This window comes from Contarinia nasturtii, unplaced genomic scaffold (genome assembly GCF_009176525.2).
Source record: "Contarinia nasturtii isolate CC-2019 unplaced genomic scaffold, AAFC_CNas_1.1 Cnas_scaffold_414, whole genome shotgun sequence".
Taxonomy (NCBI): domain Eukaryota; kingdom Metazoa; phylum Arthropoda; class Insecta; order Diptera; family Cecidomyiidae; genus Contarinia; species Contarinia nasturtii.
Genome location: NW_022197768.1, coordinates 6,026,225 through 6,097,552, shown reverse-complemented (window position 1 = coordinate 6,097,552; position 71,328 = coordinate 6,026,225). Strand labels below are relative to the sequence as shown.

General features: G+C 33.4%; 6 protein-coding genes, 2 long non-coding RNA genes and 1 pseudogene across 18 annotated transcripts in view; 8 read left to right on the top strand and 1 right to left on the bottom strand.

Moving 5' to 3' along the window:
* LOC116338429 (serine/threonine-protein kinase SIK3 homolog) overlaps positions 1-9,835 on the top strand; it is a 26,336-nt gene extending 16,501 nt beyond the window's left edge. For 6 of the 7 annotated variants that reach the window (XM_031763667.1, XM_031763668.1, XM_031763665.1 and 3 more), the window contains exons 3-13: positions 1,923-2,258; positions 2,569-2,655; positions 2,770-2,938; positions 3,024-3,372; positions 3,440-3,900; positions 3,981-4,194; positions 4,326-4,459; positions 5,059-5,274; positions 7,282-7,452; positions 7,539-8,133; positions 8,205-9,835. In XM_031763667.1, coding sequence (XP_031619527.1) covers positions 1,923-2,258; positions 2,569-2,655; positions 2,770-2,938; positions 3,024-3,372; positions 3,440-3,900; positions 3,981-4,194; positions 4,326-4,459; positions 5,059-5,274; positions 7,282-7,452; positions 7,539-8,133; positions 8,205-9,339 — 3,867 coding nt within the window. In that variant the 3' untranslated portion in view covers positions 9,340-9,835. The remainder of the gene's footprint in view (positions 1-1,922; positions 2,259-2,568; positions 2,656-2,769; positions 2,939-3,023; positions 3,373-3,439; positions 3,901-3,980; positions 4,195-4,325; positions 4,460-5,058; positions 5,275-7,281; positions 7,453-7,538; positions 8,134-8,204) is intronic. The other variant, XM_031763669.1, reaches the window with a different exon arrangement.
* Positions 9,836-13,664: 3,829 nt separating this feature from the next.
* LOC116338696 (sentrin-specific protease 7-like) lies at positions 13,665-15,907 on the top strand. The gene is made up of 5 exons (XM_031764111.1): positions 13,665-13,821; positions 13,958-14,215; positions 14,293-14,929; positions 15,150-15,372; positions 15,573-15,907. The coding sequence occupies exons 1-5, from the start codon at positions 13,815-13,817 to the stop codon at positions 15,747-15,749; spliced, it is 1,302 nt and encodes a 433-aa protein (XP_031619971.1). The 5' UTR covers positions 13,665-13,814; the 3' UTR covers positions 15,750-15,907.
* Positions 15,908-25,954: 10,047 nt separating this feature from the next.
* On the top strand, positions 25,955-26,608 carry LOC116338687 (annotated as a pseudogene).
* An 18,213-nt stretch (positions 26,609-44,821) lies between these two features.
* Positions 44,822-54,124, top strand: LOC116338486. Of its 3 annotated transcripts, none has more exons than XM_031763779.1 (5): positions 44,822-46,017; positions 47,307-47,586; positions 47,804-48,309; positions 48,438-48,593; positions 53,017-54,124. In XM_031763779.1, exons 2-5 carry the CDS (start codon positions 47,435-47,437, stop codon positions 53,139-53,141), a joined length of 939 nt encoding a protein of 312 aa, XP_031619639.1. In that variant the 5' UTR covers positions 44,822-46,017; positions 47,307-47,434; the 3' UTR covers positions 53,142-54,124. The 3 variants fall into 3 exon arrangements, with proteins under 3 accessions (XP_031619639.1, XP_031619642.1, XP_031619640.1); XM_031763782.1 differs by lacking the exon at positions 44,822-46,017 and adding an exon at positions 46,417-46,590; XM_031763780.1 differs by lacking the exon at positions 44,822-46,017 and adding an exon at positions 46,417-46,852.
* A 2,124-nt stretch (positions 54,125-56,248) lies between these two features.
* Positions 56,249-58,356, bottom strand: LOC116338487 (glutathione S-transferase-like). Of its 2 annotated transcripts, none has more exons than XM_031763783.1 (5): positions 58,246-58,356; positions 57,169-57,342; positions 56,923-57,090; positions 56,710-56,852; positions 56,249-56,636 (listed from the first exon to the last, which is right to left on the bottom strand). In XM_031763783.1, exons 2-5 carry the CDS (start codon positions 57,317-57,319, stop codon positions 56,469-56,471), a joined length of 630 nt encoding a protein of 209 aa, XP_031619643.1. In that variant the 5' UTR covers positions 57,320-57,342; positions 58,246-58,356; the 3' UTR covers positions 56,249-56,468. The 2 variants fall into 2 exon arrangements, with proteins under 2 accessions (XP_031619643.1, XP_031619644.1); XM_031763784.1 differs by having other exon boundaries at positions 57,169-57,328; positions 58,246-58,319.
* Positions 58,357-63,513: 5,157 nt separating this feature from the next.
* LOC116338848 lies at positions 63,514-64,224 on the top strand. Its single transcript, XR_004200931.1, has 4 exons — positions 63,514-63,608; positions 63,671-63,708; positions 63,769-63,900; positions 63,975-64,224. It is a non-coding gene; the product is annotated as an uncharacterized LOC116338848 (long non-coding RNA).
* Positions 64,225-64,233: 9 nt separating this feature from the next.
* Positions 64,234-64,652, top strand: LOC116338849. The gene is made up of 2 exons (XR_004200932.1): positions 64,234-64,287; positions 64,352-64,652. It is a non-coding gene; the product is annotated as an uncharacterized LOC116338849 (long non-coding RNA).
* Positions 64,653-65,229: 577 nt separating this feature from the next.
* Positions 65,230-66,687, top strand: LOC116338714. The gene is made up of 6 exons (XM_031764144.1): positions 65,230-65,335; positions 65,405-65,450; positions 65,511-65,658; positions 65,719-65,934; positions 66,174-66,230; positions 66,299-66,687. The coding sequence occupies exons 1-6, from the start codon at positions 65,288-65,290 to the stop codon at positions 66,444-66,446; spliced, it is 663 nt and encodes a 220-aa protein (XP_031620004.1). The 5' UTR covers positions 65,230-65,287; the 3' UTR covers positions 66,447-66,687.
* Positions 66,688-67,063: 376 nt separating this feature from the next.
* LOC116338715 lies at positions 67,064-68,416 on the top strand. Of its 2 annotated transcripts, none has more exons than XM_031764146.1 (7): positions 67,064-67,199; positions 67,279-67,312; positions 67,389-67,536; positions 67,600-67,818; positions 67,887-67,943; positions 68,013-68,142; positions 68,196-68,416. In XM_031764146.1, the coding sequence occupies exons 1-7, from the start codon at positions 67,158-67,160 to the stop codon at positions 68,205-68,207; spliced, it is 642 nt and encodes a 213-aa protein (XP_031620006.1). In that variant the 5' UTR covers positions 67,064-67,157; the 3' UTR covers positions 68,208-68,416. The 2 variants fall into 2 exon arrangements, with proteins under 2 accessions (XP_031620006.1, XP_031620005.1); XM_031764145.1 differs by having other exon boundaries at positions 67,072-67,199; positions 67,264-67,312.
* Positions 68,417-71,328: the final 2,912 nt, after the last annotated feature.

The window sequence follows — 71,328 nt, the reverse complement described above, 5'->3', positions numbered from 1 at the left end:
ACACGATGATTTTCGTTCGTGTCGATGCCATACGATGCATACGAATTGCATCAAGAATTCAATGAGACGAAATTATGGAGCTAGTGTACAGCTCGTTAAATTTGATCACATTGGCAAGTACCGGCTGACACAAGCACACACGCGCACACATCCAATACGAAGAAATCACTTTTTTTCATATCTCATCAAAATGATACTTTTAATGGCTTTCAAACGAACTGATTATGGAATATATCGCTATTAGAGAATGAATAAAAAAATTAAACAACATCATTACAGTTGGCGTCGTTGGAAATTGTAAAAAGAACATTCAAAACGGTTGAGAGCTTGACGTTTTTGAAATTATTTTATTTGCATGCGCTTTTTTCATCAATTTCTATCATTTCATTTCGAAAGTTCACTATTGATATTTTATTTGTTTTTTACGAGAGCTTTTTTTGTTCCTTTCAATCCACATAGAAATCCAATAGTTTAAATTGGTTTCTTTCGTTATATAAATGGAAAGTCATTACTTCTTTTCGTGGCGTTGGTTTTTATTGAGACCATTTATAAGGTACATTTACCGAAACTATCATTGAATTTAATGAAAAAGGGAAACGAAAAAAAAAATCGAAAATTATCACATTGAAAGCTATTAATTAACTGAAGCACTTGTATTTATACAAATTTTATTGCGGCCAAAAAGTGTCTCATAACCTAATTAGAATACGAGAACATGACACACCAATATCAATATTAGTCATTTCGTCTCTGCATTGTTGGTGCGTGTGTCTGTGTGTCTGCCCGAAGGGAATAATTGCTTGAATCGGCGTGCATTGAAAAGTTCCATCAAAGCTTTGATTAGGTTTCCAACTATGCCTGTAGTAAATATGCTTATGAATATTGAATCACGTCAGTCGCCTTTCACACACAATACCTGGGCAAAAATGTCACATTTTACGGCCAATCCACTATCATTTTTTTTTTTTGTTTCGTCTTCTTCGCATCCAGCATTCTATGTGCCACTATGATTGACATAGATTTTTACATAAGGATCAACATACAATCGCATAGGCCATAAGAACCAATAATGCATAACATAGATAAAAAAGAAATACAAAGTAGCGAGACAGAGACGGTTTATGAAAAGCTACGAAGATATCGTATAAAATTGGAGTTGTAACACAGACCAATAACAAAACCAGAAGAACATGAGCAACAGCGGCATTAGAAATTGTATCGTTTCATAAACAGAACATTTGAGAGAAGGAAACAATTTTCTATATCGTTCAAATATTGTGTAATTGGGTCACGGATAAAACGTATTTAATATATTTCCGTATGGTTTGGAAAGCAATTGTGTGAGCATGGCTTTTGTTTAAAAAGTAAAATAGAAACAGAAAACAGAAACGCAATCGAATTTGCTGCACAGCCAGTGTTAGAAAGAGAAGACGAAAACAGAAACAGACGATGGAGGGTTGGGGGTGGCAGGAACGGTTGTTTTAAAGGAAATAATGTAAACTGTGTAAAAAGAGCGCGTACAAGGGAATGTGTTGTGTTATGTTTCGATTGAAAAAAAGTTCATTGATACGAGGCATATCGAGTCATTGGGTCAGTCGGTCGATACAATAAATCCAATGTGGATGTGAATAAATTGATGTCGACCGCGAAGTATCCACACTTCACATTGCATGTGGAACCATATCGTATTATCGATTTTGCCCTTGATATGCTGGCCCATTTCTTGGTCAACGATATGCATACCTTTTTTCTTCACATGGAAATACCTTTGTTCACAATCAATTTGACATGTTGTTATGCTATGCACATTTCATTCAATTGCCATTGAGTTAAAACAAAAATATTAGCATAAGATATGTTTGATGATCGCAATTAGACCAAATTACTTAATATTAGTTTTCTCTTCCTCTCATTTCCAACAGGTTGCGATAAAAATTATCGACAAAACATGCTTAGACGATGACAATTTAGCGAAAACATATCGAGAAATTTCGATACTAAAATTATTACGACATCCGCACATAACGCGACTGTATGAAGTGATGGAATCAAAGAATATGATTTATTTGGTAACCGAATATGCGCCGCGCGGTGAAATTTTTGATCATTTAGTTGCTAATGGTCGGATGAAAGAAGAAGAAGCGGCACGAGTTTTTGCTCAAACCGTATCGGCTGTGGAATATTGTCATAATAAGGGTGTTGTACACCGTGATTTAAAGGCAGAAAACGTGTTATTAGATAACGATATGAATATTAAGGTTTGTATTATGTAGTTCGTTCAATTTGTATTATGTTTAATTTTCATTACAATGCTCGTGAAAGAGAGAGAGAGAGAGAGAGAGAGAGAGAGAGAGAGAGAGAGAGAGAGAGAGATGAAAAGCAATATGTGAAATCGAGTTCAATGACTCGCACTCTTTCTCTCGTTTCTCAAGTACAGAGCATTTCTAAATTTGAAATTTTCGCATTGTTCTTATCAAATCTCTTACTAAGTGTATAATCGTTTTCGAAACATTTTTATTCCTTTTTTCACATCTATTTTTCGTTTCTTTGTGCGTTGTTCATTTGCAGTTAGCTGACTTCGGCTTTAGCAATACATTTGTACAAAATACATATCTCAAAACGTGGTGCGGTTCACCGCCGTATGCTGCGCCAGAGGTAAAGCTTTTCACACAATAAAAACCAATTCGATTCCACTTCATTTCTATACCATTTGAATCACGTTTTAATTTTCGCACCTGATGTTGTGTGCGCTAATTTATTTTCTTTCAGGTTTTCTTGGGCCTTGAATATGATGGTCCGCGAGCCGATATTTGGAGCTTAGGTGTAGTTTTATATGTATTAGTTTGTGGTGCTTTGCCATTTGATGGTGCAACATTGCATGACCTACGAAGTATGGTTGTGTCAGGGAAATTTCGCATTCCATTTTTTATGTCACAGGGTAATTATAATTACTTTTGTTTTGCCAATTGAAAATGTGTGTGTTCATTTTCGATTCTATTTTGTTTGCATTTGAATCACGACAGATTGTGAGCACTTAATTCGGCACATGCTGGTGGTGGAGCCGGAAAAGCGATACACATTAAAGCAAATATCACAGCATCGTTGGATGCAATGTAAATTACCATCGATAAATGATGACTGTAGTACGACGATACAAACTGATTCGATTGAAACGACTGGAACTTTAGACTCAATTGTTATAAATCATATGTTACAATTGCCAAATTTAACATTTGACGAAATTGCCGAATCGGTACATCAAAATACATTCAATCATATTTACGCTATTTATAATTTGCTAGTGGATAAATTGCAAGCGAAACGAAATGAACAGCAACGTTTGCAACATCATGCCAGTATAGGTTATACAAAGTGAGTATCTTTTTTCATTTCGGATTTAATCGAATTAATTTATACCGGATTCTATTTTGGTTGACAGATCGCGAAAAGCAAGTATTACAACGGGTGTTGTTGAGCGTACGGAGGCATTGAAAAATGAGGCGCTCGATCGACTGAGCCCATTGAGCAGTTCGGTTAATACGTTTACATCATTCCCAGAAATTAGTGATCCAACAAATGAATTTGAGAAATTCGTTGACATGGACATTGATACACAGCATCAAGTGATATCGCCGGAATTCAATTCGACGAACATAACATATTCACATTTAGGAACAAATATGTCGAGCGGTAGTACACGACGGCATACCGTCGGACCGGGCGATGTTGAACATGAACAAGCATTGGCCAATCCATCCACCGTACCAATCAATTTCAGATTTGGCAATGATAATGCACCACGATTGCCCGTCAATTTGCCAATGATGCAAAATCAACCGTTACACAATTTTACGATCAAAAATCAACACCTTCTCAAATTGCCCACAGTTATGGAAGCGAGTAAGTGGTTTTCTTTTTAAAAAATTTTATTCGTTTTCGATGGGTGAGATTCATTTGGCAAACATTTTCATTTAAAATAGGTTCGTTTGGTCGTCGTGCATCGGATGGTGGTGCAAATTTGCAAATTTATTATACAACATCGGCAAGTAGCGGACAATCAGTGGAACCAATTTATGCAAATTCGGCCAATGCGAAGGATCTTCGAATCGGTGTCGATCCATTGCAACAACACAATGACAATATGGCCGTCACCGTTGAAGGTGGAAACGACGAACCAAATGATGAAATTCAAAGGTAATTATCATGATTCATTAGTGAGTGTGTTTTTTTTTCGGTGTTGCACCGGAAATGTACATTTTTCAAGGATTCCATAAAATCCATTGTTCATTTTTTTGTTGTTGTTGCTTTTCATAAAACATATGCAGGTATATCGGTCGTATGTGCGCAAAAACCGAGGAGAATGGTGCAGTAGATTCGCTCGAAATGCCAGCGCCAACAACATCTGGAGGACGAACAAGACGAACGGGTCTGCTGACTGTTATGGAGCGAAACCCACCAGGTTTGAGCAAAAAAAAGTTTTATTTCATCGCTTTCTCATTGCTAGACACATTGCATGCGATAAAATACACTGAATATATTACTATTACACCATTTCCCATTTTCATGTATATTATGTACTTCACACACATATTCAACTCACATTACATAAGCTATTAACGCCACTAATATTCACTCCTACCACACCACCCCAGTCCTCGATTTCTTTTCTTCTTATTTTATTGATTATATTTTTTTTCTTATCTCTTTTTATTTTACCAAAGATTTTGTTATTGATATTCTGTTTTTCTTTTGATTTTTTTTTTCTTTTTTTTTCTCCATTTGTGTGCTTTGGTTGGAATATTTAAACATATTATCATTTAACAATTGGCGTTGTATAATCGAAAAAACAATACCGGAAATGCAAAAAATGTGCACCACCACCAAAAACACGCAAATAATTACATTGTTCATACGTTTGAATTTGAATGAACAAAAAAAAATGAAATAAATTCAACGAATGTGACAAATCACAATCGCTTCAAACACTCACTAACACTCGAACAACAACAAAATTATGACACGCGCAAAATACAATTTTGCAAAAAAAACTTAAAACAGTCATAAGTGATGAGCTCATTCGTGAAGTTGAAACTCGTATGAATCGTAATTATTTGCCACCTGCACTAAAATTGCCTAATTCCAATAATGCTGGCGTACACAGTCCGCCCACTGTTGCTTCATGTCCCGCAACAAACTCTTCGGCTATCCTAACAACCCGAAGACCATATAATTCACGCGCATGCAAACCACACTTGCCGACCGTTCAAGAAGTTGGTAAGTTTTTGTTCCACATTATTATTTTTTTCGATATTTACCCAGCATAATCATGATTTTTTCGTGAATTAAGTTTGAACCATCCATTCTTTTATTTTTTATATTGCGGTGCTTGAAGTTGATTTTATGTGTTAAAACATTGATTAGACTGAAAAATTAGATGAAACACGTAGATCTTGAAGTAGCTTTTCGTAGAAATTTGCTTTATTTCACGCATAGTTGTTGGAATTAAACAAAGAGCGATGCATTGCTTGTTGAAATGCAACAAAAAGAATAAAACAGAATTGTACATCGCGATCATTAAGATTAATATTCTGTGAAAGTCACAAGGACAAAGGTGATGATTCCAAATAATTTAGAGGAGGAATGAGAAATGGTCCGAAACGGTAAAAGTCTATCTAGTGTAGTTACGAAATTAAAAAGAGGTTTTTGATCAAAATTAATACGGGGCAACATATGATTCAAAAGTTTTTAGACTAAATTCAGGCGTTTATTGCGCTAAATAAACAAAAATAAAAATGTCATCCAATGCACATAGGAGACTTAACGGGACTTCTACTCTACTGTCAAACACAATTTGCACAAAAATTTCCATTCGCGATGGCGTACGAATTGGATTTGCGCAAGTCTGTCTCAAACTGTTTTGGCAGACTAAGTACAAACGAAATTCTTCGAGTGTTCAAAGACAAGCCAATCTCGCGTGCAACTATATTTAGTGTTTTAAGCGATTGCCGGGAAGGTAAGGAACCAGAAAACAAAAAGAAATCAGGTCGCCCACCAAAACTAAGTGTTCGGACAACGAAAAGTTTGCTGTCAAGTTCCAAAAACAAGGTTGGTCAATCAACACGGCGATAATCGCGGAAATTTGGTATTTCACAATCAGCTGTCCATCGCATTTTGAAGAAAAACAACGTTTTTCATCGAAAACGTAAGCGAGCACCAAAATACACACCGAGACAACTCGAAAAAATACCAAAATATTGCCGTGCACTTCGTGACAAACATTTTTCAAATGGAAAATTCATCATTTTGGATGATGAATCTTACTTCACATTTTCGCACCATAAATTGAGTGGAAATGATGGCTTTTACACTGAAAACATTGAAGCAACACCAGACAATGTTAAATTTGCCGGTAAGTCAAAATTTGAGCCGAAGGTGTTGGTATGGTTGGCCATCTCATCGAAAGGTGCTTCAACCCCAGTTATTCGACCACAAGGAGCCAAAGCAATCAATGCTGACATTTATATTGATCAATGCTTGCCGAAACTGAAGCGATTCATTGAAAACCATCACGCCCGAGACGAAATAATGTTTTGGTCTGATCTTGCAAGCAGTCATTATGCGAAAAAAACATTGGATTGGCTCACTGAGCAAAATATACCATTTGTACCGAAAAAAGACAACCCACCAAACATTCCACAGGCACGTCCAATCGAAGATTTCTCTTAAAACTCTCAAACGTAAGGTGTACGAGAAGGGCTGGGAAGCCAAAGACTAGCAACAATTAGTTGGAAGGATTAAGCAAAAGTTGAATGAAATCGACAAATCGGTCTGTCAAAGCATGATTTTGAAGGTTCGACGCATACTGCGAAAAATCGAAGACAATGGCCCGTTAAGTGTACTGTTAATGTGTTTTTGGATTGCCTATGAATAAAGCTAGCTACCACTGAGAAAAATTTTCAAATTGCTTTTTTGGTGTTTAAATGGCATTCGTTTGAATTTGTCTAAAAACTTTGGAATCATATGTTAGGGCTACGGAGTCAGGCTCTCAGATTTTTTTAGAAAGAGGTAATCGGGACCTTTGGAAACTGGGTCAAAACCTATGGAGTTTTAAAGGTTTTTTTGAGATGCTGTTTAATTTGTTACATGTCGTATGATGACATGAACTAATGGATAGAAGTTCCTTTAATTCCTCCCCAAAACACAGAAAATTTTTCTTGATTTCATTTCAGTTTAGTCGCAGCTTATTGATTTCTTTCATTTTTTGTTTCTATCGATAAATAGGTCGCTATAGTCCGGTTCGACGAGCATCGGAAGGTTCAAAGTATCAACCGTTAATCCATGGTCCATTGCAAGAATGTCAGCAGCTAATTCAACAGCAAAAAAGTTTGGCACATCGAAATTTGTCATCAACACAAAGTCCACCGTTATTGGATAATTCTTCCAGTTTACCAGGTATCATATCGAATGCTCTCTAATTTGTGTGTTTGTGTGCGATGCATTTCAATGAATTAATTTTATTGATGATTATCTGTTTTTAGCATCGCCAGTTCATGTGTGTCGAAAAACGGACGAAATCGATATACCAACGGAAGCAATGACAACCGTTTATACGACGCTGGAGAAATTGGTGGCCGAAAGTCAAATTACAGTGGATTTATGCCAACGTATTGTGCTCACACGTAAAATGCCTATTGAATTGGCCCAATATTTGGGTGTTGATGTTCAAAGTCATCAACAGCAGCAGCAACAGCAACAACAACAACAAATGCCAACAACGCCATCAACCATACCAGTTAGCTTTAATCGTGGTTTTTTCACTGGTTGCAGTAGTAGTGGCCTAAGTTCACCAAACTATGGTGCTGCATCGCCAAATCATAGCGGCAATTTATCAACATCACAGAATTTCTCAACGACATTTGAAACTAACAGTGCTAGTCAGTCGCCAATTCATTACAATTTAAGCGGTACATCGTCACCAAATCCATATTTGAATGTAGCGAATGTATCACCAATGCATCAAATTACCAAAGGAATAAGCGGTTTAACAACGGGTGGTGGTTCAATAACGCGTGGCACATCGCTTGCATCAGAAACAGCATCAAATCAACCGTTGGATTTAACAACCGAAAATAAGTAAATTGAAAAATAATTAACATCTTTCAAAGTGAAAAATTCTAACATTGAGTCTCGATTTCTTTTTGTAGTAGTTCATTGAATGCCGCACAACCATCAGCATCGGTGGCAGCGTCTGCGGCTGCAGCAGCAGCAGCAGCCGCATCTGCCATGAATGCACCAGTCGGAACGTCCGGATGGTATGTGCCAGCACAATTTTACGATTTAAAACCGTTAAATTTATCGCCGGCTCAACCATTACGCATTGTACCAACACCGCCGGCGTCGCCAAATCTGTGCCTCACCATTATTCAAGAGGAAAATCCAAACATGTCTTGCCAGACACAAACGACCGATGCTAATTATTTACAAACATCGCCAATACTAAATGCAGACGATTCAAGTATGATGCCACATTCGCATCCACAAATTTCGGTGACTGATGTTCAGGGTTCAGAAGTAACGTTGGTTGCACATTCCGATCAAAGTCACGACAGCGAGGACTCGTTAGATGCTCAAAGTTCGATGACAATGCAAGGTTTAATTATAAGCGAACCGTCAAATGATATGCCATCGATATCGCGTGGCGTTGGACGAAAATCAAGTTTGGAAATTGAGCATCGCCAAGAGACGTATGAACGACGCGGTAGTGATAAATCGTTGGGGTTTAGCGACGATTCGCTGAGCAATGATTCGAATATTGTGTCACCGGGACACGAACAATCGGTCGCTAGTTCAGGTTTTAAAAGTGGCGATTCGGAAATAACCGAATCACGTTTATCGCCCGATTCACTATCCGATAGCCGACGAATGTCCGAAGAATGCTATGAACTACCATTGCCGCATGAATGTTCTGACCTCGATTCATCGCGTATTATCGAGATTGTTAAGCAAACAATCGACTTGAAATTGCCACCAAAGTGCTTCATCGTACATAATACCATTCAAGAAACGAACAATTATGGTGCATCAAGCAGTAGCAATAGCACCACAATGAGTGCCGGCGTTGCATCCGCAAATAGTGACGACTGCTCAGACATGCCATTTTCATTGGACATTTCAAATTTGAGCCTTGAATACTCGGGCGGTTTACAAATCGAATTACAAGTTTATGGCGGAAAAAGCAAAGATAATTGTAATAAAGGCATCAAATTGCGCCGAATATCGGGCGATCAATTTGAATATGGTAAATTATGTCAGCAATTAATTAGCTCATTGACTGTATGACTCGAACAAAACCGCTGAGAACATTGTCTTCGAAATGAAGACATGGGATTGTGTTTAGTGCACGTGTTTTTCTCTCTTTCTCTCTCGCGCGTTTAAAATCATTGGTTCTTTTTTTTTCGTTGCATATTAAGTTGATTTTCAATTGTATTTCGACAGTTGATTGATCTTCATTTTTCTAATTGTGCGATATTTTCTTTCTAAGTATGACGATATCGACAAATAGTTTGATAAATTTATACAATTATTTAAAAAAAAAAATGAGAGAGAAGAGAAAAAAACGACGTAATTTTCAGTTCGATTTTCTTTTTAATTTTTTTTTTTTAATTTTTAATCGAACATTGTTTGATACAAATTCGTACATCAAAAGATAAAAGAAGAGCTAAGATAAGATAGACAAAAAAACGAATTCAATAAAAAAAAAAATTATTATTGAAGAGATATATACATAGTAGATATAAAAACTAGACTATAAACTATGAGCACATTTTCATTTAGATACGAGGGTTGCTCCATAATTTTTTTTAAAAACATATATAACACAGTTGTTTTTTGTCGAAAATGGTTTTATTGTTTTTCAAAATATTCCCCGAGATGATCGATACACTTTTGCATTCGATGAAACCATTTGTCATAGCATTCGTGCCACTCCGAAAGTGATATCTCCAAAACGTGTGTTTTGAACGCTTCAACTGCTTCTTCTGGTGTCGAAAATCGTTGACCACGTAGTTTTTTCTTCACGCTTGGGAACAAAAAAAAGTCATTGGGTGCCAGGTCAGGACTGTACGGTGGATGACCCATCAGTTCGATGTTTTGACCGGTCAAAAATCGAGTAGTTTGAAAAGATGTGTGAGAGCTCGCATTATCGTGATGAAGAATTATTTTGCGACGGTGGTTGTTTTTTCTTATTTCACCAAACACTTCGGGCAAACAAATGGTGGTATACCAATCAGAATTGACGGTCTTACGATCCTCTAGTGGAACGGTTGCCACATGACCACTTATCGCGAAAAAACAGGCGACCATTTGCTTCGCAACACTTCGAGCTCGAACAACTTTTGTTGGGTTATCTTCACTTTGAAAGACCCATACAGTCGACTGCTGTTTAGTTTCGGGCTCATACGCGTAGATCCATGATTCGCCACCAGTGACGATTTTATTAACGTCTTTTGAAGCACCACGATTGAATTTCTTGAGCATTTCTTTACACCAACTCACACGAGCCATTTTTTGTTCATCGGTCAATTTATGTGGGATCCAACGAGAGCAAATCTTTTTTACGGCTAAATGTTCATGCAAAATTGTATGTATGCTGTGGGATGAAATGCCCAAAGATGCCTCAATCTCACGGTAGGTCACATGACGATCTTCCATAATCAGTTTTCTGACAGCATCGATGTTTTGTGGCACAACAGCCGATTTTGGACGACCTGTATGAAACTCGTCTTTGAGCGAACTACGACCGCAACGGAATTCTCGGTACCAGTTATAAATTGTCTGAAGGGTTGGTGCTTCATTGCCAAAGGCCAAATGAAGTCGATCGAAACACTGTTGTTGAGATAATTTACTTCGAAAATCGTAGTAAATCATTTTACGAAAATCTTCACGTGTAAAATTCATTTTTTTGTTGAGTCGCAGTTTACCAGTCACTGTAAACAATACAAATAGCGTTCGTACGACAAAAGGTTCAGGGCACGAATACATACCAAAACATCAAACTTTACGAATATGACAATGGTTTACATCGGGCAACACTATAAGTACCATTTTAAAAAAAATTATGGAGCAACCTACGTATAATGCAAAAAATAATAAGAAAAAAAACGTTTTAAAGAGAAATAAAATGGAAAACTGTTGTTTCAATATTTCATGAACGCACATTGTGGGAACAAAGAAAACACCGTAAGAGAGAGAGAAACAGAGAGAAAGGAGGATACATTTATATGTATCTGCGTATATTGTACGATTTAATGGAATTTGATGTGATTTACGTGAAATTTAATGTACAATGTGATTGAAAACAGCGAAATTGCGAACGAGACGTGACCATATGATGAAGCTGCTGCGAAAGAGAGATTATGTGTGTGTGTGAATGATTTTTTGGCCTACAATTTATGCGCTACGGGTAATGTGTGAGTGCCATCATAACTACTTCAAAAGACATATCGCACGCGTTTTTTTTTGTTCGTCTACGTAAGCTGCCGTTCAATAAACAGCATACAAATGCCGAACATTAACGAACCAACACGTATATCGGTGAATCGACTAAACTATGCATCCAAATCGTTTTCAGTTGTCTTTTATTTCCTAGATAAGTTAATAATTTGATGGAACCACAAGAGAAATGTAGAAAAAACAAAGAAAAATTAAAAAACGAAAAAAAACTTCGAATTCGAATACGATTTATAATATGAGAATGTCAATTCACAAACTTCTTTCGAAAATTTAAATAAAATGAAAGACAAAATTAGACATACATGTACCTAGCGAGAAACAAGAATTTTATTGTAACAAACAGGAGAGCACTTCTGAAATTCGCTTTATTTTGCTCTCTCGGCAAATAAAAAACACACACACATTTAACATTTAGACATTTTAGATGATAAGACAAAACAATTTATGATTTAATGATTACTTAGTATGATGTAGTTAGTCAAAAAAAACTAGTAGAAATGAAAGATATCAATTGTGTATAGATAAGCCTTTTCAAAATAAAGAGAGAGAAAAATAGTGTGGTCACTCATCCGTGCGTGCATGGGAATCTAAAGAAATCAAATAGCGCACAATAAGTCAAACATTTCAAACCGGTCGAAATAAAACAGATTTTATGCACAAAATACGGCGTTTAAAAACTTCCATTTGTCAATTCGATTGATCTTCAACTGGAAGACAGAACAAAAAATACCGTGTTTTTTGTGTCGCTTACAAGCAAATTATGCATTTAGTTCATTTTGCATTGAATTCAGGCTGAGCCTCTGTTCAATCACACTTGCCTCAAATTATCCATCATTTATGTTCTGACTCATTCATTCGTACATGGTGTATCGCCCATTTTGAATAGCCACTTAGCTGCAATCAAAACAAACAATTTTATTTCGAAAAAAAAACACACACATTTAGTATACGTGGAGCAGATAGAAAAGAAATCATTTTAAAATGAAACAATTAAAAAATGTCGTTCGAATGGAAATTCGAATTGCATATTTTTAACAAAAAAATTTAATAATTAAAAAAACAACAACAAGAAGACTGCTGTGATTTAGAAAAAAAGAAATAGAATGAGAATTATGCCTTGAACAGATACATAAGGAGCTGCTTTTTTCGATACCATCGAAAAAATGTGGATTTTTGAATCAAAAATTACTATCGCAATATGCAGATTGCATTAAAACATCCATCGTTCAGACCATAATTTCAATTTATTTGCGAAAATAAGAAAATTTTACATTGTAAATCAATCTGGATGCGAAATTAATAAATAATAAATTCATTCGTTGATGTGTGTGCCTAATGCACAGTATTTTATTCGACTCATCTGGTGGATTTTATGATTGAACAATTATATGCCACAAATCTGCGAATCAAACAATATTTTTCTTATTACTTCATAATCCAGATCGATTTTACCAACTTTTTTTCACATTTTAGATTTTTGAATCAATTTTCGCCGTCTGACAATTGATGTTTTTTTATTTTGCAACGACACTTTTGCTACAATCACAGAGATGAAATATTCAAATAAATTGAAAGGAAACAAAATGTTCAAAATTGACGATGAAAGAACAAAAATGCAAATAATGGTCGATGGATGAATATGAGCCGATTAAAACTCAATCTGAACATCAGTTTTTATTACAAAAAATATCCATTTCGTAAACAGCTGAAAATTAATTCAAAAATCCAGTATGTCAAAAATCGTTGAAAGAAGTAATTTCATTTTTAGTAAATAAAGATTCCTCAAAACATCAAATCAAACAATTATCTTCTTCTTTTTTCTTTTACAAAATCTTGCGCAAAACAAAAAGTGTCACTATAAAAATCAGATTCTCTACTTCCTTGCATGATTGGGGAGAGTTTAAATTTATTATATGAGGTAAAATTGGTGTATTTATAGTTTATGCTTCTTTGGAAAAGCAAAATATTCTCTTTCAAATTTATATCGATCAAAATCATTTTTACTTCATTCATTTTTAATTTAAATCAACATCTTCAATATAAAAAGTGAAGAAGTGAACAGACTTTTCTGATTTATTTCTGTGAATGCGTTCCACAGCACAAACATTTGGCGGGAGTTGAAATGTCATATAGGTTAGTGTCAATAATACCTACATAACCTCAAACGCAATGCAATGGTGTACACAACGTTTGTTGTCAAACAATAAAAAACTTTCTAACTGAAACGCAGTTGACATCGTAACGAAACATTACTCAAACATAACGCATTACTCTTATAATCGAATTTAAAAATAAAAGTAAAAATGGATGGTAAGTTTTATTTTGCAAATTTCTATATATAAACAATATGCATGACTGTCCAATAATCCAAAATATGCATGACAGTTGATCATTTCGTCTGTTCTTAATCTGTTAAAATTAATGTAAATGTGTAAATCATTTCCAGTTGAATTTGCGCCGCAGTGCATATATATCGGATCCAATAAAGTCAAACCAAAAGGAAATATTCAATTCACAACAAAAGAAATCCGAATGGTTCTACAAGACTCGACCACCAAATCGATCGAAAGCATTCAAATACCTATTAATTTCGTCGTCAAATGCATCTATCACATGGAAATCAAAATAATATTAATGATTTACGTTCGTCCAACTTATGGCCAAATGGTTTGCGAACGAATGCACATAAAACCAGCCACACATTGTATGTAAACCGAGAAAAAGAAAACAGAAGAAATTTTTTGATGTAAAAAAAAATAATCAAATCAATTCTTCTTTTAGCCGAAAATCCGTATAACAATGTGCTTATTATGGAAACTGAATCATCTGATGCTGTTTGTAAAGCAATCAAAGAACTATTTTATTTTTGCGATGAGATTTCACATGATGAGATTGAAAAGATGACAAATAAGATAAAATCGCGCAAACGTAAAATAAGTGATCGTGACCCGGACAATTGTCTTCAATATCCACCAACTGGTAGTGGACGACTTTCAATATATGTCAATGACTATGCATCTTTGGCATGCGATGAATATTTGAATGACAATATTGTCAACTATTACATTCGATATTTAACGTGTGAAGTTTTGACCGATGAACAGAAAAAAGTCACACACATTTTTGATTCATTTTTTTATCAAGTGCTAACGAACACACCGTCCACCGATCGGAAGAATTCGAAAAAAGAAAAACTTGCACGCCTTGACAGATGGACCAAAAATATAAACATCTTTGATATGGATTTTATCGTCGTGCCAATTAATCAGAGTAAACATTGGTATTTGGCAATTATATGCTTTGCCGGACTCGGGGAAGCAAATGCAAAATCGACTGTCAAATATGGTAAACGTCGAAAGACGTCCAATGGTGGCACTGAAAGCGATACGGATGAATCATCAACAGAAATCGTCAAAAAGTATGTATTTACAAAAGCTTTTCGTTAATATTTCGGTCAGGATAAAAAAAAATTGAATCATCTTTTGCTCACGCTTTCTGAAAGAACGACTTTTATGCAACAAAAATGAAAGTCATAAGTATATCAGTATTTTTTTAGTCGTTCACGTCGTTCTTGAGAGCAAGTGGTGAGGTGTAAAGTTTGTGAAATTTTGAAAAAACTTTCTATTTCGGATTTTCAGGCCATGCATTTTGATATTTGACTCATTATCGGGTGGACGATACAAGGAGACCACAGTACTTCGCGAGTTCCTGAATTTAGAATATAAGAAGAAGGTCAATAGTGATGGCACATTTAAATTTGATTCTATCAATATACCTGGTCACGTCGTTAAAGTTCCACGTCAAGAAAATACATCGGATTGTGGACTTTTCATGTTACATTACATTGAACAATTTTTCACGGTTTGTTTCAAATTATTTTCGAAAGAAAATCAATGCATATTCTATGAATGTGAAAGTTGTTTAAATACAGAAATGTATTATTACATATAAAGTGTGTTGCAATTAAAAGAAATCAAATAGTGAAATTACTTCATCCACAAATAATTCATTTAAAAACCAATTTTTATTAAATTCTTTGAATGCGTTTCGTTTCTTTACAGACTTCTGCAATCAAGAAATTCGAGTTTCCAATAAAAAATTTGGAAAATTGGTTTGAACCTTCAGCGGCAGCACGAAAGCGTCGCGATATTGCTGATCTCATTAAACGCCATATGAGTGACGATATTGAAAACAGTTTTTCGATGATTAACTTACCGGACATTCAATTGCCCTCATAAGATGATAATCCAATCCCATCACATACTTTTGATCATCGATTTATTTTATACTAATATTAAACTATTTATTATTAAGTGATTTTTTCTTCTTCAAATTTTACTTTGATTGAAGCGGTGTGATAAACGGAATAAAATTGAACAACTTGTTTTTTCTATAAATTATTTTGAGAAAAGAATGTGTCTTATTTCATTTGTTTTATGTGCAGGAGAAAACAGCGCAAGGAATTCCCATGATTGAGCAACGAAAAAAGTTGAAATTGGATAATTTTAAATGACCTAAAAATATTGTGCTTGAATATGTTTCTTCCTTTATATTTCTCTATCTCTCTGTTACTAACGACCTAAAGACAATGAGTAAATCAAAAACGGAAGCTAAGCACAGTGACATTGGCGAAAAAAAGGACAACAACGATTTTTAAGGTCTTAGAGATTATATCAGTGCTCATGCAGCCGTAACGATGGCTACAATATTCCCACAGTCAATTTATAATTGATGCAACCAAACCGACACCACATTTTTCCTTCACATCTCTCTCTCTCTCCCTCTCTCTCTCTCTCTCTCTCTCTCTCTCTCTCTCTCTTTTGTAGTGCTGTGCAGTTGAATTCTTGTATTCTTTGTTTTTATTCGCTTACAGTTTGTTTTCCTTGCCGCAAAAAAATCATATATTCAAAGTATATTATACATTGGTTTTTTTTCAGCTCCTTGAAAATTGAGCATTTCAAGTATTTCAAGTGCGCAAATTATACGAAGTATTTTGTAATTTTGTTGCTGCTGCTGTGCGTGTGCATGTTGTGAATAACACAAAAAGAGTTGGTAAAGTGGTAAAAACGAAGGATTGATTCTCACACAAATGCCGCGGAAGGTATACGTATGAAAAAGAACCAAAGAAGAGGAAATTACGGACAGTTGCTTTGCGTTGTGTTCATCGTCAATTATTGAATGCGCTTCTTCCGTTGCGTGGTGTGTATGTATTCCGTTCTGAGTTCGTGCAAGGACAGCGATTAAACGTAGCTGTTGATGATGGTGAGATTAAGCAAGTTGAAAATGTGTATCGTCTGATTTTAAAAAGATTATCGCATTTAATAGAGTCTCAACTTTCCCATCAATTCCTTAACTGAAGTCGCTTGTGTTTTTTTTTATTACATAATAATTTGAGTTCATTTTCGTTAAAATTATCCGACCAAAACGCAACGAGTGCAGATGTTGGCATCAAAAATTGGATTTTACCGAAACGTTTTTTTTTTTTTCTTTTCTTCTGTGGCTTTGACATTGATACATTGAATTCGAATAAGTCACAAATACACGCATGTAACGATCGTTCAAATGTACAAAAAAAAATGTTTTCAAAAATGATGACGGATTTGCGGTTTGTGTGCGAAGTTGCAGTTGTGCAACATCAACCCCATCTCATCATAAAACTGCACTTTTCTATTGTTTGCACCGGGCGTTTAATCAAGCTTATACACAAGCCACTGTAACCGTCGCTTTTTTTCGTGCATGCGCTACTCGAACTTTGTTGAATGGAAACACGAACAAAAAAAAAGAAGGAGATTGATTTTCAAAGAGTTTGCATGCCACGACATAACATTAAATTTCATTCATAAGTGAAACATAATTGTACCGATACTATTATTAATTTTGGTGTTTATGTCATATTTTTGATGGATGGAAATATATTTCTGTCGTCTCGGTCGTCCCTAATATTCCGATTAAGACTGGTCGAATTGCAAGACATTGGCATTCAATGTTCATTAAATTCATATTGCATGTCTATGGATTCTGATTGATCACCGTCATGCATATCACAAGACAAACCGAGAATGAAGAGAGAGAGAGAGAAAAGAACATATCAAGCCATCATCAATAAAGGTCTTAATTACAAACCGCATTCACCACGATCGTTTTTTTAAAAGTCATTATTCTACGTGCAATTGCATTGTGTACGTGTTTTGCTACAATTTCATTTATTCTCTCGTTCATTTGGGCCGCAACGGGTTTTTTGTGTCTCCTTTGTTCGATTTTGTTCTTGGAATAGTTGCCATTTTTGTGAATACATAAAACAAAATGTTGTAAGTATTTGAATGTCTGTTGATCTCTGCGATAGGAGTCTAGTCTAGTTGATAATTACCATACATTCATTTGTATTTTTTTTTAAGTCCATGGCTCTAATCTTTTTAAAAATTATCTCTGTAAGCGTCTTTTGTACGATTGAAGTAAAGCAGAAAAACTCATAACAGATAACAAAGAAATGTAGCATATCATTGAATCTTTCTACACTGTATTCATAATTTGAAATGAAAAATCTCTTCAGAGTTTGATGATTTGATAAAAATTATTTAAAAAACAATTTAATTTAATTTATAAAAGTAATTTATTTCATTCGTTTCGTAATGAATGTACAACGTTATTTCAATAAATCTTGACGATTTAAAGTTTGAATATTTCAAAAAGAAAGGTATGACATTATAATACAAATCTTAACTTTTGGTGGTGCCACGAACACATTTAGTTAGAAATACAGCGAACAAGTCATCGATATACTGGCACAAAAAGCAACATCGCAATCACAATCACAATCACAATCTGCAAAACAATTAAATACAAATTGATTTTATTCCGAAATGAATTGAAATTTTCATATTTTCTTTTATCGTAATAGTTATGCCCCGTAAAAAGGGGCCGCACGTCATTCTACCTTTAGAACTTCCATGGTGACCATTATCACCATCGACCTTAATCACTGAAATATTCAATAATAATCACATTTAAAAAATGATTCGTTTGCAAAAAAAAAAAAAATCAAAATTGAAGATGGTTACATTGCACCACGGGCTGTGTCGCAGAAGGCTGAACTTGAACCGGCGGTTGCAACATTGCGCTTTTCGTTGTTTCTTCGTATGATGGCACAAGCTGTGGCACAAATCCATATTCTCTATTCAATTCCATTTTGGCGCACTTCTGAAAGAAACGAAGTTTCATTCTTATTTTTTTCTTTTAAATCCAAATAACATCACAAAGTTAGTAGACAATGAGCATAGCTCATTTCTGAAAACACTTAATTAGTGATAATAACTGATTTCTTTGATTAAAGTAAAATATGAGCATATAATACGCTTTTTGCATGAAAATTATTACTTACCGTATTTTATTTTATTTGTTTGTGCACAAAAAATCGACGCTTTCAAAAAAACTATTGACTTCTTACTGAGTATTTTTAAAATTTCGCGATGCAAAAACTACTCGTATTTTCGATATAATAATAAAAGACTAATCACCCAAATTGTAATGAATTTTTGGAGAAATGACAAGACATATTCTATGCATAATGTACTATGCATAACATAATATGTCTTTATTTATGCCTACAGTATGTCATTTTGCACTAAAAAAGCATTACGGGCAGGCATAAATAGCTTACACTTGGCTTATTGGCGCTTGTTTTCAGATTTAGACGAAAAGTAGTTTATCTTATTTTTTACGGAGATTTGAAATGAATGTATAACGTCATTAAACAACCAAGGTGTTGGCTGAATATTCCAGGAAAAAATTAATCAACATGATTCATGAAAAAACCCGATCTTTTAACGAGTTTATGATAAGTACTTGATCCAAAGCCTGCAAAACAATTAAATATTAGTTGAATTTATTCTGAATTGAATTGAGTTTTTATATTTTTTTTACCAAAATAAACCCTTTTCACAATAATACATAAAAATCAAAATATTTTTTCTTTAAATATATAACGAATATATTTGATCTAAATAAAAGATATTGGTCATCGAATACAATCGAATTTTAGTTAGACGCAATTGAATGTCTGAAAGAATACATATATTATAATGGCATGAAAAAATATTATATATTTCATAGTGTGATAGTTATGTGAGTTGTTGCGATGAAAAATGGTTGATTCTCCACTCTATGTATTTCGGATGGATATCCAAATACCGTAGATTATATGTGCAGTTGCGTTAAATATCCAGATATTCTAAAATATCTCGGATGGATATCCATCCGAAATACATAGACTGGTTATATGGGTATTGAAAAAATCTACTCGTATTTTTTCGTCGTAGTAATCAAATATCATTCATTAAAATAAAAAATATTGGGCATATTTGAAATGAATGTACTTTTTACTACGTCATTTCGACTAATCTAGACGATTTAAAGTTTTAAAATTTCTAAATCAACGACATGACGAATCTCAATTTCAAAACAATCATCCGGACATTTTCGCATTGATAGCACTTTTTTTGTCATTTATCAAAAAAATGGCACAGATATTGTAGTTCGATATTGAATGAAATGGACAATAAACTATTTCATGGGCTTGAACATTCAATGTAAAGAAGAATTATTTCAAAATGTAAAGTGAAGAAATGAGAAGAGCATCGTGTCTTTTTGTTCATTTCTGTGAGTCACACAAGAGTTAACAAATGAAAGTGCGCCTATCAATTGAGCCAAAAACTTTTGTACGTATCAATTTCAATGATTAAAATGTGTGAAAACAACTGGAAGTATGTCATTCACCGAATCATACAAAATGGGGTTGACAAATATTGTCGATCTTTTTAAAATTAATGATATAACGAACGATTTTAACGACATGATAATGGTACTGTTTCGAACGATCTTCGAAAATCAGAGACGAAAAAAAACACTGTGAAGAGAAAATCATTACGATGCCGTAAAAAAGAGAGTTTATTGAAGTGTCGAAAATGAAAATAGCGAATGACAAAACAGTCAGTCATGTCGTTTTTACAACGATCAAAAAATGTAATTTTTCATATGATTTTATTGCCCATTTTTTCGAAACAATATTATATTCGGTTAAGTTTATGTGACATGTCGAGACATATTTTGAGTATCCGAGTTTCTGGATCGCAACACTGTTACACATCGATGGTTATTCAATCTCTCTCTATCTCTCTCTCGTTCTCTTTTGATAAGTGCGTGCGTTGTAACACCAGTGTTTTTGGCCCCGAACAATGTGTGCAAATGCGATTCAATAGGACCATTTTTCCAATATAATTGAATTGTTTGCTGAACAAACGTCGAATACGGTGAATAAGATCATACAACCGAAATGAACAACAGCATCAAAACTGCTGGTTATATGAGGCACGCATGTACTGAGTATGTGAGAGACTGTGTATGTTGTTAAGTGTTAAAAGGTGCATTACCAATATTTGAAGATGAAAATGAGCAATAACAAAGAAACTAAAAATTGCGACAATATTTTATGATTTTATTGCACATCGTATTTTCCCTTTTCATTATATCGAACGACAAACGACGCATACACACACATACCATTCACTTTGATTCGATGGATGCATTATTCAGACAATATGTTTGTTCCAGTATGTTGTTTGATGTCACTGATGCGATCCAATTTTACCCTTCATTAGCTTGCCCTTATCTTTGCAGTGCACATCAAAATTGTCTCTCTTTATTCCGTCTCGACCGTATTCGTCTACTAATGCATCGAAAACTAAGAATCGTGTCTCAGCTTTGCAACTCCTGTTCGCATCACCATTAATAACGAAGTTGATTTTTGATTATTATCGAGAGCCAAGAAGTCGATTAATGAAATTCAATTAAGAGAAAATTTGACAGGCCCAACAGACTTTGATTGATTTGATTTATGATTTTTTTTTTCTTCACAGAAATTCTAAACACATTCTTCTTTTCGATGCAAATCAATAGAGAGAAAATATTTGTCGAATCGAATCGAATCGAACTCATTTGAATATATTCAGAGACGAAAACAAAATGTTTGTTGTTAAATTATATTCAACGGTAATTGATTTATTATCGAATTGCACAGCCGACGCCCATCACTACGGAAATCTCTGATGTTTTTAAATGATATGCAAGAAATTGCAACAAAATGAGATGCAAATACATGTACATCGAAAGAGAGTGCATTGGAGTACAAAAAAAGGCGAGAAAGGTCGGGTAACAAATTTCCAATCTAACGCTTCATTAGGCAAAAGTCGAAAGAAAAAAAAAATTCGCGGTATGTGATGGGAATAGAAACAAAATGTGCAAGTCAGCATTGCGCGATTGTGAGAAAGAGTGAATAAGTGAAAATGAAGAATCGCCATCGAATTTGTCACATTAATGGGCACAAATGTGAATGCTGTTTTGCATATGCACATCGATTCATTTGCATATTAAAATATGAAGAAGAATAAAAATGTTCCTAACGGGATTGAATCAAATGGAAATTGACAAATCGCATCGGCATGCATTCCGTTAGAGGTAGAAACAATGGAAAAATTCAAAATATTTTATGTAATCCTTTTGTTATACCCGATGGTGTCGAGAAAAGATAAATTGATTCTTTTGCGATATCGTTACGATTCGAAATCATTGTGGCAAGAACGAATTTTTTTTTATTGAAATATGCATACAAACGGACGGCGTATTCCCTTTTATTCACTTTTGTGTGTATGTGTGTGTGTATCGGGTATGAATGCCGAGCGAATGGTCCAACGGTTTAATATGCATGCACATGGATCAAATAAAATTATACATAACGGTGCATCATTCGTAATCCCAAAATGCAAAATGGTTAAAAACAAAGAGGAATGCAAGAGACTGTCATTAATACAATGACCGAATTCAATTGTCGAGAGGCTACTACAAAACAACACCTCTTAAATAAATATAACCAGTTTGGTTTTATGACAAGAACATCTTTGTCTCTTGGCTCGATATTGGACATGCCCCATATTGACATATACAGTAGTAAAAGAAAAAGAGCAAAAAAAACCATTTATCATTTGTATGCAGTCTCCTGAACGGAAAGCAAAGGAGAGCGACGTGGTATGACAAATTCGGATACCGGAACTAAAGCCCATCGAAATGATCACCATCATTCGACACAAGATCACTACATAAACGTTAAAAACGATATCATTTTTCATACTAAATGGTCAACGGTGCAACGTATAATATTCCACATTCATTATTTTATTGCGGTGCAATTCAAATGCATCGAAGCAACAATTTCATTTTCCACTTCAATCCCGCTTCGTACAATATGCTAATCAAATGAATGCAATTTGATATTTAATGCTCACAATATATTTTTTCTTCTTCATCTCTTTTGTTCATCATTTTGCCTCTTTCTCATCCGTTTGTTTGAGCAAAGCTGTCGATGCGACACCATTAAATCCTCACAATCCTCTGTTTACTCGTCATTTTCTCGACGTTAATTTGAGACGGAAAAATCGAAAATCCATGAGAATTTTTTTTTTCGTTACAATTTCGATTAAATTTGACGAAAAAAAAATATGATGAAAAAAGACATGCATCTATTCAATGCTATTCGATGGATGCGTTAAAAGAAGGGTAATCACATTTTAATGTACTGACCGGATGAGCGATATTTCGATAGTATTTTGTAAGCGTGGAAAGGAGGATCGAATGAGAAAAAAACCTACTCGTGGCGGATGCTTAAAACGATATACAGATAGAAACGACGTAGAATAACGGAAAAAATTGAACCCGAAAAAATGACGAGATTGTGTGTAACCCAATACTATTTCGAAAAAGAGAGCACAAGATTTAATTAAATTCACATCCTTTTCGATGGTAAATTACAAGAAAAAAAAACGTTCTGATGGAAAAATAACAACAACTAACCAACGACCAAATGTAACTCTAAACCACTGCATGCCAAAACGTTTCCATGTATCGAAAAAAAATTCTAATCTGATATTCACCTCTCTCTATTTACGTTAAATATAATCAACAGCTGCTATTGTTCAAAGACACAATAAAAAAAACAACAACGTCGCATAACATTTCGACAAACAGTGTCCAAAATTAAATCATTTTTCTTCGTTCATCCAATGTTTCGAGATTTTTGAAGCGTGTGTTTCAAATATACAAAAGATTAGTCATGTTTTGCATTTATCTCTTGATTCATTCATATTTCGACTGGATTTTCTGTCCATAAATGTCATTTGTTCGAACTCGGACCGGCACCAACTCGTCATAATCGAGAAAACAAGTTTTAAAATCACCTTTTCCTGCATTCATTTATCTGTCTTTACCATTCTCCCTCTTCCTTTCTCTCCATCTCTCTCTTTCACTCTCTCTCTCTCTCTCATTCCAAAGGATCTCTTGCACTCTCTCTCCCATTCTCCCATAAGCAAAAAAGGGATAAATTTGATTTTTTGTTGTTGTTGATGGAACCGAACCGAGTAAAAAAAGAAAGAAAGTCTTCGTGTAGATGACATGTTGAAATGCAACAAAACGAAATGGCCCGATGGTGAAAACGCAAGCCCTAAATTATCGTACACTGCAATAAATTAACTTCGAGAGGCATTCCCATTTAAAAAGTCTTTTGTTTCGTAACAGTAGTTTTGACTTTTCTCTTGTGCAATGGAATTAGTGTTGTTATTTGCTGTTACAGCCTCTTCACTCATCACAAACGGACGGTCTGTGCTTTGCCTGCAACACGAATTCATTTGAAATATTTGAAAAATGATCAAAAGTGCAACGAGAGAAAATAAAATGAAATCATTCTAACCCTTGAAACTTATTAATGTTCAAAATGATCCTAATATTCCGTTACAAAATACACACATTCACTGTGATAAACAAAAAAAATTGTTTGTTTTGTTACCTTTTGTGACGTTTTCATGACAATCTTTGTTTTGAGATACGCGTTGAAAGTCCGAATTCTATTCGTTTCACCTTTAGAATTTTACTCTCGTTTTAAAATCTTTGAAAATTATTCATTTTTCATTTTTTGTTATTACTTGAGAAATGTGTATATGAGGGTACATAGTCCAGCAAATGGAAGGATTAAAGTGAGATTGAAAAAAAAAACAAGATTCTCGTTTAATTGATAGCAAAATTGAAGCATTCAAAATACAATTTTTGATACAATTATAAGTTTCTTCAAAAAATTATTATTTTGAACATGTTTTTATTCCATGAAATAGACATAATAAAAACTCTATTTATTTTTTTGTTGAATGTTTGTGATATTATGGAAAGTTTCAATCAAAACTAATATCAGATTCAGTTTTCTCGTGAATTCTTTGAGTTAAAGATTTGTAATAAATGCATGTTGTGGATCACAGTGCGGAAAAGTTCATCTTACGGATGTAAGACATTTTATTTTATTATTTATTTATTATACATTCATATTATAAACTTATGCAAACTTATGGATTCTTAATATTTTGGATTGGAAAAACAAAGACGAAAAGTACAAAAATGTTTTAATTTAAATACAAAAACACTTAAACACTTGGCATTTCTTTACTATTCGCTGAGATCAGTTGAAATATGGATTCGTTCAAATGTCATGAATTTTTGTGAAATCTTGACCAGTAGTGCTAAAAATGGACAACAGTCTACTCTAACATTCAAAATACATTTAACGTTTGGGCTCAACATTCTCGGGAAATGTTTTTTTTTTCACTAAATCCACATCATACATTTGTTGCTTGCGAGCGACAATGAACGAGATCTAAAATACTTGAAAGTCGCTCTGAAGCGACAAAGTCTACTACGTTATTTTCTATACTGACGTCACGGATAAAATTTGCTGCATATTGTTGACGAGTAGTGACAGAATATATACACACAGATACAAGCGAAAGAGCAACAAATTTGTTCCGAACAGCAAGTAATATAGTAAGTAATACATGTTTGCAGTATCTGATCGAATTTATGATTTTGTTGGCTTTTCTCAGTTGTTCCTGCAATTTTATTCTCCGTTGAGCTCTCTTAAGCTATTCTCCGTTTTCCTTTGCGAATGAAGTTGTTCACATTTTTTCAATAAAATTTTGAAATATTTATTAACAAAAAAGGATCTATGAGTGACTCATTGCCCCAATCCCACAAAGCGAATGTACCACCTGAGTGACTTATAAGACATACTTCCACTGGCCATAAGAGTTTTGAAAAAAATAATCTCAAACTACAATAATATTTTAACTTTTTCCGTTTTTTATCTCGAAAATAAATAAATAACGATAAAAAAACAATGGAAAAGTATTGTTAAGTATTATTCCTCAAAGCCTTGTCGTGTGATTAATTTGAAAATTAAAAATAATCGAAACTAAATTTCTGATTTGAATAAATATTTTTTAATTATATTTTAAAATACACCTAATATATAAAATTAGAATTAGTTATTTTTAAAGTGCAAAGTTAATTTAAATCAAACATGTTACTAATAATAAAAAACGAAATCTCATCCCAATTCCAGAGCCGCGATCCAGTTAAGGACAAAGAAGCCCAAGAATGGATTGAAAGCATCCTTGAATGGAAATTCCCAGCTGAACAAGCATATGAAGAAGTCCTCAAGTACGGTGTTGTTTGCTGGAAATTGATCAACAAAATCAAACCAGGAACAGTTCTAAAAATCAACGAAACTGGTACCACAACCGAATTGATGGAAAATGTCCAAAACTTCCGAGAATCACTGAAAGAATACGGTCTTCCAAACAATGATGTCTTCCAGACAGTCGATCTCTTCGAAAAGAAGGGAATTCAAAAGTTACAAACACATTCTTTGCTCTTGGTCGTGCTGTATGGAATGATGCTAGCTGGACTGGACCAAAATTGGGACCAAAACCACACGACCAAAACATAAGAGATTTCACCGAAGAACAATTGCGTGCTGGTCAAAGCGTCATCGGTCTTCCAGCTGGTCAAAACCAAGGTTCATCCACTGTCAATTGATAATTTTCTTCAGTTGTTTTTGATACATTTTTTGTTTTCTTTTTTTGTAATACATGTGCAGGTCAAGACATCGTCCCTAAACGCAAAATTCTACTCGGATAATAAGCAAATCAATTATCAATACCATCAACAGTAACTGATAAATAATAGTCAAGCTGTGTATTAAACAATCCCATTGCAACATTTTCACAATTTTCTTTCAAATAACTACGTTCGTATATATATTCAATATTATAATAATATGACTTTAATAATAAATTATCAAACGCTGGTGAAGTAAATGGTTTTTAAAGTAAAGTGAAAATGTTGTATTGCTGAGTTTTTTGATGGTTTTTGTTTTTATTGTTTTTATTTTTTGTACAAAGCAAGATTTACGCATTTTCAGCTGAAAAATACACATTTAAATCACACACACACACACACACACCACAAAATAGTGTTAATGCTACATATAACATTAAAGTATATTTGGCAACTTTTATCATTTGTGATATTTCACTAATCGCAAATCTTATGAACTATATTTACAGAATTCATTGACTGTCATTCTCTTATTGTAAATCAGGGTTTATTTTAAGAAATTATTAGAACTGAAAAACGAGGATATATTCAATTTTTTCGAGGTCATATTTAATTTTTTTCGAGGACATTTTAATGGGTTTTTTTCATTGTACATTTGATGTGTAATTTTTTGAATATTAGATTTAACTTAGAATTAGAATGAAAATGTTGCTTTTTCTTTTGTTTTTTCCCTTGTTTCATTGTCTTCGTCGTCTTCAGCTTCAATTGATTCAAAAATATGCTTGAATTAAGGTTTTTTGGCGGTTGTTTTCGATGCTGCTGAAACATTTGAATGACGTCGATTTACATCAGTGATCCATTTTAGTACAACTGGACGCAGATCCCATTTTCCAAGCGACGGAGAATTAAAATGAATGTATAAATAGTTATTTTCTGTAGATAATATCATATTCATTCTTTTATGAGTCTTCCAGATATGGTTTGCGCTAATAGCGCGTTCACAGTCAGCCGAATGTGGTGTGCAAGCTAAAATTCTAGCAATAACTGTAGAAATTTCAACAAAATACACTACACGTCACCTTTTCATATTTTTTTCTTGCTGACTTTGCTGTCCATGAGTGTGTCATAAACACAAAACACTCGAACAAAATTTTGCATCGCAGGCATAAAATTGATAATCAATGAAAAATGATTCGAATAAGCATGGGATTTACAGAAGCAGACTAAACATCAACTTTATGGCTGCAATAGACAATTTTGTATCAATGTTTCGTGTTCCCGCGGGATGTTTAGTCTGATATGTTTTTTGCATTTAAAGCATATTCATGAAGAATGGTCCCAAGCAAAGTCCAAAAAATTTTTTTCAAGGTTTTGGAAAACTATAAACATTTTATATATTTTGTAATTCGAATTGTCCTCGTTTTTTCAAAGATTTTGATAATTTTCGAAAATTTACAACTGCGGAAATTGAAATTTACAACTGCAGAAATTGAAATTTACAACTGCAGAAAAAGATACTAACTGCAGTTTAAAATAGTCTCTGTTGTAAACGATAATAACAATTAGATTAAGTGATAGCCGAAATAAAACGAAAATATTGGTTTTTTGGATTTTCAGAAAACGGATTTGACGTAAGTGTGGGTTAGCATATCCCACGGAAATAATCAAGAAAGTCTCAATTTTCTGAATTTGAGTTTTAAATATACACCACCATAATTTTTATACCACGAGGTCGATTCAAGTGGTTATTATTGCATTAGATATCGGTATTTAAAAAAAACTAGACGCACTGAGTTGAAACTGAGCATGGCTAGTAATCAGTGGACACACAGTCCTATTGTGCTAAACGTGTAGCTGCTCTGGTCGTTATTAAGAATTTAAATTTGTGTAAAAGCATTAAATATATATCTTTTTGCTGAATCTTAGGCTGAACCTCTTTTGAAAACTTCCCGACCATTTATTCGTAAGTGTTAAATGCTTTGCAATATTCGTCACGTTGTTCGATAAGTGTTCGCATTGATTAACAATGAATGTGAATATTGATGAGATTGTTACTGTCTCTTCAATTACAAAAGACGACGATATGCTATCGAATTTGAATGCAACCAATGGTAACGAATTCAAGTATTTTTATTTTTTGTGGTGCATGCGATTGCATCAATGCAATGTCGGGTTGGCACCGATCATTTTGTGCTATAATTTATGACGCACGCACCTAGAGAGGGAGAGAGAGAGAGAAATAAAGAGAGCTTGTTGAATGGGGGCAATTGGAATCGAAGAAAGGGATGAATGGTAAAGTTTATTAAAAATATTTGCGACAACAACTCGATGAGAGAATCATAAATAAAGAGTAAATGTTTATCGTTTTGTATACACACGGTTGTCATACCTAAACGAGTTTAAACATTTGGCTATGCTCATTTTCGCATTGTCATATGCCAATATCTTAAATTGTTTTGTTCGTTTCATCGCAAATAGATTGTGTTATGCATAAAGTCTCAATTCGTATGTTAAACACGTTGCTGCAAGAGAATTCACAATGCAAACGTAGGGCAATGTTCGGTATATTTTTTCATTGGCTGCTTAAATACATTTAAATTTATGCCGCGTCGATTATGTGATGAATCAATTTTCGATCGACATTTATAATGCGACGAAAGATAGTGAACCGTATTTCCAGTTGCAACAAAAGGGTTCACATGGAGAGTTGGTCGTTTTTCAAATTTTCTAAAACATTTACCGTTTTAAATAAAAACCTTTATTATATGCAGCGCATTTTGCAGCTTGTGTACAGAAAAATTGCATCTGATTAGTGTATATATCAAAGATATCATATTGAATGAGAAGTGTTCACGCATCATTTGGTGGTAATTTTCACACAAAATCATCATTGAAATAACGTTGATGGCAGTTTGAAATGTTTTTGAAAATGAAAATTATTCAAATCATAAATTTGAGAACATTATTGCAATCTTACAAAATGTACACCGAATATGTGACCGACAAAGGTGAAATTGAGGTAAAGGAAACGGATGAGCATTAAAAGATTCAATGAAAAATTCATTTCAATTTGTTAATTCGAACCGTAAAGTGTCTTTGGTACATCAAATAAATGCTTTAACTATTGAAATAAGCGATAATCCTTGTCTGATACACTGAAGAATGCAACGAATGCACTATTGTGCATTTGAAATTGTAATCGGCCGATTCTATCTCTGAGCACAACCGAACCGAACGTTTTAATTTGATTTTCTTTTGCGGCTGTCAATGTTGATTAGAAACAGAATGCCGACACATTGATTCAATGATGGCATCTTTGCATTTAATGCAACAGAAATGAGCAGAGGAAAAGGGGTGAGCGACGAAAACAATACAATTATCAACCACCAGATTTTCTCGATAACAACCAGATTCGTTGATCAACAATAAAAGCAACAGAAGCAATAAAATACAATACAATCAAATACAAAGAGTGCAAACAGCATGGTTTAGATCAAAATTGAAAATAAATATTTTGCTTTCATGCATGTCGCAACCGAAAGTGCATACGGGCACTCTTACTCGATCTACCAAAGGAATTTTGAGAATCGCTCTCTCTCTCTCTCTCTCTCTCTCTCGTTCTCATTCGCGGTATGCTTCGATTTAAAAAAAGAGAATTTTTCGAGTGTACTTTTAATTGAAGTGAAAATCTGTCAGAACAAATCATCGTACATGCTTGCAACAAACAAAAAAAAGCAGAAAAAAGAACTGTTACATTTCCCGAAGTTGAGAGATTATCGTATTCTTTTTTGATAAGTGAAACGAAATACAGAAAAAAATCCTCATAAATGAATTTATATGATAGAGCAAAAAACACAACAGCAACGACTACGTAACGAGAAGGGTTAGTGAATTGCATTGTATGCAAAGCGCGTAACGTGAACTAGATTTTTATGACTCCATTCTAACGGTTCTTTTCAGCAACATCTTAAATGTCATGGAAATATGAGATGATCTATCACAATGCATTGTGTTAATCATCTCTCTCTCTCTATCTCTATGTTTCGTTCCCTATTCTCTTCCTTTTCTCGCGTATTCTCCATAAAACTGCATATTCGCTCGCCACGGACGCACCCATTAAAATTCGTCCACAATAAACTGTAATATAGTAAAAATGAGTTCGGTTTTTTTTTGTTTCAACTGAAACCATCATATTTCAACAACATGGAAATCTGGCTGAGAAACTAGAAACAAGCATATTCCGCGAATAAAACCGAATCAAGCGTAAATAATTGGAAAATATTGAACCATATCATCCCGTATGCAGTACGTCTTTTTTTTCGGGAAGGATTTTAAGAGATTATAAAATAATAAAAAATAATAATATTCGAAACATTGTTCATTTTCCTGGTCCGCACAACAGGCGATAATAAAAACCAGAGAATTTATGCAATTAACGTGACATTCGGTCTCATTTTGCACATTGCCAGAGGCAAAACTGATTCGTTAGCGTGAACTCAATGACCCAATTCGATATTTGACGAGAAAAAATCAGCTCGAAAAATCTCTGCAGAACGTCGACATTTCGTTCGATTCGAATGGCAGTGTGCATATTTAAGAAGCTGCACAGGGGTTCGCCAAAAAAGTATCAAATGAATTCATGCTAAATGAAGAAGAAACTTTTCGACACCGAACGAACAGAAGAAATAGGCAAACCAGAAAAAATTCGTTGATTCATATCTTTTGATTCGTTTAACAATTTTTTTTCAGCTCTTCTCCACTCTCCGCTCTTTGGTGCAGATATAATCAATAAAATGCAATTTAACATCATTTTTATTGACTGTAAATAATTTGACTGTTTCTTTTTTTTAAACGCACAATGCATTTGAACGCAGCAAATACAAACATAAGGAAACAAACAGAGAGAAGACATGCATACAAAAAAATGCACAAAAATATGGCAATAAAATAAATAAATAAACAGAGGCAAAATGAAAGAAACAACAATAATGTGTAACACATACGTTCCCTCGACTCATTTTTTTTGCGCAAAACATAATAAAGAGAGAGATTTTTTTGGCAAAAATGCTACATTTTGTGTTTTTTTTCTTGACACGTTCCTCGCAAATCAACTTTCATTTTGCTTGCCACTCATTATTATTGAAGATCAGATCTTTTCCTCTTTGCCAATTCAATTTGATGGAAATTCACAGTGATCAACAACTCTTCGACTCAATCAGTGCTCAATAATTGAAGCTGAAGAAATGAAGATGATTTGGCATTTTAGCAAAACAAGATTTTTATCGTAATGTTGGTTTAAGTAGGATTTTGATTGGGCTTTTCAAATCAACTTTTGTCTTTTTTTTTTATTTTAAACCTGTTATTATAGAAAATGTTGATTTGATTTTCGATAATTTTAAAATATAAAACCGATTTAAAAAAGGAATTAATGCCCGATAATTGAACTTAAATGCAATGCCACACTCGCAAATATATAACGAATCGAATACGAATGTTTTACTTTTTGTGCAAAGGACTTAGTTGTTTAATTGGCTGCAATTTTGAAAGATCAGTCCATTAATTCGATCTAGAAATGAATCGAAATCTTCCACATTTATAGATTGTCCTTTAAAAAATTGCTCGACTGCTCCTGGCTGTTACAAGTAAAAACGTCCACATGTGGCATGAACGCGTAACAATTGGTATTCAATACCTATTCACGTTTACTCTCTGAAAAATGCATTTTTTTAATTCGTTGATCTCCGAATAATGGTAATTCCAATGGGTTCAACTAAAAAAAAACTCCAAAATGCGTTCTGTTCAAAACTGTCCAAATACCCATCAAAATTACAACAATTTCAAGCTAAATAAGAAGAGTCGTTTTTTTCACAACTGCAAATGCAAAAAAAGAGAAATGTTCTGAATTGAAAATACCGAGAAAAAAGATAAAAAAATGGAATACAATGAATATAAATTAAGTTCCATTTTACTGGGAAATGTTCATCAAAATCAAGTTTATTTAAAGTTCAAAAACCATTGAATAACTAAATGGCATAAGATAAATTGTGAATTGATGCAGTGTAAAACTGCAAACGGTCCATATGTCATATCGTGCGCAAACGGCTCGGCGCTAAAACCTAACGGTTTCATTCGACCCAAAAAGGCCAACCGTATACGATCAACTTCATATACCTTTGCAAAATACAATAGACAATCGAAATGTGCATCCCAGTTTATTTATTGACCATTTATAATTTTTTCCATCTGTGTATGCTGGATATTTTTTATTCTTTCTGTGTGGAACGTGTGTTGTAGCGGCAGCAGTAAAAAAAAAATTCTGAATAAAAGGACCAAAAATAGTCAATTTGATTGTGAAAATTAAATGGCATCATGATTGAGTCTTGTTTGCACTGTTGGGTGCATATGATACGGTAGCATATTCACTGCATGCATCGCCAAGATGCAGCGGAATTGTGTTTCTCGCTCCGGTTTCATCGATGTTCATTCTATTTTGCATTGTTCCTGTTGGCAAAACCCGATGTGACCAAACGAACCGTACCAAATCAAATCAGTACAATTTTTTTTCCTCCATTCATTCTTCATCGTCGTCATAATTTTTGCTTCATCTCTCTCTCTCTCTCTCTCTCTCTCTCTCTAATACCTTCTCCGTTTCATTTATAGTGAAGCTCATCAAATATGACGGAAACAACACTGAAATTATGGAATCGTCACGATATTTGCATCAAAACAAAACACACACAAAAATATATGACAAAAGAGATCATTTTTGAATGGATGATATGTTAAGTACCAAAAGAAGAAGAAGACTGACTGTCCCTCCAAAACTAAAGACGAGATGAAACATTATCTTTGACCGATTTAAGTAATTTTGGTAATAGTCAAAAGTTGTTTTGTTCCTTTTTGAAATCGGCACCGTTGCCGGTCATCAAAGGTCACTTCGAAGAGGTGCTTTTATAGCTAACGGTTTCCGACGAGTTCAAGTATATTTTCCTCGAGAAAAAAAAACGTAACTATGACATTTCGAATGTAAAGAAGAGAAACGAGAATGTGAGAGAAAGAGAGAGAGAGAGAGAGAGAGAGAATCGGAGAGAAAACCGGGGAGAAAAAAACCAAATTTTGAAGATGACAATCATCACTGACAATAAAGTTAAATGAAAATAATTGAAAAGTGTGAAGCGATTTGGGTATTGATTCCCTCATTTCGAAAAGTGGATATTTTATCGGTCATCGTTGTCAGCCTCGAATGTTTCGAGTGCATTCAAATAGCAATGAAAATGATCAATGAACTTCACTCAAACCAAATACCCTTCGAATTCATCATCTTCGATCGATCCCAGTGTTCACTTTCAATTTACTGGAAGTTATTATTCTATGTTCTATTATTATGCATTTGTCCATTATAATAACAATAAAAATTGGAAACGATTCTCGTTTGCAAACCACTCAACTTCAACAGTGAGTCAATTGATTTCAAGAATTTCCAATAAAAACAAATACGATCGTCGCTGACGTTTGTTTGTCATTCTGAGGTGTTTATAATTGTTGGTTGCGTTTTCAACTATCTTTCAAGTTCCATCACCGTCGAGTGCAAAACATTTGCGACCAAAGTTGAAGAGAGAAAGGCAAAAATGAAGAAAAAAAATAGACAAGGAGGAAGAGACGACCGAGGAATTTCGGATGGAATGTTTGACGATAATGCGGAAATTTGTGCACAATAAAATAAAAGGCGCTCAGTCATACAAGAAATTACAGTGCGACGAAGAGAAAACAAACGGAAGGCGACGGAGGGAAACAGAGGAAGAAAGGAGAGCGAGAATTGGCACAGAAAGAAAGACTAAATGACAAGAGACTCCTATCGATTTACTAAATAGGTAAAAGTTGGCGTGTAGTTTTATTTTCTCCTTCTTGTCTTGTTGTTCTCTTCGAGTGGTGAACACAATGCAAACAGTCTTAACATACGGACTACATCTATGGGGAAAATGTTAAGCAAATATTTGGTGCTTGTGCCATTAATAAGCGATTATCATCGCCTTGCACTATTATCCAGTTGAGTGCGTGTCGTGTTGTATCATTTGTTATGGCATTGTATACCAATGACAACTGATCACATCTTCTTTTTCTACTTTAGTTTCATACGCATTGTTGTGGCGACTTTTCACTCAATTTTCACTTTTTTTCTCTCTTCTTGTCCAATGTTTTGGACAGACAATTGGCAAAATGGTTAATTGGACGGTGAAAGATGAAAATGACCACACATATTCCAGGGTGTATGTTGTTAACTATATTTCAATGAAGTTCCGACACTTCTTCGGTCCATATTCTATTGTATTTGGCGCATCGATTAGTTAGGCTGTTTTTCGGGTATTCGATGTTCGGTTCAGTTCAAAAACTGCATGCAATTGTTTGGATCAAAAAAAAAGAAAAAAAAATCCAAACGTTTTTCCAATTATCGACACGACAACATGAACATATATTCAAACTGAATTTCAATTCTTATCTGCTTTGGATTAACATTATTAGAATATTTTTCACAGTTATGTATCTAACATGCATTCGCGAGTTCTTTCATTACGTTCGAGATATTTCTAATCCTTTTAACCGTATCTTCTAACCGCTTCTTTTTCGTCGTCTTTTGCATGCTTTTAACAACAATTTTTATTACTTTAAATTTTATGAACTGGGGGCAAATATTATGTTTTTTTTGTTATTGTCGTCGTGTCGAAACGGCGCCTCGTTAACGGCGTGAGAAGAAGCGAAGAAACAGTTTATTTTGAGCAACACAGCGAAATACAATAAAAATATGCCTAGCCATAAAAATGTAATGAAATCACATGGAAATTGCGTTTGTACCAGCAGCCAAACACCATTCCATTCGATCGACATTCATTCACACTATTTCGTCATTTTTATGATGCCATATTTTTATGCGTTTTCAAAATGAAAACAATCCGGGCTGAAATGTCGTAAAAATCATTTTTATTATTGCCACTATCACAAATGCACTGCAGCACCACTGCAACGCACATCCAATGCAGTTCGCGTTTCGCTTTGATTTATGCATTGTTGCATTTGTTGTCAGTCAAAAACGGCATTCAGTCACTGGTTTCTTTTTTTTTCTCTTTCTCTCACTATTTCTGTCGTATATGATGTGGATGAAACATAAAAATATCAATTGAAAGACGAAAGAGGAGATAGAAATTATGTGTAAATTTGATTTTATTACATTTTATTCAATGTGGCTTTTTTTCGAAATTTTGTTTGTTGTTCTCTTCAGTCCAATGAAATATAACGGTATTGTATTGAATGCCATAAGGGCTGTACTGTTTCGGCTGCAACGGCACAACAACATCGGCTACTACTGTTCATTTTATTATGAAACAATACACGAAACGAACAAAGACAATTCGAATGTTTGGTTGGTACTTCAACGGTTACTTTTGGTCCGAAACTGTCGTTCACCGTGCAACGATTTTGTGTGACATTCAAAAAATGTGCCAACAACGGAAATGATTCTATCGGAAAATCGATCGTTTGGTAATCCTTTGAATTTGGTCCATATTTTGATCGATATACTTTGAGCTTGGGTTTGTTCAGTGCCAATTGAATGAATTGCGATTGAATTGGCAAAACGTAATAAATTTCATAAATTTTGATCGGTTTCGAGCTGTTGCATTCGTTGTTTAGTGAATTTCAAAACAATTGATATGAGCGCAAAGTTATTGAACAAAAACATCGATTTCGGAAATATGACATTGTTTTGTTGGCTTAACGCACACGTTCAATGGCAATCGACATATTGAGACAAACATCAATTACAACGCGCTTTGATAGAGCACGCACAAATGCATTGCAAACAATACCAATAACAATATAGATACACATAAAGCACAATGACCTCTTAATTTTTTTTGGGCCCAGCTGGTAAAACGAGAAACGTAATTCGAATTTTTGTTGCTCGTTGTATGTTCATCAGTATCCAGCATTGAATCCGATTGAATCCATTTGTAATTTTTCGGGTCCGGATCTCTTTTGTTCTCTCTCTCTCTTTCAGTGCCTCTCTCTCTGCTTCGCATCAAACGGCCAATGCCTAATGGTATATACCACGCACATGCATTTACGATACAACTGCACCACCTTCGAAAAAACTGATCGAATTGAAAACAATACGTCCCAATTCCAATTCGATGTTGTGCACTGTCAATCATCCCATAGGGGCTGATGAACATGCAATAACTGTCGAAATACATCATTTTCGCTGCACGCAGCACATTTTATTTAGTATTCATTTCCACATTTTTGTGTCGTGTAAGAGAAATAAAGAAAATATTTCGTGATCACAACGTGGCATTTTTTTTTGTTTTGTTTTGTTTATAATGAACAAATTTTTCGTTTTGTTCGTCAAAAAAATTGACTTTAGATTCTACGTTCTCACTGACATTCTCTCCCTATAATTCGAATCGATGATTTTCAATATCGATAGTTTTAACCTCGTTGCAAATGATCGGCGTTCACTGACATTTCTTGAGACGTTTTTCTGACTGAAACGTAGAATTAAATGTTTAAGAAAAAAATCATTTTCCCTTTTCTTAGTTGTTTTTATTCCTTTTTTTCCCTTTTGTTTCGCAATTTGCAGGAAGGTCGTTGATTTTTGTGGAAAAAAAGTCGATTTCAATAGAAAAAAAATAGAATGACGGTAGACATTAAGTAATTGCAAGGAATTTGTAGGGCTGTGCCCAGAATTAAATCCCATACCGACGAGTAACCACAAGTAAATAATTATTTTTATTATTAAACTAAAAAGCATAATACTGTTCTAAAGACTGCTTATTAGACGAAAACATTCTTTTGCTATTAAAAAGTCGTTTTTTTTGTTGGAATAAAGACGCTGTAAATGTCGGATAAGATGATTAATACTGAGTAATGTTCACATTATTCGTTCGGTCACTCAAAACAGAAGAAAAAAAATTGAGTAAAACATCAAGTAAATCGCATTTGTTTGATGCTGACGCAAGTGAATGATTATTTGGAATGTTGTGCAAAGTCGGAAAAAAGTGGTCAGATTACAAGAGAATCAAGATGTTTTGCTTATGTGATCGTCATTGTTGTTGTACTTAAACAATGGTTTTGATTGTTTCTTTGACATCAAACCGATTGTAAACATCGCACTTATCGAAAGAGAGAGAGGCTTTGTTTGTGTGTTCACCGTAAGAAAACCCAGCCACTCACGAAAGTGAAAATGAACAACAAATATTCTAATTTATTTAAATCGGAGTAAACATTGTTGGCGCGCTTGGTGTCGGTAGCAGAAAAAAAGGATATAATATACATACATGCACAATGGTAACGAATGAAGCGAGAGAGTGTAAAAGAAAGTATACATGCGCCGAATCAATTTAAATTCAGTGTAAATTGTGTTCGGCAAGGATTTGGAATTTGTTAAAATAATTTATGCTTGCGCGGCATCTTTTACAAAATGCCATTTATAATGTGTTTCATTCGCGTAGTATTTTGGGTAGCAGCAAAATAAAAAAAAGAGAGAACACAGAGATAAAACAACAACAAGAGCAAGAAGATAGAGAGTAAAAAAAGAGAAAGCAATCGTTGTCACTGAATGAAAACACTCGATTGTTATGTTGTGTGTGCATCACTCAGAATAACACCCTTTGTGCGCATGCGATTTTAACTAAACACAATGGAAAAACGTTTACATTGTAAAAAGAGAGGAATGACAAAATACTAGGCACAGGCAAAAAAGGTCATCGCTTTTCAATTCAAATAACTAACGGGAAGAAACATTGTATTGCATTCGGTTGTTACATAACTCTTTTGAATTCACATTTTCGAATTGGGTCGTGATATTGATTCGAATCGACGCGTTCACACTTTTCAAGTCGCTCTTTTTTCCACATCGCTCTTCCACCACGTATGAGTGTCAACATTTGCATATTTTTTTAAGTGTCATTTTTCTTCATTGCCATTGCATGCAAACAAAAGAACCGGCTGAGTTGAATATGGAACTCAAGGCACAGATTCGATTCGTTTTTTTTTGTCCTTCTATTTTATTTCATTATTACATTTGTTCTCTGTCTCAATTGAACCTCTTTCGCTTTCTCTGCTTCTTTCTTTTTTTATTAAATATTCCATCTATATTTCATTTGAAGAATGGAAATGTTTTGACGTTTTTATTAAATTACTTCATTTGCATGGGTTTCATTCACTCGTCTTCAATTCGTGCATACGCGTACCTCTTGTATGAAAAAAAAAAGTCTCATCGATAGGAGAGGAAGAAAAAAAGTTGTCATTTCATGAGTGGTGATGCGTAACGCGATTTTCGTTTTTTTTTTCCATTCCTTCGATGCAACTCACAAGGGATTGCCGAAACGGTTAGTACATAGATACACACGTACAAACTAGAATATTTAATTTCACATAAGACGACAAAATGTGCATTCAAAAAATTGTGTAATCCAAATCGATCCTCAAACCAATTCACACTCTACACACTCTATGAAGTAATAATTACATTCGCCTTTTTTCACAATGCTTTTTTTTTGTTCGAATAATTCCATTTGAAAAGTAAACAAACAATCCCGGCATTAAAATCAAATTCAATGAAGAAAAAAGTCACCGTTGTAATTAAAGAATAACATTTCTTAATTACTTAATAAGCATTTTCACATTTGAATGGATCCAGTTCTGATCCTCTCTTTCTCCCTAACTTTCTGTCGCGTTTGCTTTTTTTTGAAAAGAGCAAAAAAAAGGATTTTGCTTTTGTTAAGATTCAATATAAGCCAACCAAAAAGGAGGATACTTTGGAACCGTTAAGAACTAAACGTCTTCTTTGAATCAAATTGTGTGTTAATGGTTTTTACACAATCCAATCTCAATCTAATAGATAAAACTGTTCAGATCGCATTAAGTCAGCGAAAATAATATCTGTTAAGCATTTTCACGAAAATTTAGTTAACGTGAAAGAATTCAAACAAGAATTTGTATATGATTCTAAAGACAGCTTGATTGCTCAGTTTGTAACTCTTATGATGTCCTCTCGAAGAAACCTAATCTTTCGATCTTGCAAAGCTACTACCAACAAACTACCATATTTCTGTATATTTTCATGAATTTTCAATCGCAGTTCTTCCGTTTTTCTTCGTTTTTATATAATTCTGTGTTAAAATAAGAAAAAATCGTTTCGGATTAAGTATTTGACGATATTTCAAACGATTTCTTGGAAAATATGAAAGTCAAGCGTGTTTTTTTTTATATATTTAAGAAAGATGTTGATTTTGTAAGAAGTGGAAAAACCGGTGGGCAACACTTTTTTAAACAACATTTTTCAAAGCGACATCTCGGCTGTAACGAACTAACGCACTAATACACATTAGGACACTGACTCCGGTTCTTTGTGTATGCATGCATTGCAAAATTTGCACAAGCCGCTATGATTGTTAACTGAGTGCAGAATTTGCAAAACATACGGATACATAGAATCCTGCCTAGGTGGCGTTAGTTAGTTTGCCACGTCGCCATGTCCACTCCCGTGCTGAAGAAAGAGTTAAAACAATTGGCGAAACTGTTGACATTTTTTCTTTTTCTCTTCAATATATGTTTTGAAATGTTCGTAGATGATACGTTACGTATCATACGTAAATGAAAAAAAAAATTAATTGAATTTTTGCAAAGGGCGAGCGCAATTTGGACAGATAACGCTGACTACAATGTAAATCAAACGTATATCTGTTTCTCCTTCTTCTTCAATTCCTTCCCCTCGCTATACTTTTGCATTGTAGTAATCTTGTTTTACACAGATGGCGTTTTTCTGTAAGATATGTGACGTCACAATACAATCATATTGACTGCGCTTATCTCTCGAATTTTTGTCTCAATTTTATTTAATTGGAATTTGGGGTATATATCAGAGACTATTTTAAGCTGCAGTTAGTATCTTTTTCTGCAGTTCTAAATTGCAAAATGCAGTTGGGCACAACTACACTTTTCCGACATCCTCTTTAAATCGATTTTTTTGAGAAATTTCATTTTTTTAAGTTATGAAAATGATGGGAAACGATGAATTGGGGTTGGGGAAAGCTGATTTAAGGATCAAAAATATTGGACCTGTTCGGGATATGAAAAAAATCAGCCCTTGTAAAAGGTCAATTTTTGGGGACAAAATGGATATTATCAAGTGGTATCACGTCCAGATTTCAAAATTAACTATATAGATCAATAGTAAATGAGGAAAAAATAATTTGGTGAAAAGGGGGGTTGCCCCCCTTGGGTATTAGAGGGGGGGGGGGAGTAACCAACTTGTCCAAAACCTCATTGGATCAAAAAGTGATGTATGGCAAATTTGTTCAGAATGACGAGAGAAATTTTTTAGGGTAGCTGCCCTCCCCCTCTCCTCATCCCCTACGAGGTCTGGGATCTTTACCCCTTAATTTTTAATGTTTTCGATCAGAAACTTAAAAATTCAGATTAAACCTCTCTTAGGTGCTATGATGCATGGGTACAGTTGAAAAATCAAAGGGGGGTTAATTTTGAACATGCCAGCGCTAACGCGCTGGCGCGTTATGTATTCATTGATGACGCGCGCGCTGACGAATGTATTCAATACACACATTTTCATCAATAAATGCATAACGCGCCACCCACTCAAATTCCGACTCAAAAAGAAAGAAAATCGACTTTACAGTATCGACCCCCTAGGGGATGGGGGGAGGGGAGGTCAGCTACCCTAAAAAATTTCTCTCGTCATTCTGAACAACTTTGCCATACATCACTTTTTGATCCAATGAGGTTTTGGACAAGTTGGGTACTCCCCCCCACTAATACCCAAGGGGGGCAACCCCCTTTTCACTAAATTATTTCCCCACTCCCAATATATCGTTCCCCATCATTTTCATAATTTGACAAAATACCATTTATAAAAAAAATCGATTTAAAGAGGATGTCGTAAAGTGTAGTTTAGCCAAATAATGTTTACCTTTATCTTCAGGTCAGTTGAAAATGTCCCTCAAGACACTTGACAATTCAAAACCCGTTCCCCACCAATAAAACGTTGTATTTTTATTGTATCCCGATGGATATTTGTCCTGAGTTGATCCAACGCAATGATAGATCTAGCAAGTTATCTCTGTTAAATATTGTTTGAAAATGATGATGTTTACAGTGTTATCAAAGATTGTTATCAAGAGAATAATTTGCATTTTTGAACAGTTTAATTTTCTATCTTAAAATTTCACTGTCACTTCTTATTATTCGCAATAAGTTATAATATTTTCTAGCAAATTGCAAGACCAACCAACTTTTGTTTCATTTATTGACAGTTTTAACGATTCCCTTCGTTTTTATATAATCATATCGCCACATAAAAAAATCATTTCAAAAAGAACCATTTCTTGGAAAATGGAAATGTCGAAAGCGTATTTAAATCTGTTTTTTTATATTCATTTGAATTGCAGGAGAATCTTAATTTTATTCTATTTTGACACCAGCAAGTACTCACTCTGTTCGCTTGCTTGTAGTTGTTAACCCATACAAATCATATTTTAAGAAGAAGCTGATTTTCTTCCTCTTTGAAGATATTTTAACATAATGTCGACCTCGAAAACGTTGGTAAACCATGTTATAACATCTTTTACCAGGATGACCGACCTCGATAACCATGTTTACCGGCTAAACCTTATTTAAAATGGTAAAAAATGAGTTAAATATCGGTGTTAAGTCGTGATAAAACACTCCGGACCAAAACCTTTCCAACGGATAGGATGAGTAGTTCAGCCGCCAACCCGAAACATACAAACAAAGTTTCGATTAAGAACATCTTATTCATGTCTCTTAAAAGTTGAAACTAGAAATGGATGCCTGGTTGAGATCAGAGTAAATAATAAGACTCCAAAGTTATAACTAAAGCAAGCCTTTTTCTATTCGAATGTCAAGTATTAGTCGTTGTTTTGTAATATTTTGTTTTCCTTTTGTTCATTCCGCGGTACAATTGTTCATGCAGCGCTACCTTAAAATTGAGTGCAACTTATTACGACCGTGGAGAATAAATTGCTTTCAAGAAAAAATATTATGCAAATGCGTTGATCTACAAAAAAAAGGTGCAACACATTTACACGGATTTAAATGAAATAAATGATTTTAAAATGAACAGCGCGAATGGTTTCAGATATTTTTTTGTCGTATCGTGACGGATCATTAGCATGAATGGATCATTTATAAAAATGTGTCATTGCTGCCGTGAAACGCCTTTCATTCGAATCGAATGCAAAACAATGCACGCAAATACATCACTTTTGCATTCAATGCTTGTGAATGCATGTTTTTCAATATTTCAAACACAAAAAAGAAATTGTTTTCAAACAAAAAAACATAAAATGGTTCCAAAGAAATTGTAGAAAATAAATAAAATAAAATAAAATAAAATAAAAGAAGAGGTGGATGGTCGATGGATGGCTGAAGCAGTGCGCTAAGCGGATAATAAAAAGATTTGTATGCAAGTCACACTTGTAATATAGAGAAATGGTAGAACGATAAACAAAAAGGGAGAAAAATAAAACATGAATCCAAGACGAACGAAGTGACAACGACTTTAAAAAGCTGTTGAATTCTTAGATAAAAGGCTACTAGGCTTTAGAAATATATATCCAACAATAATGCAACAATATATCGTTGAAGTAATGCGTTCGACTAAAATCGTCTGTCTCGAACGTATGAAAAGAAGATGATTTAAAAGAAAAATGCATAAAAAGATCATGAAATGCTCGTAGATTATAGGATTGCCAAGTGCATTTAGTGTATTTTGCTCTTCTTCTTTTTCATCGTCGTCTTTTTTTATCTGAAACTGCTACAGGTCATGCACATCATAAGCTCGAGTTTCTCTCTCTTCTTCTCATCATCAGCATTAAAAATATATAAAATATCAAAACGGCGACGATGACGACCGTGTACGATGTACAACATCGAGAGAGGACACGCCAAGTAATAACAGAAAATAATAAACAAAAACGAAATAAAAGGAAGAGAAAAAAAGCATCAAGAGAAAGAATAACGAAGTGAATTACAGTACAGTAAATCGAAACAAGACTCCCAAAGCACATCTTCTTTTGTTGTTATTTTCAGCGATCGTCGTCTTCATCGTTGTCAGTTAGGTAAAGTGAAGACGCGATAAGAATGGAATGACTCTGGTCCAGTCAGTGCATTAAAATAGGGAAACATATTACATAAAACTATTTTGTGTTGTGCGTGCGCGCGCACATGCGAGTGCCGGTCGCTAAAATACGATCTGCGTGTAACACAGTAAACGCTGTTAAGCCACTAAGCCGAAATGTTCAACACAACAAAAAAAGAAGCGATCATATTATGTGGAGATGAGAAGGACATGGCACACGGATAATAATAATTGTTCAAACGCAAAATTTAAAAAAAATCGCGTGCCCTTTTTTTGTTCGCTCTTTTTGTTCCATTTTTCTTCTCTACACACACATATTCGGTCTGCCAACACATTAAATCTGATATTTTTTCCGTTTTTAATTTTCGTATGTTGATTTGTTTTGAACTCTTTTTTTCTTCGTTCGTACGTTTATTGTGAGAGAGCACATATTCAAGAGAGCATATTGCGCATACGCATCCTCCGATATGATGAACAAACGAATATAAATTTAAAAAAAATACACACATATATATACAGAAAGAGAGAAAAAACAAGCAACGGCGATGAGTATGACAAAACGAGTGGCCGTATTTTGTTATTCTGATTCGAGTTTGCCTGCAGCGAGTCTCGCGCACTCTTCATCGTATCTTTTATTCTTTCTACTTGCTTAATGAGTTTGTTGCAAATGAAAGAACGCTATGCGTTGCGTTTTTTTATTCGAAAAGAGATTATTCCCTGCTGTTGAGCCATTTACGCTCGCTTTCGTTCTCCCTTTTTTCTCGTTCACCTCGTCATTCATTCGATCGTTCTCATTTGCTCTATCTCTCATTGCGTTCGCTTCCCTTTATCTTCTTTTTGTATGCCCACGAGATATATATGTACATATTGTACAACGAATGCCGTGTCAATGCGAAACCAAAGGCAAGCAAACGTTACGAGACACAACCGAGTGTGCGTATCTAAAGTAGTGATAATTGCATTGGTGTGTGTGCGTTTGTGTATTTGTACACACTGCCTAAAGCTGAATGCGTTTCGAATCCGGGCAAATATCGAACGCAAACGGTTCAAAAAATTGCTTCGCTTCGTTTGTTTCGTGCAGGGCATGAAAGAGAGGAAAGAGAACAGTTGCACAATTCAACAAAGGGGCCCCTTTCAAAGTGCATCGAACACCTAAACAAGCGTATCTGTTGTATACGTTGAAAACGCAACCATAAACTATTTTTCTGTATGCACCCGTAAGGATTTTTATTTGAAAACGGGAACGTTTTGAGTGTTGACTTTTTTAGTTCAGGCGAAGTGCTCGTTGAATAAGGTTCATAATATCGAGTGCATACGATCTGTTTCAAGCCGACCATCTTCCAAGTGAAAAACATTTTCCTTTGCACCGGTGAATCCATACGGAACAACAAAAAAAACAACCATTCCATGGAATTCAACTGAATTAATTCATTTGGTTAATGTGAAACAGTGTTCGATTTTGAAACAAACAACATTCAAAACAATCGAAGTGAAATTTTCATTTTCAACGAATACCCTTTATTTACATTTTGAACTGAACTCTCCCGGCGAGTGCGTTTATTGAAAAACTCTAACGACGTAAAATAAAATGTGGAGTCGATCAAAGAAAAAAGAGTAAACAGTAAATGATGTGAAAAAAAATTCTTAAATCAACAAATTTTTTTATATATTCAATAGTTTCCATTCTTATTTTGTTTTGAATAACATAAACTGTAACATATAGCTATGTGAATTGTGATTGTGTTGGCTTAATTGTGTATTAGACAATCGATGGACGAAGAGAGACAATCGAAATAGAGATAGAGCAAATCAAATCACACAAGGAAGCACAAGAAACAACACACATTAATAATAAAAAAAAGTATACGGCATCAACGGACCGAAATCATTTAAGCGAAGAAAAAAGAAGAAAAAAATAAAAAATAACAACAACGATCTTTATGATAATATTTTCAAAGTTGTGTTACGACTCAAGTACAACCTCAAACAACTACACTCACGATCCCATCTGAATAATATTTGTGTATGCATCAGCAAGACAAACAAAGAGCGAAGAGAGAAACTGAAAGAATAAAAGATTGAGTGCCGAGAGGAAAACAACGGACGGTGTATCATCTCTTGGTGTTAGTGGTTTCTTATAAGTACAAAGAACGAAAAAAACACGTCAATATCAATTCATCCGACGTCATTATCACATCAGAGTGTTTTCAGTGTTCGGTGTTATTGTATCGAACGAAACCAAGTAGAACGACAGAATTCATCAACGGCACATCGAATGTGAGAAGATAGTTTTTGTATATCATCAGCATAAAAAAACGCATACCATCAACACACATCGCCCGTATATATATGTACGTATAATCGTTTAACGAAAGAGTAAATGTGTATCTGATTTTGATCGCTCTGCGGCACACACATTCACGACCGAGCGAGAAATTCAATACTCTCCGAAAACTCAAGAGAGTGAGAGAGCACACACAAAAAAAAACACACGCACACAGCACAATAACGCGAGAAAATACACAACGAAACGGGCTTGTATTTCAATACAAAACAGCGAACGAACAACAGCACGAAACACCAACTACGAATGAACAAAAAAAAAATTATAATAAAAAAACGAGGAATACACAATAATAAAAAGTTGTGTGGACTTATCGAACGGCAGACATTTTGTTTTTCATACGCGACGTCGTGTATTTAGCTAGTACATTTTGCCGTATAGAACGTGTGTTGTCATTGCGTATAAATATAAAAAAAATTAATCTCATTTTATTTTTCATTCTCCAAATTTTATTTATTACCTTTTTTTCGTTCAAATGTTTCACAATTGTGCTAAAAAAACATAGTCCAAACAAAGATTTTATCCGGCTAAAATCCAGTGTGTATACAGTATTCTCACAACGAGTAACATAAAAACAAAGGTGGAGAAAAAAAATAGATCGAAAACAATCTAACCCGTTCGGTATAATTGTGTATTGATCATATTCAAAGACTATGGTCGTTCGTGTGTTTTTGGGAAAATTGAAAAGAGAAGAAGAAACAATATTTTCAAAGGCCAAATTCATATTTGAATCCAAAAATTTCTAAAAAAGACAAGTTTTGTAAAATCTGAGGCGAAAAAAAAAATAGAAAGTCGTCCCAAATATAAGTGCAAAAATAAGACATTGTGTGTAAAGCCGTATAGTACGTACCTAACCAACCACAACTCATTCAAATTGGAACTACGTCGTACAATAGCTGCCGCACATTTTTTTGTTGTTTATTCACGATTATATTAGCGATAATCAATCAAAAAACTGCAATTTTAAAAGAAAAAAACTCTCGCTACAGCATAAAAAAACATCAAATAGAGCAAAAAAAGTAATGAACGACAAATAAATTTCAAGACAAAATAATAAACAAATCCGGAACCGAAAGACAAAAAAATTGTGTCATTGAATGTGTGTTAGCGGTCTCGTGTGTACTTTATAGTATTTTGCCGTCTTGTGTACATACAAAAGCGAAAGAATTCACAAAATTAAGAACGCAGCATTAAATAAATATTATTATTTCTTTTTATTGGCGAAAAAATTGGACATTGAAATTGTTTGGAATGCTCATATGCATATTTATATATACTTTTTTTTTGTTTGAACAGACTCGATCATTTATAACTCGATTGGAGTTTCATTGAGATAAAGAAAATAAAGACATTGTTTGACATCGGACGTTATATCTGAACTCCATCATTCATCAAAAATATATGCATCTCGATCGCATAACAAAATGAGTGTATCGATATTCAATACATATCGCTACGACAGCGATTTTAATGTGAAATTCACCGAAACCAAAATGCAAACCGCAGTACCACGGGCCAAGCTCGATCATGTTCGTCGTAACTTATTCGGGCCGGTCGATCGAAAAGAGTGCAGTCGGTAAGAAAATATTTTTCTTTTTTCAAATTCATTTTCATTTTATCTTGCGCGTAAACATGAAAAGAGTGTGAGAATTTCGTCTAAATGAATTTAGAAAACTCTCACTTGGGCACGGATGCAAGAGAACGAAACCAAATCGACAATCGATTGTTGAAATGATGTCGAACTTAGTATACAAACATCTCAAATTCAATTTAAATGTGTGCCATTTTTTTAGATTTGCCGAAGAAGAGCTGGCCAAACATCAAATGTCGGCTAGTCAAAAATGGGGCTTTGATTTTGTGCGCGGTTGTCCAATGGAAGATACAAAACTATTTTTATGGGAACGTGTACCACCGACAAACGAAATACCCGAAATGTATGCATTAAGCCGAGCCGCCCATATTCGTCCCATCGAACCGGATCGTACACCATCGAAGAAACGGCATCACATGCGTCGCGATTCATTTCTTGATTTGTATGATGAATTGGCCGATCAATCGAATCGTTATGTGAACACAAGTAAAAGCAATGTACTCGATTTATCGTTCGAAGACGTTGACGGTGGTCATACATCGGCATCGTCATGCGATGAAGATTCATTCGAAGAAGAGGACAATGTGTGCGACTTAAACTGGATGCCATCGACATCGAATATCTCAACCAGCCCATTGGAAACAAATAAAACTACCGAAATTTGTCATGCAACCGATAATATTACATTGGTGCCCGTGTCCAATCGTGGTGAGTTTTACAGTCAAATTTTCAAACATATTCGCAATCATAAACATTGTCCATATATTGATAACCACCATATTTTACATTCGAAATTTGACTCATCACACATGAAATATCGGCTCGTTTCATTTCAGTTGATCGTTCAACAGTTGCATCGCTTCCAAGTTGTGATACTAGCTGTAGTGATAAAACCACAAATAGCAATTGCAATAATGCGAGCAACTCGAGTGGTGCACGGATTTTGCGGAACAGCCCACGGATACGTGAGAAGCGACAACGCAAAATGACAGGTAAGCACTTCATTTTCGACAATACCTTGGCTCTGTTGGGCAATCAACACAAATGGAAGAAGGTTTAGTGAAGTTGAACGGAAACAATTGTTGATGTGAATACATTGATAAAATATTCTCACGTCCAATAAATTCTGTCAAATCATTCGTTACGAATTTCCAATTAATAATAATAAATAATAATCTAACAATGCGACAATGGCAATATAATTTTGTATCGATGAAATGAATGTGTGTTGTGGAGCGTGAATTGCCTGAGAAAATCGAGCAAAACCGACATATTCGATACTATATGATCATGGTACCGTGTAACGCACATGTATGCATACGACTAACCGTCACTTAAATCAGTTGTCGAGTGGCAAGCGACAGCCAAAAGACAATGGGGAGGAAAGAAAAGAAAAGTAATGCACCGAGATATATTGTCCGTTGTGCTTATTAAAATTAAAATTGTTTTTTCAACGCTTTCATGTTTAAAACGCAAATACATTTCTCACACAACAACAAAAATTATGTTAAACAACCGTAAAATAGTGTTTCCTTTTAATTTCTCAATACCTTCTTACAATATGCCAGAAAATCCATAAAGTTTTGTAACGTTCTGACGCAAAGAAATAGAATTATGAACAAATAAAAATTATCCCATAAATTATGACGACTCCTACAAAAAATCGAAATATGGGCGCACGGGCTGAACGAAGCCACTTACAACCGACGAAAATAACAACAAAAAAAAACAAGAAAATTTCAAACAGCTGATGCATATATTCATATATGCACGGCAAGACAAGCAGCCAATCGTGGCTATAAATCTAAAAACCGGCAACAATATGCAGTACGCATGAATATGGAGATTGAGAGAAAAAAAAGGGTAAACGGTGTAATGGTTCACTAAATGCGGTGCATTCGCTCGATGCAATGAACATTTTATATGCGGAATTTCGGTCGTGAACGATGAACGAATGTGAACACAAAAATAAAACCATAACCAATATAAAATAAATGATCTTTATATCCGGAGAATCGGATCGTTATGCCATTTAACTATTTACTATATGCATTCATGATTTTTAACGGTTTTTCATCCATTCACCCCCACTTTTATATCTCTCTCTCTCTCTCTCTCTCTCTCTCTCTCTCTCTCTCTCTCTCCCCCGCTCAATTTTGATTGAATCTCTTATTTTTTCCGTTTCTTTCTATCTGCTCTCAATCACATATCCATCAAATTGAACACCGTGACCTTTTCAATCGTGATTTAATTTGACAATTTCAAAACGGAAGTTTGTTCTTCAATTTTTCCAACACAGAATTTCAAAACGCTTTCTCTTTCTCTGTTTCTCGTCTGTCTCTGTCTGTCTCTGGTCCAATGACGCACATTTAAATATGCCATTCAATTTACCAGAATTTCATCATTTCATTCATTTATCCAAAAAAAATCACTTAATTTTTGTTCTTCGTCGTAGTGACGAATATAAATATCAATGTGTAACATTATGTGTCTGACCCACCCTACTTTTTGTGCTCACATATTTTAAACTAATATGCAGCTAGAGAGCGAAGAAGATCATCTGTTTATGGTTTTATGAATGGAAAGCACCATGAATGATGTGAATAAATAGAGAGAGAGAGTGAATGAGAGTGGCGCATGCTCAAAACTACAGCTGAAGATCGGCATTTGCTTATCTAAATTTAGCGGTGTAAATGTACAAAAACATTTGCTATAACAAGATTGTATGCGCCCAAATAGAAAGCGTTGTAAATTAAAAATGTATGCATTTTCCGTGGAACGTGTTTGCGTTGCATATGGTTTCAGTTGGTTTTTATGTTTAAATCCCGAAAAAAAATCGCATGTGTCGCACAATCGTATATATCTCATTGGCAAATGCTCTTTGCAACAGATATTCGAATCCGAGGGGAGATATTCATTCATACATATTCATTGCTAGGCCATAAATATACAAATAAAACACGGCCAAACAAGATATTGAAAATAGCACACGTGTGTGTCTATAGACAACCATTAAAATGAAAGACGGAAGAAAGAGAGAGAGTGAAAAAATAAAGTATATTTGTGTTTGCCTATTCGATCTCTCGACCTCATCGCATTTCGGATGCATTTCGTGTGCGTTTGTTTTACGTTACAAACGAAAATCCATAATTAATCAAGGTCTTTCACTCAACGAAAAAAAAAATCCATTAAATTCCAGTTTCACGTTTCTCCATGTAAAAAATTTCATCTGTTGCCATTTGTTTCGTTCGTTTCAATCCATAGTTTCACACTTTGAATCACTCTATTTGAACAACGGATCAAGACATACACATTTTTTAAATGACCAAAGAGAGAAAACACACGGATTAATACGGAAATTATTAAAAAATACATAAACGAAAGACAGAGACAACAAATACCGATATTAAAGAAGAACTGAATATTTTCGGTTTTTTTTCGTTGGTTTGAGGGTGGCTATTTACCTTGAACGCATTAGCATAATTTCATGTTTTTTTTTTCGTCGCTGATGCGTTTTGAATAAATTTGATTAAAATGAAACAACAAATGGACAAACGGCGACCTAGCCAATTCGGTAAGCGACAACCGGTAACCGGCAACAGCAGCCGTTTGCATGATTTGTTACGCATGCTGCCTCAAAGTGTGCACTATGCATACCATCGAACACATGGGCATTCGGCTAAATCGCATAAATTATCATTTCATTTTCATTTCAAAACGCGCGCACATACCTTTATCAGAAGGAAACATTTGGAATCGAAAACGGTTAAAAAAAAATTTGTAACATTCCTATAGAAAGAGTTTCTTTTTTATCAGAAAAAAAAGACTACATTCTTTTTAGAAACTTTCTTTTATCAGAGAACTTCATTCACATTTTTTTCTTTACCGGAAATGTTAAAAAATTCGTTAGACATTTTTTGTTAGTGAAATTCATTTGATTCGTTCTAATTTAAGTTTTTCAACTGTGATCGGTAAACTGTGGTTCGTCGAGAATACGAATTAAAAAAAAATTGGTGCTAATGAATTCGATCTAAATGGCTAAGACAATATTTAAATTTGGCTTGTCATTTTAAACACATATGTTTGTTTTTTTCTTCTGATTCGAATCGAGAAAAAAGCCCACATGTGGCCATTTAAAGGCGCGTCTGGTCAAATTGGCCAATATTTGTTTCGAATGATTATCACATTACCGAACATAATGCCAAAAACCATTGAAATGTATAGCGCGTCAGATGGTTTTTTTCCTGTTCGGACTCTAGTGGCGATACAATCTTTTCGAGGGCATTAAAAAAAAGGAATTTCAATTAGCAATACGGCACGAACCAAAAACCGAAATTTAAAAATTGGATCTAATCGTCTGATGATATGATGTGTGCCGACAACCGGTGCGCACACAACTCTGAAAACCAAACAGTTATGTTAATTTAATAAATATCATATATGCATGGGACATCTGTTCACTGATGATGGTCTTGCCGAACGAAAAAAGGACGAAAAGGAAATACAACCGAACAAAAAAAAAACAATGAATTCATCGCGGTAGATCACTATCACTGCAACTACGACGATCGGAATTTAAATGCTATATGCAGCATATGCTTATGAAGAGGCGATCAAATTATGTTGGCACATTTACATAGCCGATCAAAAGTCCTTCACAGCGCATCCGACGATAAATGTGTTAGAACCGATGAAATGAGAGGTACAGAGTGAGAGAAGGGAAAAACGGTTCAGACACAATATTGTCTATAAGAAAATTATTTAATCTTCAGTTAACCGCAAAATGACCAGAACATTATTGACCTTACGGCGGACATACGCGCACCATCTCCTTTCTTCCCTTTTTCTTTCATTTTCTTATTGTTCGTTCGTTCGTATGCGTGCATACATCATGCATTACCATGAAATTCAAACCGATCTTTTTTCTCGGTTTGTGTTTTTTGCTCGATGCATTTCTGTTCCGTCAAATTGAACACGTCATCGATTTTACGCAAAAAAAATTCCAGATCGTGAACTCTGATATAAGTGCCACACACTGTATTTCTTAATGACGGCAACTAGAGCCGAATCGAAAAAAAAATGTCTTGCATTTTTTTATGGTGCACGTTATTTTAAAGACCGATAAAATGTCTTTCATTAACAAAAAGTTTAAACGCAAAACGATATGGAATTGACTCTATGGCATTTTAAATGATCGCTATCGAACAGCTGCGCTCGATTTTTAGTGTGAAATTTCCAAATAGACATCGAACAAGAGAAAAAAATACTAATATCTTTTCCTTTAAAGACCTCCACGAAAGGCAAAAGAAAGAAACGAACAAAAGAAAAACATTTAATCGATGCCTAACAACTGTTTAAACCATCAAAATTGCAATCAATTTATTACAATATCATTTTTTTTTTTTTCAATTTCAGATTTTCTAAAAGAACGCAAGCGCTTGCAGCCAGCCCCGAAGAAAATCTCACCGAAAAAGGCACGACTTTCACCATCATCAAACAATGGCACGATATTATCACACTTCAGACAAACAATGCATTAAATCGTGGACAAGCGTTCTGTCAAATACGATGTGAAGACGACAGCAACTTGCTGGTCACGTCAATTGATTGAAAAAAAAATTAAACTAACAAACAAACAATATCAACAAACAAACGATTATATGCGTCAAATTATTATATAGATCTAAGCACATATTTAAACAATCACACATACACACAATTTAAATTAAGTGTCGCAATTTGAATTGAAATAGTCTTATTATCATATAATCATCCTTTTTTTTGCTTTTTTTCTTCTTCGAAATAGAGTAGGATAGACAACGTTTTGGCTTATCATTGTGTGTTGAACACTATATATATATAAAATTTTGATTTTTGTGAAGAAAAAAACATTTGAATCGAGTAGATACAGTTAGGCAGTAGTTTTGATAACAATTAGCCGCATGCTCCTCGCGTTAAACACCCAATCTTGTAAACTAACATTCAAATGGATCTTTTTTTTTTGTTAAAACAACTGTTTTAATTACATAAAGAGAGAGAAAGAGAAGGGTGTGCGCGAACATGGTTCGAATTCTACTGGAAATGTAGCTATATTTAAGGTCATTAAATGTACATGCTCACATCGGTCGTTTCAAAGCACAATTGATTTCGATACCTCGAATCTCAATTGATCTGAGAAAACTCCACAGTGTCAATTTTTATTATTTTACCCACATTAATTATAGCATTTATGCTTAAGTATCAAACAATCGAATTAATTTCTTTGTTGTCAATTTTGGTTAACATCACTTAAGTATACATCCTATAGAGACATTATTGATTTGGAACATCGACGACTATATTTCTATCGTACTTGGATAAAATAATTCAGAATGAAATTTACTTGTCAATGTTCCAAACACGATTTTAACTCATGGAAATGTCATTTCTTTTTATTAACTCGCTACGGTTATCGAGAAGAACAAAAAAAAATCATATTTGATGAGTTGATTGGAAGAAAAAAATTTAAACATAAAAAAATATTTGGTAATAAAATTTGAAATTGGCACTTTGAAGTTTTTCGAAAACGAAACCAAAACCGAATGGAAAAATGCGCAGAAAAAAAAGAATCAACAAAAATTACTGAAAAAATCCGACGAAGTAATGTGGTGTGTAATTATTCACAAATGCGAAACATGAATAATGTGAAAAATCTGCACGTACATTTCGTTTGGATTTTTTGATCTCATATTTTGTTCATTGCTTTTTAAACAAAGACGAAGAAGAAAAAAGAAAACAAATTAACACAAACGAAACATATTTTTTTGTTTAAGTAAATACCTTTTTCATAGATAAAATAATATCTAAAATAACAATAATATATAGACAAATAATAGACGCCATTCGTCATCTATTTAGTATGTAGAATTAATTCGAATAAAATAAATCAATTTTAAAGTATAGAATTTAATTGATTGTGATTTTCGTTAAATTAATACAAACGCCATTGCGTTTGTATGACGCGTTTTCATTGGCAATGCAAAACAAAATATAGGAAACAAAAAAAGCAATACACATTCGAATGAGTGGGGTATATAATTTTGAAAATGATGTGCAATATACCGAAATTCGATGTGTTGATATATCTCATTCCACTCCTTACGTATTATTTTAACGAAAATAACGAACGAATCTAACGAAGATTTTCTCTGTCGAAACAGACATTTCTTCGTTTTTATAAGATAACACCACTTGTTATTAAATGCGCAATAATCCATACTTTACTTTACTTCCGAAAACATGCAAGTTTTTTCTCATCATAAGATCCATAGAATGCAATTTTTGAAGATACATTTTTTTCAAATCAATAAATTACACATTCAATCGATTCATTATTTGAAACTTTGACATTTTCAGAAAACAGAATTAGAAATTAAAAAAAAAAAAAACAAATCTGAACTGAAACACTTTTTCCACTTCGATATTCTTGCTGAATTCAATGAAAAAATTGACCAAATATTTAAGTTGGATTTTAAAGACAATCAGCTCAGATTTATACCCAATTTTAGCTATAATTAACAATCTTTTTTTGCAACAATTTTTTTACATTCTCTGTTTATGGTTTCTTATTTATTTTGTAATTGTGTTTGTGCAAATGCATTTTTTTTGTCATTTTCTTCAACGCATATAAATCAATTAAGCATCCCAATGGAATAGATAATTTTATTATTAAATGCAACAAATAAATTTGATATCTGCACACAAAAAATTGTTTCACTGAAACAACCTATTTTTTTGTTAAATTACAGTATACAACCGAAGTCAGGTAATTTCTTGGGTAATTTATAATATTCAAATATTTATCGATGAAACCTGCCCACAAAAAAACCTTACAAAATTGAATCAAATATTACAAGCTTTATATTGATCGCGTGTAACGGTATGTTTTTATTGAACACAACCAATTTCTCTTTATTCAAATAAGAGCAAATACACAGTGTTGTTTAACAAAAAAACAAGGCAATTAAATTAGAATTTGCCGAAGAAATGTGCAGAGGGTGCAAGACAAAATTGGTCATTGTTTAAAACGAACACTTTTTTAATTCAAATTGAAAAAATAGAAAAAAAAATTAAAAAATTGAACAAAATAAAAATAAAAAAAAATAAATCCTTTCAAAATCAAAATATTTTTAACATTTTTTTAGCGAAAAGATTTCATATTGTATTAAAAGGAAATACGTCGAAAATTGTTTCGCTTTGAACAAGATCCTGCTCGAATGATTATGAAAATGTGTTGAGTTTCATGAAAAATATTTTCCGTACAAACATCTCATTTTTACCAGAGGCCAATATTTCCATATATTTAAATCGAGGATTTAAAATAATATTGTAACGAATGACTCTAATTGTAACAAACGATATCATAAACGTAATATACATTTTTTCTTCCGAAAAATGAATTAAAAATTATTGGTTTCTACAAACTGAACACAAACATTTGCTCGGCATAAAATTACAGGAAAGGCAACATTTTTGAATTTTTCTTAATTTTGAAAACCAAAAAGAATGTAATGAAAGGTCTTGATTCCAGTTGTTATTTTTGATTTTTGTTTAAAAGGGAAAGTAGAAACCAAACATTTTTTTTTTTTTAAATAAAGATTGTCTTTCAGAAAATCAAAAAGTGACTTATGAAAATAGACCATATTATAAATAAATGACTACCCGATAATGATAAATAAAATTTGTTTGTTGGATATTTCACATTAATAATATAATCCTGTATATAATAATTATATAGTCAAAAAATGAGATTTAACCATAAAAATCATAGGTGCATGGTGTGTTCATTAAAACAATATAATGTTTATCAACAAACATAACATATATTCTTAAAACTCCGTTTCTGGTCTGTTCTCGATCCAGTTTTTGATGGTTTCAATGCTGTTGACATTTTCAATGGCATTTTGTAAGTTTGAATAATCGGCAGCAACATCGTAGCCAGCCAAAAGTTTCCATAGATCAGAAATTCCAGCCAAATAGACATCAACCCAGGTCAACTTTAAATAAATAACAAATAAAATACAAAAATATTCGGAAAGTGAGAAAGTGATAAGTCAAGTATGAACATACCTTTCCAGCAACAAGATAACCGTTGTTTTCTTCGACCATCCCATCTAATTTTCCCAAATACAACGGAATCGTTTCGTTTTTAATGTCCTCCAATTTTTTGGCCTTAATTTCTTCATCGGTTTCTTGATAAACACCAACCAATTCTACAAATCAATAAGTATCGGCGTCATGAATTTATATCATTTTATTGTCCTGTCTTGTAATGGTACTCACTCAAACGGAATTCGTTCATTATATCGGCCACCATATCGATCTGTAGATTTTCCCAATCACTTTCGCCAGATAAGCCAACTTTCTTTCCAAGATATCGTAAAATCGAAACATGTTGATATACACGGCTTTCATCTATTTCAAGCACTGGCATTTGATGCAAAGGCATTGCTACAATGAAAATTGAAACGATAACAACGATGATTATTGATTTTTATCAAAAGAAAAAATGAATATTTTTAACTCAACTTGGCTTGTGCTCTGGCCATTCTTCTTTTGGAATGCGAACGTCCTCGTATTCGATTCCACCATAGGCCAATAAGAGACGAATTGGTTCACCCAAACCACGAAAATTGAAGTAATAGAATTTGTACGTTGGATTTTCTGATGGTTCCGACATAGCTGCTCACTGCGAAATTTAAACTGAGTGACCACAACAATGAAAACCATTTTAATTTAATATTCAAAAAATCGATAGCAATTAAATGGTATGGTGATTGCAATACACGGTGGGTGGAAAGTTTTCACATTGTTAATATTTCAATGTGTTATATTCATGCATGGATCGGAAAAAATGGAATTCATGTCTTTGAAACGATTTGCCTTTAACGACACATTTTTTGTAATCTTCTTTTTCATCATATGACGTGGTCATACAAAAAATATATTTTCCTCGAATCTTGTCTGTTTTCAAATAGAATTGGAAATTTTTCAGAATTGTTGCAATGGAGTGCTCAATTATAAAAATCGCGCAAACACAGCGAACTTGACCTTTCTAATTTTCAATTTTTCTGGAGCACATTTTTTTTTTAAAATAATGAAGACACCTTTTTTCCAACGTGCAGAGAAACAAAATTTGAAATTTCAATGACATTTTTTGTGCGGAACTTGAATCACGATTGAAGAAACCAAATCTGTTGATTTGTGCTTGCAATAAATTAAACTTTCTACACTACTGATTGACACGGTTTTTCAATGCGATTTCTGGTCAATACTCTTCCAAACAATACCAACCGATTTCGTGCACATAAAATTGTGAATCATGAATCATGATGATGTCATGAAGAAAAAAAATTGATGATAACATACCGGAGCAGTGATTCGATGAATTTGAAAAATAAATTTGTAAGTAAGTTATTTTTTTAAAGAAAAAACAATGGTGTGTTGTTTCAAAGGTCAAAATTTTTTTTTTATATTTTTAAAGAATATTTCTTTGCTTATTCAAGAAATGAAATTAGTCGAAAAAATTCTAGAAATGGCAAAAAATTGAAATCGATTTCTTAAACGAATAATTTAAAAAATTGAATATAATAGTTTTCAGCTTACCTTAGTTTTTGTAGAGAACGAAACGATTGATGTAAAACTTTCAAAGAGAGTTCTTTGACTAAATCACAATCAAGTGATTTATGTACAATTTGACTTATTATCCATTAAAAATGTCTCTTTGTATAAGTAGATGGAAAATCAATCCATTCAACGCATATATATGAGTCCTCACGAAATGATTCATTGTGGGAGATTTTTGTTTTGCTTTTTTTTTTTTCAATTTTTCGAAGGACATTAGTTGAACGTTCATTTCATGTATGACAACTCATATTATGTGTATCCAATAGAAATTTTTATCATTGTAATTCTAATTCAAGTATATTGACCTGTGAGCCTCGATTAACCTTGAGTATTTAATTTGAGAAAGATTTTAAATATGTAATTATGAAAATTCTTTAAAAGTAGGATATAATTGACTTGTTGTCAATAAAATTGTATTGATTTTCAACATGTAAATTTTACTTTCATTTCAATTACATTTATATATTCCAGGTTTATTTAACTAAAAACTATGTGAAAAAAACTTCATGTTGCAGTATTATTTGGAGAGAAATAAGAGCTAATTTTTCGTCGCAACGATACAAATGTAATTTGGTTGAGATATTGAAATACAATCTTCGATTAATATTTGTTAGAAGCAAATGCACGGACAATTCTAGTCAAATTCATTTTAATGAATTTATCTCAATGATTTACGTGGTATTTATTTAATTTTGCAAAATTTAAAAATGTTCAATTATCGGAGGGAACATATTCATTTGGGGTCCCTGAATTAGGAACAATATACTTACAATACAAAATTCTCATCGTCAAATAGTGTAATTTTTGATCGGCCAATAGGTTTTCATGATCGGCCATTCATTTTTAAGAATTTTAAAAGAAGTTTAAACTTTATAAAATTTGCAATCAAATGTGAATCAATCATGATATTTTAATTTAATGAATCTCCTCATGATTTCAATTTGAGCCGATGGAACAAACGTATTGATTTTACAAGGTTTGGGTCATTAAATTATACGGTGTACAAGTGTGTGTGTCAAAGTAATAAATATAAATAAAATATATCTTTATGTAATGAGCAAAATGCGACCGTATTACTTTACAAATTATTTTAATTTGGAAAAAGTGTAAAAGGCTGTTCAGTAATGTTCAGGTGTGGAAATATGTAAAATATATAACATGGAACGACTAACTCAATTTCAAAATCAAATTCAAGCTTTAGTAAATCATCTAGTAAGTCGCTAGTCGCATTTCGTTTCTCCCTGGGATTTTTTTGTCCATTGCCATAATTTAAAATTTTTGTGGATTTTCAAAAACTCAGCAATACTGCAGGGACATACGTTACTGCAGTGAAGTGAAAATAAGTGACAATTTACAGACGAACCCATTCAGATAGTGTAGAAAACTGTAATGGATTATTGCGGTGCTTCGAATTTTTTTCAAGGATTTTTGCACTAATAGCAACATTCACGGTGTTCGATATTTCGCCATTCGAACGTTTCATTGGAGTGAAAGGTACCACGAACACATTTTTGGAATTTTTATCGAAACAATTTTTCCAATTTTAACTCTGTGACGATAGATTCTGGTGGATAATTAGTTTTAGCTTTGTATTTTCGTTATGCGGTTTAATGATTCGTGACATATGGAACGATCGGAACGAAAACCCAATAACTTTGAACTATGAAACAGCACACATTTCGTCAATTCCGTTTCCATTCGCTACAGCATCCATTTGGAAGGTAGACTGTTGTGAATGACTTTTCTCATAGGGACACTTGAGCATGTGTGCTTTCAGATGGAGACCACAAGTTTATGTGTACTTACAGGTATCATAGTTTGAAAGATCTCTTCTCATTGTCTACCCAATGTCTACCTTATATATACCTAGGAAATATTAGTTCAAACCACTATTTCTGTGCAGTATCAGAGACTTTTGCTCAGAGCACTGCTCCTCAGCCTGCTCTTGCTCCTCAGAGCTACTCCTCCTCAGAGTTCTGCTCTGAGCAACAGTCTCTGTGCAGTATGAATTTTGGAATGGAAGTTCATCGTTTTGAACTGCTCATATACACCAAAATGAAATTCCAAGAAATTCTTAAGGATCTTAACATTTGTAAGGTCTCTACCTTAAGTCTACCTCAAGAATATATCATCGCTTTTGTAGCGTTTTCCTCAGTTTAGATATTCATAATATGGTGAACGATTAATTTAAAGATACACATAAAAAATGGATAAATTTAGAAAAGAGCAAGGATAAAACCTTTTTTAATGAATCTAAATGAACTTTGTTCACGATTTCATTATTATGCTAAGTTTTGGATATGTCCCATTTGAACATTTCATTATATGAATAATATCTCTTGATTGAAAATTTCCCTCATAACTCCCCAAAGTTCCCTAAAACTCCGAAATTATTTCAAAATATGTTTTAAAAATGCCTATGCATTTGAGCACCCTTCGATCACTGCATGAGTTCATAGTCCGCTGTAATCACATAGTTTATTATTAACTCACATTTTGATAGATCATATATTACCTTAAAATGTAAAATAAACAAATATTTCTTAAAATAGCATTTTGTTGGATGCATTTTTTTATTTAATTACATCAGAAACGCCAAAAATGACAATCAATTATATCTGTTAAACTATTTTGGGACTTTCGACGCAAAAACCGTAGACTTTGTCACTTTAGTCTCTTCATGTTGTTATTTGCTCCGTTGTATGTGATTAAAAGTAATTGAGAGTCAGTTGTGTTTGAAACGGTGTACTTGAATAAAACTAATTGTATACGTCAAGGTCTTTGTACTCAAGATACTAATTTCTCCCAAAATTATGTTCGGTTTTAATTTAGTGAAGTCATTTTTATTGAGTCATGGTCAGTAAGTTGGAAATTCCAAATTTGAACGACCGTTAAACGTAGAGCGAAACGTAAAGTTCTAGGCATTGTTTGTGTAAAATACCTAGTTAAATGTAAATGGACGCACGTCATTTGCGGGAAAAATGAATCAAAAACCGCACCTAAACCTATTCAAATTTATTTTTAAATATATCTGTAGCAGCTAATTGAGCAAAACGAAATTGCATGTTCAAAATATTCCAAAAATAAGATATTTACCAATATTTTAATCTGTTTACCGCATTACAAAAGAATCTATGATCAGGTGAGATAATCAAAGTTCATGCAATCTAAAAACATTATTTTGCCATTGTCAGCACAGATTTATATTTAGAATGTTTATCTCTTATTGACATATTTTGCGTAATGGACCACAATAGAGATGTTGGACTTTCGCTGACGTTAAACCATCATATTCGTGGCTGGTTTTTTTAGATGAACGTAGAAAACTTCTAGTAAACAAAAACATTGAGAGCGGTTTTGCGTGAACACATATATATATATATAAAAGAGCACGAAGAACTGATATCAACCAGTTGAAATCGCAAGTGCAACAAGTGTACATTTCGACAGAACATTGTGTTTCGTAAGTTTAAAAGTGTACATTTTCTTCTTTGTGGTTGCATTTGAATTAATATTGTTCGCTATTTTTTCTTGAGTCCAGATTTGAAAGTGAAAAATGAAGTTTTTATGGGTATTTGCTGTGTTCGCATTGTGCGTTGGTTTTGTCTTTGGATTGCCAACACCGTCAAAAGAGGAGATAGACGAGAAACGGCCGTCACTAGACCTAAAGCAGGAACCGATGAAGTTAGATCAACCGCAAACAGATCAACAAATTGCACGTTTGGCAGCCGATACTAGTGCACAAGGAGATCATGGAAAACGTAACAAAAGATTCATTTGGTATTCCTGGGGATATCCTGGATACTATGTTCATCCATACTATGTCTTGGGTTAAGCTGCAATCATACAAATCGACCATTACCACTCGCTATCTACCGTATTTTTTTTTACTAAAAAGTCAGAAGAATTGGCAATTTTCAAAGGATTTTAAATAACGATATTCAAAAACACTCTTTTATTTGTGATGTGTATTGAAATAAAAATTATGCAAAACAAAAAAAAAACGTGTTAAGTTTCAGTTGTGCTTGAAAAAAAACGTTCCAAAAATGGTATGTATTGATGGCGATGCTTTGAATGTATGAGTGAACTAAGTTGCCACTATTCATACTGCATCGCACTGCATTTGAAAATAATTTATTGTTTCATTTTGACGTTTTTATGAAGAGAGCAGATAATATATTTGGATTTTGTCATCTGGATAACGTTAGGCGATATGAAAGTATGATATGGAGTGAAAACAATAGAAGTGATTGTTGTATTGTATAGGTATAAAAATACTACCATACCTATAACAATCACTTCTATTGTTTTCACTTCGTATCATCGCCTAACGTTATCCAGATGAGCTGAAATATCCAAATGAAAAAATCCAAATATATTGTCTGGAAGAGAGATTGAAAAAAGTAATTCTCTAATCTCTAATTAATTGTCCATTGGAATGTCAAAATTTAGTAGATCTTTGGTGAATTTTGAGATTACAATCAGTCCTTTTAATTTTTGAATTAAAAACATATTGCTAATTTTAAATATAAAACTAGTTTTTTCTTTTGTATAACGGTTCGTTGTGAATATTAATAACTTCAATGACGTTAACTCGCAGATGCATACGTATCGCTGAATAAATAAAATAACAGGTTCTCAAAAGCATTTGTTTATTCGAACATTTATTTCATTGGTAGATATTATATAAAAAAGAAAAAATGTTGGTCAGTCTATCATAAATTCACAGTCGTTCTTTCTTCAAAAACAATACGAAATTTCATTCCCTGATTATTTCTTAGTTTCCAAACAACCTTATATGGTCTAGCTTGGAAACCATTTTTGATTTTTCCAAAAGGTATGGAAAGCAACAGGTTAACTGGCAATAAGTTTTCAGACAATATATTGAACTAACTGGTCAGTTGAGCTGACAGTACGTTAGCCAGCTAAATGGACTAAAACAATAGAAGTTATTGTTATAATGAAACAAGAAAAGTGATTCATCATTAAAACAATAACGTACTGTCAGCTCAACTAACCAGTTAGTTCAATATATTGTCTGTAAGTTTTCCAAATGGCTACATTCTCCATAATGAATTCCTCGAAAAATGAGAGATGTACTCCCAAATGTTATTTCGACGAAGTTTCATCAAAATCTACATATACATTTACATTCCAGTAATACATCGAAAAATGTCGTCTTTATGAACCGATGTGAAGAAAACCGTGTGTAAAATATAATATCTTATTGCTTCAGTAGGTAGTGATACTTAAAACGTTAAACAAACTCTAAGCGCTGTCTATTTATTCGGGAAACTAAAATGAATTTCACTACAATTTTGAGCATTTTCGTTTTGACTTTGGTAAATATTTCATAATTTGATCATCAAAAGCAATGAGACTAAATATTTTCTTGATTTCACAGGCGTCGGTCATGAGTCAACCAAATAAAAACAAAGCAAAGTAATAATGTCCAATATATTTCTTTTGAATTTGAAAATTTTATTTTCGAGCCAATTGCAGGTAGAGTCACTTCTATATCAGCGCCACTTTCAACATTTTTGGTATCGCGGAAAAGTATAAGCAACAAGATTCATGTCATACAGTCAGATGTTCATCCATTGAATATATATGAAGCTGCACATGAAATTAAAGGTACACAAATCTATTGTCATCAAAATTTATCTGAATTTTGAGACTTTGTTTTTTCTTTTCATTTTGTTTAAAAGATGTTGTGGCCTGGAAGGAAATTATTTAAAGATGGTGAAACACATCAAAGAGACAGAACTATCTTTCAAATTCAACTGCGTAGACATAACCAAAAGAATATATGAATTATGTTGCAGCGATCTAAGAGATTATATTTCTTATTTAAATAAAACGTTTGTGGACATCGACACGGAAATTGGCCAACAAATTTTTGATGACTCAGTGTTTTCAAATTATCTATTTTTTTAATGACGTTTAAAAAATTATACTTTCCAGAGACTTCGAACACCTGGAACAATTTGGAGATGAATTGAAGAACATCTATAATAGTGTGTACGTATAAATTATTAAACGACTTATTCATGGACAAATTTATCGATTTTTGACAATTTCATAGAACATCTTCACAATATACAAAACACATGATCGAAAAAGTATGTGTCGATATGCATACAAATATGTGGTTAATGAAAGCTGCGATGGGTGATAACGCTCTTTTGGCAATGATTGATCAACAAGTTTTAAACGTACAACCCGTACAGTGATTTCTACGCTATGTATATACATCGAACACTTTTCTCCAAATGAGAGTGAATTTAATATAATGCCTCCAAACTCTAAAAAAAATTCGTTTCATGTTAGCAAACTTGTACTAGAGGTATTAGATCCAATAAATAAAAATTTATTGAAACAACAAACTTTGCATCTGCACAAATATTTTATAAGAAAAAGTCTGAAATTTTTTTCAAAAATTAAAACAATTTCTTATTTAACGTCGATAAACTTTGTCTATGACGTTAATTTATTATTCCATACATTTCATTATATGAAGCCTATAAAAAACCAGAAAGCAAACGTTAACCCAAATCTCTCTTATTTTCATTTTAACAATAAAATCAATAGATGATCATCTCGCCGATCTGCATTTTCATTAGGCGATAAAAATCAGCCACAAAATATCAATTCGCCAACTCAAATTCATATACATTAAAAATTTAAAATGCAAAATGGACATTTTCATGTTTTTGGTGTCTATCCGTTCGTATACGTGATTTTTTTTTTGAAAATGTCTGACTTTTGAAAGTAAGGCGAACAAAAATTCTCTCTTTGACACCATTAATCTAGCTGTAAATACATGATAATTGTGGGAAGATTCGGGTTAAATAAATTGTACTAATTAAGCAAATTCCATTGACTATTCCAATTTAAAATATACGAACTTCCTATTAAATGAAACGGGTATAAATTGAAATCGTATAAATGTTAATCAACTGGAGCTTTGGAAGCGGTTTCAATTTTAACATTGCAGATTGAAGTTATTGAAAGTCAAAGAATGAAAATGAGATTTATCGTTGTTTTGAGCATTTTGGTCTTGACTTTGGTAAGCAAACATTTTGAATTTAAATTCAACACTAATATGTTTTTTTTTTTCAAATATTCGGCTTCACAGGCGTTTATATTGGCACATCCAAACAAACGTCAAAATAAAGCTACAAGTAAGATAGTTAGATATTTAGTTATATTTTCAGAAGTTTTGAATTCGATCGTTTTTTCAGGTAGTCGTTTAATAACAATGCCACTTGCAACATTTTTTCCATCACGAAACTCTACAAGTGGCGTGATTCATATGATTCAATCCGATATTCATCCAGCGAACATGCATCCAGCTATACACGAATTTAAAGGATCGACTTGGATGGAGAGGTATTCATAATAAATTATCCACGGAATAATTTCATGATTGAAATGGTTCGTTTTTTACAGGTGTTGTGGTCTGAAGGGAGACTATCCATCATTAATGCAACAAATCAAAGACACTGAAATAAAATTCAGTTTCAACTGTATAGATATGTCGAAAAGATTCTATGAGATATGCTGCAGTGATCTAAAAGAAATTATTGCTTTCGTAAATGATTTATTTCAAGGAATTGAAAACGATATTGACGATCATCTGTATATACGGGACGACACTTACGCTGAGTAAGTTTTCCATTGAAATTTTCAGACGTATGATTATGGTGGACAATTGCTACTAACTGGATGCGTCTGTGGTATGTCTTTACTGTGGTGCCCACACGTACATCGAAATTGAATGTCGCACACACAAGTTGTATGCTAGACTGTTGATGTACACATAGGCAACGCAACAAATGCATACCGTAGACACGTGAAAATTTAGCATTTCACTCTTTTTATAAATCAAAAAATCGCATTTTTAGAGACATTAAAGACATTCACAAATATGGGGATGAATTAAAACAAATACATGATAGCATGTAAGTATCTCTCACTAGAAGGCACTATCATTTGAATGAGAAATGAACCCCTTTGTGAAATTTTGCAGGAAAACATCACAGTATACAAAACATATGATCGAGAAAATATGTGTTGATATGCACACAAATGTGTGGCTTATGGCATCTGCACTGGGTGAAAATGTTCCACTGGAAATGATGGGCCAACTAGTTTTAAACGCAGAACCCGCACAATGATTTTTATAACATACATTGATAGATAATCAGTTATCATATATGTGGACGTTCACAAAAAATCTTTATTTAATTTTTTTTAATTGTCAATGCTTAGTTTGAGCGGATATTTAGAATTTGAATGTCAATATAATTTAATCACTGTACGAACCAATTTCTGAAGTTGAAAATACGAGGATTTCGGAAATCTATATTTTTAATAAAAAAAATTATTGACTTGAATAAACGATAATTGAAGAATATATCGCATTTCGCATACTTTAAACGTTGCATTACATACAACGAAAAAATATATAAGAAAACACAGCAGTTATAAATGCTGTGTACAGCATCACTTTTTAACCATGGAAAAATAAGTGCACACAATTTATACAATAAATTGACATAAAATTCAATTATATTTCTCACACTTTAATTGAAACAAAAAAAACACAAGTTTAACATTTGCGTTACGTCACTCTAATTTTGTTAATAATTAAAAAATAATAATTTTCGTTATAATCGAGGCGATAAACAATATATCTAGTAATGACTCGAATTCGCTATTTTTTTTTATTTGAAATCCTTTATAAATTCATATTTTTCAGAAAGTTCGAGTTCTAAATATTCCGAATAAATATCAATCAACCGTTGCTTTCGAAATTAGTTCAATTCAAAACGTAAAGCGTTCCGAGTTGAAAGTTCCCAACGTTAAAGAATACGAATAGTTAAAGAATGAGGTCGCTCGTTATTTTGAGTATTTTATTATTGAATTTGGTAAATAAACATTTTACTATTTAAACATTAATCGAACAAGAACAATAAACAAATATCTTAAAAGAATTCGATTTTGCAGGCGTCAGCAATGGTTAATCCAAATAAGAGTTTGAGTAGGAACAGTTTTCCTTTTAGTTTCGGGAAGCTTGAATTTTCAAAAGTATTGATTTTGATAACTTTTTGATCTAGGTATTCACCAAATAGTCATGCCATATGCAACATTCTTGCCATCACGCAGTTCGATTAGTAAAAAGATTCATATAATCCAAGCCGACGTTCATCCAGCAAATATACACAAAGTATCAGAAGAAATTAAAGAATCGGCATGGATGGAGAGGTATTCATAATAAATTATCCACTTGACTATTGCGTGAATAAATTAGTTTGTTTCTTCTTAAAGATGTTGTGGTCTGAATGGTGACTACAAAATATTGGTGAATCAAGTCAATAACACTGAGTTAAAATTCAGTTTCAACTGCATAGATATGTCAAAAAAGTTGTATGAATTTTGTTACAGTGATCTTACTGAGACTCTTGATTACTTAAACGAAATGTTTGAGGACTTCGATCGACATGTCAGAGAACATTTGTATCGATACGATTATGATATATACGAAGAGTGAGTTTTCTGCTTTTAATTTATGGATTCGGACTTTCGAGTAAAACAAAAATTCCAAAATCATTTAGAAACATAAAAGTACTGGTATCATATGGGGATGAATTTAAGAAAATCCATGATAGTTTGTATGATTTCTCATATTTAGCTGTGGAACACGTTTTTCTCATCAAATTTTCGATTTTTTTTCGTTTCAGAACAACTTCACAGCATACAAAACATTTCATCGAGAAGATGTGTGTAGATATGTTCACAAATATACTATTGATGGGAGCTTCACTTGGCCCAAATGCCCCAATAAATTTTTCTGAGATTTTTTTGAAAGAGGTTGTATGAAATGTGCAGATAAATCAATTATAATATCAAATCAACCAATATAGGAAACAAACTGATTCACACAATATTATGTCTTTCCACAATGCCGAAGGCAACAAGATCCCGTAATTGACAATTTTGATTGTCGAGTGTTGTAAATGAATGCACATGTGTTTCGAAAGTTATAAATAATGACATAAGGCCATTTTCGCAACACGTACACGCATAATATCTGTTTCTCTAATGACACAAGAATAAAGAATATTACGTTTTGTATATCCATTTAGATACTTTTGTGTACTTAATAAATTGTTACATTCATTGTTGTACACACGAAAGCGAAAAAATTTAACGTGTCAATTAGAACACAGTTATTGTGAAAGCATTATAATTTTTTTATAAGTTCTTAGTTTTCTTGCAAGATTTCATTAAAGTATAACACCTTCACATATTCACAAAATCTCAATTTTTATTTGGGTATTACATTTCACTAAAATTTCGGGTGAATGAACATTCATTGTCGAATATTCATATATGTTCAAATGCGTTCACGTATAGCTTCGTCTATATATTTTCGAATCTTTTTTATTTGGATTGGGACTTTGAACTAGAATTTGAACCCGAAGAAAATGTAGTTTTTGATTAAAATGTCCCTCTTCTTTTCCAATTAGAAGAAGTCCCATTTTTGGTGGCACGTAGAGCTTATGAGTGTCAACAGTTCCTCTGTAAAATAGTAAATAAAAAAAATCAAACTCTTAATCCTCTATAAAATAAACAATTAAAAATTACTCAATATCGGAATGGGTGGAAGAAACGAATGTTTCCATTTGGTCAGGAAGTCCATCAAGTGGTACATTTACATCGACAATATTCGATGATGAACCAAAATTAAGAATAATTGCAACGACATCAGTTTCACCATCAATTTGTCTTTTATATGCAAGTATATTATTGTTGATAGCTTCGATTGTAAGTGCGCCATATTTCATCGTTGGATTTTTTCGCAATTCGCACAAATTTTGAAAAACATTTAAATGACTGCGATTTGATGATTTTTGCAATTGAACAATGACTAATTTATAATTGGTAGAGATTGGAAGCCAGGTTTTTTTCGTTGTACTACTGAAACCCGCTTTTATTGTATTGTCCCATTGCATCGGTGTTCGACACTTATCACGACCATTAAAATCAATTATGTCTTCATCCGCCATTGCCACATGAATGGGTCAAAATGAAAATCCGACTTGTACGCAGAGTCTATAAAAGTGTAACATGGAGTTTTTTTTACATAGTTTATGTAAACAAAACGCTGTGTTCCACTTTTATAGACTCTGCGTGCAAGTCGGATTTTTATTCTGGCCTACCTATCTCTTCGCCCTTTTTGAATTTTGAAAATGATTAGATTAGAAATACGTTTTTTTACATCATTTTTAAATTGGCATACATCTATTGGAAATATCGAGAGGAGAGTATGTTTTTATTCAGACATTACTCAGCCATAAGCGCTGAATAACATACTCTCTTCTCGATATATTCAATAGACATAATAAGTATAATAAATAATAACATAGTTTTTTGAGTCGAATTGTTACTGGCCGCTAGTAGCGAGAAAACACCACAAAGTTTTGTTTCACGATGATAATGCTAAGCCATATCGGGCACACATCGTCAAACAAAAGGATGTATATTCAAAATGCCGGCGAGGTCGATTTTTTTTTCAATCATCTCATTCAACTCTACCTGAAGTCTCCTTAAGTATACACAATTCAAAAAAGTGTACCTCGATGTTGAAAAAAATATTCATGGGTCAATATTTCTGTATATTCAACTTGCCGCTAGGCTTCACTAGCACGGAAACTATTTTTAGCCTCCACGTTTTTATAGTCCTAATCAAGTCTATCTAAAGTCTACCTTTAGAATAATATATTTTTACCTTGCTCTTTTCCGTAGGCTTGCAGTGTTCAGAGATCGCGTAGTTGGAATTACGAAACTTTTTGACAGCTTATAAAAACTGCGAAAGTACATGCTATAAATCACTAGTACTATTGAATTGAATACCCTGTGATTTGGATGTGAAAATTTTTTTCGCGAAAATTATTCGAATTTGCTAGGGTTTTTGATTCTAAAAGTGAAGACCTTTTTTTTAGCTCATCAAAGTAGAAAATTGAGGAGAATTCTTTCAATTTCCTAGGTTTTTTGGTTCAGAGTGAATTTTTTCTGATTTGCTTGGGTTTTTCGCGGAGAAAATTCTTTCGATTTGGTAGGGATTTTCGCCTCAAAAAGTGACTTCCAAAAAAAAAAAAAACGCAAATTTTGTCTGATTTGCTAGAGAAATTTTTGGTTTCGAAGAACAGTTTTTACTAAAAAAATACCAAAATCGGAGAATGTACTAAAGGAGAATGCACATAAATTGATGTGTATTGAAGCTGGAATGCTTTTCAACCAAAAATTATTGATTATAGCTTTGGTATGCAGTCGTTTGGACGTTCCATATAGGTCAAAGACTGATATTTTTATTGAACATTGGGAAATGTAGAAATATGGTCGAATCGGGTCGAATGGTCACTTTTTGGTTACCTTCACAAGTTACATAAATTTACTTCCCGAAGTATTCCAATCATCGAGTTTGTCCAGTTGTAGCTTACAAACAATTTCATTGTCACATTTCCATACTGACCGATGTAAAGCTTTATTTTCACCTCACAGTATGAAATGAACAATTTTTCAAAAAACCAAATTTGACATAACATTCCTTTGAAATCATTATTTTTCGACTAGAATCGAAAGAATTCGATGATATATCAAAGATATAGTCGTTAATTTTTTTTATATAAAGACATTTGTAGAGTTCTACTTTTGTTGTTTTATTTGGAATTGTTTTGGAAATGTTCCATTTTATGCTTCGATTTTTCAAATATATTGAAAATATACATGAAAAAAGCTAAACATGCGCTATAAATTGAAATATGCTCTATAAACCAAAATATGAATCGTTGCGGCGAAAGAGAAAAATTATGAATTGTTTATTTGTTGTATTACAACAAATAAACCGTGTGAAAAAAAACTTCATGTTGCAGTATTATTTGGAGAAAAATAAGAGCTACTGTTTCGCCGCAACGATTCATATGCAAAATAATGCATGACTATCCGCGCCCTATTCATTTGAAATGAAACGAAATAGCACGTTATAGCAAATAT

Coding starts and splice junctions, on each gene's coding strand:
- LOC116338486 (XM_031763779.1), top strand. CDS start 47,435: ATGAGTGTATCGATATTCAATACATATCGCTACGACAGCGATTTTAAT. Junction 48,310..48,437: donor GGTGCCCGTGTCCAATCGTG/GTGAGTTTTACA, acceptor GTTTCATTTCAG/TTGATCGTTCAACAGTTGCA. Junction 48,594..53,016: donor GCGACAACGCAAAATGACAG/GTAAGCACTTCA, acceptor TTTCAATTTCAG/ATTTTCTAAAAGAACGCAAG.
- LOC116338714 (XM_031764144.1), top strand. CDS start 65,288: ATGAAAATGAGATTTATCGTTGTTTTGAGCATTTTGGTCTTGACTTTG. Junction 65,451..65,510: donor ACGTCAAAATAAAGCTACAA/GTAAGATAGTTA, acceptor TCGTTTTTTCAG/GTAGTCGTTTAATAACAATG. Junction 65,659..65,718: donor GGATCGACTTGGATGGAGAG/GTATTCATAATA, acceptor CGTTTTTTACAG/GTGTTGTGGTCTGAAGGGAG.
- LOC116338487 (XM_031763783.1), bottom strand. CDS start 57,319: ATGTCGGAACCATCAGAAAATCCAACGTACAAATTCTATTACTTCAAT. Junction 57,091..57,168: donor ATGGCCAGAGCACAAGCCAA/GTTGAGTTAAAA, acceptor TTTTCATTGTAG/CAATGCCTTTGCATCAAATG. Junction 56,853..56,922: donor AATGAACGAATTCCGTTTGA/GTGAGTACCATT, acceptor ATTGATTTGTAG/AATTGGTTGGTGTTTATCAA.
- LOC116338715 (XM_031764145.1), top strand. CDS start 67,158: ATGAGGTCGCTCGTTATTTTGAGTATTTTATTATTGAATTTG. Junction 67,537..67,599: donor GAATCGGCATGGATGGAGAG/GTATTCATAATA, acceptor TTCTTCTTAAAG/ATGTTGTGGTCTGAATGGTG. Junction 67,944..68,012: donor AAGAAAATCCATGATAGTTT/GTATGATTTCTC, acceptor TTTTCGTTTCAG/AACAACTTCACAGCATACAA.
- LOC116338696 (XM_031764111.1), top strand. Junction 14,216..14,292: donor CATAAAACCAGCCACACATT/GTATGTAAACCG, acceptor TTCTTCTTTTAG/CCGAAAATCCGTATAACAAT. Junction 15,373..15,572: donor ACATTGAACAATTTTTCACG/GTTTGTTTCAAA, acceptor GTTTCTTTACAG/ACTTCTGCAATCAAGAAATT.